Source organism: Neopelma chrysocephalum, unplaced genomic scaffold (genome assembly GCF_003984885.1).
Source record: "Neopelma chrysocephalum unplaced genomic scaffold, ASM398488v2 Primary Assembly neopelma1_107, whole genome shotgun sequence".
Classification (NCBI taxonomy): domain Eukaryota; kingdom Metazoa; phylum Chordata; class Aves; order Passeriformes; family Pipridae; genus Neopelma; species Neopelma chrysocephalum.
In genome coordinates, this window is record NW_020897772.1 from 1,287,730 (window position 1) to 1,354,351 (window position 66,622).

Genomic DNA, 66,622 nt, shown 5'->3' on the forward strand with positions numbered 1-66,622 from the left:
AAAAACTGCTTACCTTTCCACAGATTTATTTCTATGTCCAGGTACAGCTGATATTTCACACCATTAAATCCCTTTTTTTTCACTCCTCATCCATTTTTCCTCTTAGAACAAGCACAGAACCAGTAGAGCAAGGAGTGCGTGAGCAGATTATTTGTCACCACAGCCATCAAATGTGTTCATATTGATCAGAGTAATCATATCATTATCCATGCTGGATTCATTAATGATGAATGATGCAAAAGGAGAGAAGAACTGAGTTGGGCTCTCAGCCCTCCATTTGAATTCCCATCAAGGAAGCAAACAGTTCCACGAGCAGCAAAACTCCCAAAAGTGTGTCCCTGTGGATTTATGTCCCGTGGTTCAACTTCCAGGTGTCCAAAAGTGCAAATTCCTCTTGAGCTTCCTCAGTGATAAGAGAGCATTTCTGTGGGGATGCTCTGGTGTTTAAGAGCTGAGAATTTGGAGAAGTTTTGAACTTATAAAAGTGCAGCAGCATGTAATTACAAATTACAACATAGACCGGGGGCAGTCAAATATTCAACTAACTAGTTTGATAATTTCTTCATACATTTCAATAAATGTTAATTTCCTGCCAATAGTGTACCTGATTTTAATTTTCACACACAATAAAACACAGGCCAGTGAAAGGTAAAGTTGTCTACATGATTTCCCAGTAATTAATGATAAGACTGATGTAATAATTGATTTTTTAAAGCAATTCTGTTTAAGCTACAAGCATATGAAGCTTTTGTAATGAAGTATAAAAGCTCATAACCAATTCTTTTCCACAGAAACATGGAAAATAGGTCTACTTCAAGAATAAATTTTTAAGGAGATAAAAAAATTCAAGTAGTGCAGGTCCTCACAGAAAGCTGAACACACACATATATAATTTCAGCAGCAAAAAAAATTATTATATCAATTGTTTAGAAAAATAAATAGCACATTTTCATCATTTGAATTACAAAAACTTCAGGGCAGATGTCAAAAAGCTGGTGATGACTGTGTTTAATTGAACTGTGGATCACTTTGGACATTTTTGTGCGTAAGATCAGCACAAAAACATTCTCCAACAGTTACCCAGACCAAAATGGATTTATTCCTAAGAGGTTCCTCTGCAAGGGAGACTCTCACTTCCCGTGGTGTCATGGATTCTGATGATGTGATAGGAGCTTTTGTGGATTATTTCATTTCCAATACATTGCCACTGTTGGCAGAAAGAAACCAGTTTTCTGCTGAAGTCATCTTAGATCCTCCTGTTGCCTTCCTAAGAGCTTAAAAATAACTAGGCAACATTTTATTTGTTTGAAGTAACATTTCTGTTGTTTATGAACATCAATAACAATATTAACTTACAATTTCAAAAAATATCTATGTCAAGGCATGTATGTATAGATTTTAATGTATAAAATTCACTGACCTCACCAGTGTGAATGACAGAATGACACACATCCACATACAAACACACGGACCTCAGACAAACAGGCAGTTTTTCTCCACAGCTAGAACACTGAAATGCAATAAAACCATTTATAATCATCCTCCAAGCACAAGGAAAGTTTCCCACAAATGTTGTCATTTGACCTTTTCAGAAAAGGTCACCAAAAGGCCATCGATCTCTCATTGGATTTCGATTACACACACTTGGAACCAGGGATCTTTACATTTGCTGCTCTCATTTATCACAGAATGTTGATTACAGCAAACATCCAAATTCTGATATTTCAAAGGTCAGTTTGCAATTTTTAAAAATTCCCCTCCATTATTCATTTTACAGCCTGCTCTGCTCCACGTGTAATCCATTAGAAACACAAGTTTACTTCTGGATTTAAACAATTGGTATCAGAAGCTCAGATTTGAATGGAATTAAAAACAGTAAAATTAAAGACAAATGGTTTTGCTCAAGATAAACATCTTTAAGTTCATATAGATGTAGAGATGGTTGATTTTTTTTTCTTTGGAAGGGAGGGAAGGGTTGCTGTTGGTTCTACTAATTATATTCTAGATAAAGGGTGAGACACCAAACTTGAAGACAACGGATGTGTATAGTTTTAATTTCTGAGTTACTACATTGCCAGGTATAATGTCAGTAGCATTACAACTCCCCAAATTCCCTGAGTTCTTCAAGTTCATGTCTAGAACTTGGCAGGCACGTCTAATCAGCTCCTACTGTTTCAACATTTCAGTGAAACACATTCTCTTTTTAAATGCTCATGAAATATATGTCTTCTCCCATACATTTTACCCATTTGAATGCTAATAAATGTTATGGATTACTTGTCATTACACAAAAATAAAGAATTTGTCCTAAATCTTGATTTGGTGTTCTGTTGCAATAATAAAGTGAAATAAATTTTCATCGTTTTGAGCACTAATGTGATGCTCAGTTTCCCAGGAAAGGGGAACACTCAGCTGTGATATGTTTATTTTTTCATGAGACACGAAGGTACTTTGCTTTCCTTACCAGTGGTTGTTCTGGATCTTGATGGGAATGTGTTTCTAATTGAGCTTGAAAATCCCACAGATGTACATCTTCATATACACATATACTGGGACGACCTGGAAAAGGATATTAGAACATGAAGGGGCTTTTATATTCAATATCAACTATTTGATGTGTGTAAATACCATTAAGTACATTTGCAAGACCACCTCAAAATGCACACCATGGGTGTGCTCAGGAGTGGTATCATGACTTTTTGTGCAGGAAACAATTTCTACATCAGCATTTCGTACTGGCTGCCACTCTGAAAGCCATTATTTGATGGCAAAGCACACAGCTGAGGCCCAGAATCACTAAAATATTAAATGTGATTTTAATGCCATAGAAGATGGCAAGGACCATGAAGTGCCATGCCCAAAAGGTGTAGAAACAGCTCCTGCTGAGCAACAATGGACTCACGGATGCAGGATCAGGATTGTGATGTGCCCATACAGCTCATCTACTACAAGGCATGGAATAAATCTCCCTGCATTAGTAAATTCCTACATGGTAAATATCAAAATTAAATGGAAGAAAAAAAAAAATGTGCTTTTTATTCCCACAGCCCAAAACTTGTTTGACTTCTATTTTCTGAAGAGCTACGGCATGTCAGATGGCTGCTCTTGTTAAAACCAAGAGTTGAATCCCTCAGGCCCTTCAGATTTGAGAAATGGAAGAAAACACTTCTAAATTACTTCCTTCTCTAGCATTTCTAGGCCCTACTCTGATTATGGGTTTTCATTTTCCTGCTTCTAATTCAAATGAAAGAAGGGAGAATTCTAAGCCACAGCTGGCAGGATATCATACTCCATTTCATTAGTCTTTTTAACAGAGATCAATAATATTCTCTCCTGTTCTGTTGGGATATCACACTTCTTCATGCATCGTGAGAAGCGCTTTTGCTGGACTAAATTCCAACTATGATTATCCAGGAAGAGCTATTAGGAATTCTTCTGTTTCTCTATGCTTATTTCTCTGTTGTGTATAAAAAGAAAAAAATTTGAAAGAAGTTACATTTTCCACTTGCAGCTAACATTTTATCCTTGCAGATTATCCAGGGTGTACTTTACAGGTAATATTTTCTGAATCCTCGTTCCGAAGTATTTGGGATTTTGTAGTGTTTGCAGTGTTGCTTAGACTGTTTATATTGTTAAGACTAACAGCAAAGTCAGGCAAACAGTAATGAGCTATACCTTCATTATGGTGCACATTTGAGCAGTGAATTTATTCAGAGCATTACAGCTCTTCTTCATGCACTAGATTGAGTAGCCTGGACTTACTAGCACCACTTTGATACTTTGTGAAAAGTCAACTTTAGAATTGAATGTCTGAATTTATTTGCCATGTTAAATGTAATTGAGTAACAGGAACATTTCCTACATCTCATATTCTAAGGAGGACTGCAAGTGCAAACTACCTGAAAGGGCTTTTTAGTACTCACCAGAGCAGCATAACATATTTCTTTTTATGTTCCTGAACTCAGTCCACTTCATAAAGTGCATTAATTTGTGCTGTAGTCATATCAACTACCTCGCACTGCATTCTACGTGAAAACTGTTGTTGTTGGCTGAGTAATATTTTCTTTTATGTACTGAGCTGGTTTTGAGGTGTTTTTGTTCGCATGTTTGATAGGTCCTGGCTTTGATCTCAAATACCTATATCAGGATGAGTTCTCTGGCACAGCTCATCTCAGAAGATGTATTACAGACTAAAGCAGAACAGACACCCAAGTGTCAGCTCAGAAGGAGAGAGAGGAAAGCATGCAGTGCTGTAAAAAGAATGAAGTGCTGCAAAACTGCCACGCTGTCCGAGGTACCTGATCTCCTTGTTTGGTTTCACAGAGTTCCATCTCACCATTATCACAATTAGTTGAGTTAGGACAATTTTAAAGCCATGATGTACTTCCAAGACACACAGCTGTAAGATACAACCAACTGCAGATGAGGCAAAAATCCCAGTTCACCAAGTAGATGCAGTGCAGGTCTCAGCTGAAGTACAAGTCATTCCCACTTGTATAAAGCTCAAGTCTGCGTTCAACTGAACTGAAACCAGATCTAATTTCTGAAAGTCCAAATTACCTCCATTTCTCTCTGCTACAGAATTGGGCAGTGAAACTCACTACACTGAACACTGACTGTACAAAAAGACATATATTCTTATTCGGTGGGGTGTCCCCCATTTATCTAATCAGAAGAGAATTTATAGTGATTTATGAAAACCATATTTTATGGAAGTACCTAAGGTCCACTGAGATAATATCCTCAAGAAGGAGGAATGGGCTAGACCCTCGGGAACATAACCTGTTTTTAGTGTTTTCAAAGCCCTTACTGGTCTAATAAAATCCCTGTGTTTAAGTATATATATAAATGTAGATACTTCAGTAAGGTTCTTCACAATCCATTATGGGCCAAAGTTCTCAGAAAACCTTCAGTCCCTGATACAGGCAGAGAATTTGGACTAATGTTATCACAAAAAGGAATTCACCATGAACTATTCAGCACTGTCAAAACTGCTGGCAGTTTATAAACAAATACCATATATTGTAATCACAGGGTTGTTTTGTTTTGAAAAAAGGTCTAACTTCTTGCCACCACTCCAAGTGCATTCCTTTCACAACACCATTTAGCTGAAGTAGTACAACAAAACATGCCCTCTTAGAGGAGGGAAATGGTTGGCATTTCTAAAATCCCTATTTGCCATAAATGAAGTCCTCCTAAGAACTTTCTGACCAGGAATTGTATGCTTAAAATCCATTGTTCACAGCCAGAAGGCTGCATACAATTCTCTAATTGCATTCAAATACTGCCTCAGGACATGACAGGTGTAGGCAGGAGTTGTATATTCAGCAGAACTCCTGTGTGTGCTTTGCTTCAGTTCAGAAATTACTCTTTTGTTAATTTGAGAATATGAACTTCTTGAACTGGTTTGACATTTCTCGTGTAAACAAGAATTTCTGAGGCTGGTACATGCACCCACCACCCCCCTCCACTGTTCTGTGCTCAGCAGAGAACCCACATTTAACACAACCTGCCAACTATCAGTTTAACCAAGATATTTGCACTGTTTGTACCAGTGAACACTCAGTGTCAGTATGAGATAAAACACTTAAGAGATTGTTGTGGAGGAGATTCTTTCACAGACAGATTAAAAGGCAGAGCATGTCTCGAACTCAACCGCTGCGTGACCGCGCTTTATCCGTCCCACTCTCCTTATGCATTTTCTCTCACAGCTTTTCATCTTGTGCAGCAGACAGAAAAAGCTTCAGGGAAAAAAAAGATTCAAGCTGAGGCCAAAGGTGGCTGAGCTTTGAAAGATGAGAAGATTTTGGTTCCAGTAGGGTAATTCCAAAATTGCCTTTAATGGATCTATTATTTCAGAATTTAGGTACCTTAAGACATGGGGGACACCGATGGACTTCTTTGAACTTCAGGGTGGTGTTTGAGTCTGTGCTGGAAACTTTTTTGATAACAGAACCTATCATCCCTCCTACATCTTATAAAATGAGAAACATTGTCAGAATTACTTCTTAGTGATCCTTAGGAAAGTATTACTTCAATAAAATTTTAAGTTCTTAGGCACCAGGAGCCCAAGTGTTAATTCAGCTGACTGCTCACTGGGTGACTTAATATCAGCATCTAACTAGGAAAATCACAATTGCTCTGTCACTGAGACAGAGTTTACTTCTGAAAAGCCAGCAAGAGTTTCATACCCAGCATACCCAATTTCAGAAAGGAGAGACTACAAAGAAAAAGATCAGATTGTGCACCAAGACAAGGTTGCCTACAAGATTCGTAAGCTTTATGTCTTTGTTAAGTGAGAGGACAAGATTAAGGAACTCCAGCACAGAAAATTACATGATCATGCCACACCATCATAAGATTACAGACTTGCAGGTTTGCAGCAGGACCTGTGCTTCATGTCTGCCCCTTGATACCAGTGTCAATTTGAAAAGAGAGCTGTGAAAGATTGCTTAACAGCAGGTTAATCTCATGTATTCTTATGGAGCCTGCTATTGTAAAGGAATAGCAGCAGGCCTGAAGTCGGAAGTGTACATTAAATTGCCTGCTTTTTATATATTTTGTGTATTTTTTTTTCTGGCTGGAGAGTGTGTTATTTCTGGTGGTTCAGCCTTGTTACACTCTTCACTGAATGCTGAATTCTGTATTCAGATACCCCACAAACAAGGAGTAATGTGCACGTCCATCACAAGGCCATCTGTGATACAAGGTGTCTATATACTTTGGCTCTTGATTCTATTAAAGTTGATAATAAACAACGCTCTTTAACAGCCCCTTATGGTGGGAAAAAAATTACTGAGCTCAGCAGAGCAGTTTTTGGGAGCTGGTGTGTGTGTTCTCCAGCCAGCAGCGCTAAGCACAGCACCTCCTGCCTGTGCAGCTCTTGACCATTTCAAGGGTACTCATGGGCTGCAGCACCACTGTGTTCCATTTTCACTCAAATAATTGACACCAGAATAGATTCATGTTGCAGTACTTGCTGTTCTCACAGCCTTTGTCTGAAAAAATCAAGGCTCGAGAGCACGGTATGGCATTTGTCAGGAAATTGGTAGAAAGGCAGTGTACTTTCAGCTTTTCCCATATTTTGTAGTTTGATTCTCATCAGTTTTGAGGTTTGGGGGTTCTTTTTTTAAGGCTACAAAGAGAAGAGAAATGGTAATCAGAAGAAAATAAAGATTTCACATAATGAAATACCTTGCACATGAATGTATTACAATGGTCACAAACACAAGGATTGCTCCAGTAGACAGCAGGGATAAATGAACCACAGTACTTCCCTCATGTCTAACAATTTTCTCCCTAATCAGCCTCCTTAGGGATAGTGTCTTCACCAAAATTAAACCTATTCTGTTATCACAGTATCTCAATCTAAAACTGTAGTTTCCATTCAAGAGTCCTTACTCAGTCCTTACATGCTGCCAAGCCAAGATAGGAATGTAGTCCATTAGCTTTATGAATCAGTAGTACAATAAAGACCAAGGTACAATTAACTAACATTCAAAATTAATAGCTAGTATATTTTTAAGCAATTTATGCTATAGTCATTCAAGAAAAAAATAATTAAAATTTACTCAGATTTATGCCCTGAATGAACCAAACTGTTGAAGAGCAGAGGAGAGCGAGTTGCTCATGGACCAAGACCACGCAGGCAAACTTCAGAAAGAAATGAGAGGCATTCATTCATACAGAGAGGGATTCAGGACAGAAGGATGGACAAGGCCTTGGGACACTGACACTGGAGCAAGTAGAGATCAATATGGCACTGATGAGACCAAATTCTAACAGGGCACACAGTAGCAGCAGTCAAAATTAAATCCTCTGTAGGATGGTCAGAGTAGCCAGTGGGCTCATTCGTGCACTTGAATTTTAATTGCATTGCAGGAATTGCTGCTGACTGGCACAAAACATTTGCTCCTGTGGATTGCCAGGGAGAAAGAGCAAGAAGCTGGCAACAATTCTATTTCCCCATTTGATTAAAAAACCCCATCAGGGTATCTAAAACCAACAAAGCTCCCATTTTACAGGAGCAAATGTAAAATCCCTACACCAGCTTCCCTGGAATCCACAAAACTGACTGCACCTCCCTTCACCTTTTCTTAGTCATTCCCATCGCTTGCTTGTCTGTTACTGTACATATTTTTGTTTTCTTTCTTCACTGGCTCTCAGAATAAGCAAGAGTGTATGGCAGTCTTCAAATATATTTGCTTTCAAAGTAACCTTGAAGAGGGGGAAAAATAAAAAAAAAGCACTGACATTTTATGGACAAAGACACTTTTAAAACTTTTTACAGTAGTTTGCATTGAGCTTACCGAATCCACTCTTTCATGTGATTGATTCATTATTCCCCATCAGTTCCATCAGTGAGAATGATTTCCAATATTTTTCAGAAAAAAGTACAATGTCAGTAGGGCGCAGTCAAACACAATGGCTGTGAGGAGCTCAATACAGTGAATTACTCTTGCACAATTCTCTTTGCCCTGCAAAGAGACATTTTGCAGCATCAATTAAGTTCAGCAAACATTTCGTTTAAAGTCAAGAGCTGGAAGAATAATGAATTTCTTTGAAGTATGATGACAGCACAGGTAACAGAGCAACTAGAAAGAGAAAAATGGTCTGGAAAACTCATTGTATCAGGTGACCTTTTATTAGGTCTGATCTTGTGAGAGCTATCACTATCATCATTCTGCAAGCAATTCCTCATTTGAATAAGGACTATTTGCAGCAAATTAACAGTAAATATAGATAGGGTGTGAAATTCACTGGGCATGAGTACTCTGCACTTGTCCATTGTATTTATAATTTCTGTTCTCACTGACCCTTTCTAGGGGGTCCCTGAGCCCAGTGCAATAATTTGCTGCAAAAGGAAATATTTGAATGCTAATGGATTTGCACAGGTTTGCCTGTGAATCTTTAGTGGTTTTTGGTTTTCATTTTGTACAAAGATACCAAATATGTTAGTAAATTTTAGAGGTATATAATATATAATCATGTATTTCTGGTTCTTACAGGTGTCAGAGGACTCTCAAACAAGGATTTGTATGACGGGCGTTGATGTACAGCTTTCCAAGAAAATTTACTTTGGGAGATGATGGAGATGGTAACAAATACGGATGTGCAAGGTTGGCACTGGCACTCTTCAGCAGATGGAAGGAACAGCACAGAGATATGCAAAGGAACAAAGGTGGGTAAACTGGGAACAAAATGAAGGGGAAATCATGAGCTGAAGAGAGAAGGCATGGCAGCAACAAAGAATGATTGGATTCAATGATACAAAATGGATGTCTTGGAGTCACTGGGGAACAAAAGCACTCGGTAACAGTGCAACAGAAATACTTTATTTCCAAGATTGCAAAAATATACCTTTTTGCAGTCATTTCCTTGTGGGTTTTTAGCATGTTATGTTGCAACGTGTGCAGATATTTCTTCTGGGATTTCACTGCAGCTCTCAGTAGCCTCACAATGAAATTATTTTCTCTTCACAATAGCATCATTCAGTGACTGTGCCAACAACTTCAGCTGAAAACAGTTCTCCAGACACTGCCAAATCCAAAATGCCGTAGTCAATAAAGGATGAAACCAACTAGCACTGATTTATTTCTCCAAGAAAATTCAAAGGGCTTCCTAATAAATGTGCCAACTTTTGAGAAAAATAAATTTCCATTGTTCAAAACAATTGCATATTATAAACTTATCTTTTTCCTGTTCAGCTTATAGTATTTTGACAGTGAATCATAGTCATTAATGAGTATTATTAAAAAAAAAAAATTAAGCCTTTGGGCATGTGTTTATAATACAGCACATACAGATAGATAAATAAAAATAATATTTGCTCTTGTTTTTAATTTTCAGATTACAGAGCATTTGGTAATAGAAAACATTATTAGTACTGTGGACCTTCTTGCTTTGCAGCTTGAGAGATATTTTCATCCTGTGTTTCTTTCTGGGAAACTATGTTAAACCTTTTTTAATTGGCTTTTCTGAGGGAAAGGAGAGAGTGAAGAAAGTTTTGCTCCAACAGAAATAAAGGTACTTTTGAAATAGTCTTAAGTGAGATGAATCTTAGTTTCATGGAGGTGCAGTATTGATTTCCTATATTTACAATTTAGTCTCCTTTCTAAACACCATGATGGTATTTGCCATTAATCTCCAGTTCAACTGTATGACTGCCTAAATTACATCATATCACTAATGATCTTCCACTCCATCCCAGGATTTTCTACATAAAATAAAGTAATTTGGTTTGACTTTACTAAAAGCACCTGCAGATCCAGAGATAATTATTATCATCATCATCATTATCATCACTATCATCATTATTAATTGATTTAAATGTTTAAGAGTAGGTTTATTTCTATACATTATATATTCACACTTAGCTATGTGTGTTTTTCTGCATTCAAATGAAAACCCAAGTGGCAGATCAGTTATCCTGCAAACGCATCCAGACTCCAACAGCACCCAACTATTGCCCACAACCAACAGTGGCAAACTATTCATTAATGGACTAATAACTCAGGTACCACCCTTGAAAGCACCTCCTGCAGACTGCTTTATATAACATTGCTGCACTGACACAAAAAGAACAAAATTACTATGATGTTTGAAAGAAGATGCTATTGAATCAGGTATCCAACCAACCCATATCCACCAGGAACCTGTGACAAATCCAAGTGTCCAAATCCTGATCCAGATCCTGTGACAGTCTGTTTATCCCAGACAGTCAATGTCCATCAAATTCACAGTGAGGATACCCAGGGACAGCAACTCGGTTTTGAGGGTAAGTAGATGAGAAATAAAGCAATTAAATACTAAGAGTGGTCAGAAACGTTTCATTTCCTAAAGCTGAGGTTTTAGGAACTTGAAAATTGAACCTGAAAACACAGGAAAGTTTGGATTAATACTCAGATTTGCCTTACCAAAAAAAAAAAAATCTGTATATATACACACATACATATATACATATATATACACACACACACACACACACATCTTACAGCTTCTTGAACCAAAAGGCAGAGTGTTGAATCCTACAATCATATGGGCCAGCACTGTTATTCCAGCCAGTGGAATAAGTCCCAGGCATAAGCCCACTCTTTGGCTACAGTTTCCATTAATAAAAGTGCTCCCAGTGCAGATGCCAGAGTGAACAGAGCGTTCAGAGCTGTTAATAAATAGGCTGAATTAGAAAATGTCTCTATACGAACAATGCATCTGAGCAAGCCAGATTAGAGGATTAAGTTTCCCACTGCAGCAGTTCATATTATGGTGACACAGAAATGTCAAGGATAACAGAAGTTACTGCTGAGGCATTTAAAAAACTGAAATTAAAAAACCATTACTTCAGAGAAAAAGAAAAAAAAAAAGAAAGATTCACAAATCAAATTAAGCAAGACACTGCAAAAGTAAATAAATCCTGAATAAAAATTATTCAGTTGCTTTGAAAAAACTCATTAAAAAGGTCAGGTCTCAGACAATTCTGTGGGACACACCAAAACCAGGGGACCCATTTTCTAACCTGCAGAAAGGGGCATTTAGGATAAATTTGATCAATTCACCTCTTAGTAATTCAAAGCTTTCTGGAAGTATACTTGCATCTAGCAAAAGCTGCGGACTGTCTCTTTGTGAGAAAACCAGTGATTCTTCTTGCTTTCAAAAGCCTGAAAGTGGGGTGGGGGGTCTTCCTCAGAGAGAAGATCCTCATGTAAAACAAACTACATTGTCTAAACACAGAATCATCTTGCTTTAAAGCCTTATCTCATTTCCTAAAACTATGTTCCTGTTTGTTTTCACTGTCATTACCATAAAACTAGTACTTGTTCCATCTTGCAGTTATTTTTAGTAATAACTGCACATTAAATTGGACATTAAATAACCACATCAGCAGCAAAGAAGCCTCCTGTTTTTCCAGTGTCCCCAGTATCACGGAAAGAAAATCTTGCATGTGTTATTCTCCTTGTTGGTAATCACAAGTATGGAGCTGGGGGAGCAGGGAGAAACACTTGTGACCTTCAGGACACTACAAATACTCCACAGCAAACCCAGAGAAAAGGGAACTTTGCTGCTGCTGTGAAAAAGTGGATGGAAAATTGCGGTTAATGGAGTTGGTCCCTCCTAAATCAGTCCCTTTGCACTTATGAATGTTATTCTGTCAGGTAAAAGAATGAACTTTCTTCTGCAGTAGATTAAGAGCTGCCTGTTACCTTCTTTAGGGTCAAGCGTTTCACTTCTGCCTGTATGGGCAAGTTGCAAAGAGCCTTTCATTTTAAATGCATCTGTGCACCACCGACACGGGCTGGGTGCTTGCCTTGCCACCTAAAGGTTCTGGCACCCTCTCTCAGGAGCCTCCCTCCAAAATTCAGAGCACAGCTCCAAAACTGAGCTTTACTTTTTGGAATTACATCCCTCAAGAAAATAAAATGTAAATATAGCCTCTATCACCTTCTGCAATGAAGTCAAATGATACAAATACTTTCTTGCCATCTTTTTTGCATATAAATAAACAGACTGGAGTTCACAGCTGGTTCCAGCTCTCCTTCGAAACAGGCAGTGACTGAGACCCACCAGCTGTAGTTCTTCTAGACCTCCACACTGTGCCTTCTGCTGGGTTGGTGAGTCAGCACCTGCTATTAAAGGTAAAGAATTACACAAGAGGTTGTTTTTGTCAAAGCCTGAAAAGGAACCAATACAAAAATTAGCATTTGTCCCTTGAACTGATGTCTCTGACCTCCCTTGGTCTTTTTGCTTATTTGTCTTTCATTATAGAGTATGTGTAGCATCAGATAAGAAAGGGGAGAAGGGAGGTGACAAAAGTTGAAACTTTTGCAAGAAAATCCAATAAACAGGCATTTAGAAAGCAGACATTTCTGAGCCACCTTTGCTGAGCACCATTAAATTCACCTTTATGCTGCAAATCCATCATACCAAACCAGCCAGAAAACTGAACCAGAACAATTGCTGTCAACATACCCAAGTCTCTGAAACCTGGTCTAGTGATTGTTATTTATATTTTAAATCTTTGACAGACATAAACCAAATCCACTCCATGCAATACATGCAAATGTGCTATCAAATACTGATGCCTTTGAGATTTCAAAGCACTTATTTTCTTGTGCTGTTTTCCACATAATCTAGCCTCAAATAAAGGCATCAGTAATTTTGACTTGATTACACTATAATTATTTAAATATCTTTAATTTCAAACACTGGACTAATTCCCATATCCGTTGTTATCATTAAAAGAGATTGTTATAGATAATTGATCTCATGTATTCCCCCTAATTGAAAAATGCAGTTCTCAAACAATAACAGTTGTGACAGAAACAACAATCCTGTTTAAAGGCTACTTTGGCAACACAGCTGGAATTATTGCAAACAAACTATGGCAAGTCACCACAATTAACAGCAGAGCTGAAGGACAAACTGCTGACAGTTAACTTGGTCCTTTTGGCATGGTTTCTGATTCTTCACCACAATCCAGTAGACAACATTGGGACTTTGTCAGGGAGCCCCCAACACTTAGTATTTATAAAACTCTATAAAATCCAGGTTGCATCCCAAGTAAATTCAGTGTAGTTGTCTTGTATGGAAGAGTCTTCAGAACCAGGACCCCTAGCTGGACCTTCCAGCAACTGGTGACACCCAACACAGCCCTGGGTGGTGGTGCAGCATCAGAATCACAGAATGGGTCAGGTTGGAGGGGAACGCAGTGGGTCATCTGCTCCAACCTCCCTGCTCAAGCAGGGTCATCCCAGAGAACATGGCACAGGATTGCATCCAGATGGTTCCGCAATATTTCCAGTGAGGGAGACTCCACACCCTTTCTGGGGCAGTCTGTTCCTGTGCTCAGTCACCCTCACAGTAAAGAAGTTCTCCCTCATGTTCAGGTGGAACTTCCTGTGCATCAGTTCCTGCCTGTTACCTCTTGTGCTGTTGCTCAGCACCACCGAGCAGAGCCTGGACCATCCCCTGACACCCCTCCGAAGATACTGATAGACATCGATGAGGTTCCCTCTCAGTCATCTCTTCTCAAGGCTGAAGAGGCCCAGCTCTCTCAGCCTCTCCTTGTTAGAGAGATGCTCCAGTCCCTTAATCATCTCCATAGCCCTTCACTGGACCCACCCCAGGAGCTCCATGTCTCTCCTGTCCTGGGGAGCCCAGCACTGGACACAGCACTGCAGATGCACCTCACTGGGGCTGAGTAGATGGGCAGGATCATCTCCCTTGAGCTGCTGCCAATACTCTTCCTAATGCAATGCAATCATCTTCCCTATTAAAAGGTGTGCTGTCCCCAAATAACCTTTCTCATTGCCAGTCTTGCTGGATATGGAAAGTGAGGAGGGGTAGAAGAATTCCCCTGAAAAAGTGCAATAGGACAAACAAAGACAGGAGTTGCTTATTCCCAGATCTCCCTCAAAATTGCAAAGAGAACCAAGAGGGAAAATATCAGACAAAAAGAGTCCATGGAAAATATAAGAGAATGGAAGAAGTTGCAGAAAAGGAGAGAAGAAAATAAAGGAAGGGGAATGTTAACTGTGAGAACAGGAACCACTGCTGAGGAGAGGAAAACCAAACAATAGTCAGACATAAGAGAGTACAGATGCATGAATTTCATATTTGCCAAACACCAACACAGCTCTGAGGAAGAGGTTCAGGCTCCATGTACCAGAAAAAAAGAGAGGACGGAAATATCAGATGCAATGATGAACAGTGTGAATATAGAGTGGCATTAAGATTGAAAGCTCTTCAGGGAAGGATTACCTTTTTATTGTGTGCTTTTGCAGAAGTCAGGAGGATTTTTAGCATAACTCTTTTCTCCAAGTGTTACTTCAGTACAAATAATTAATAACAATAACAGTCAAAATAATTCATAAGACTAATGACTTTACAAATGATCTTGTGCAGTTCTCAAGGGTAAGTGCTCCTTTCCCTCAATTCACTACCCAAAATTCACCAGTGAATGTAGCCGTCCCTTGACAGTTCATCTTATCTTTCTCCTTTCCTTATTTCAGCTTGAATTATGGACCAATTAATATACTTTCTACCTTATAAGCGGAGCCACAGCGAGCTCCCTGCTGAAGCTGACTGCATGTTGTGCTGAATTTGTAATGAACACCCTTCTGCTGGCACTCAGCACTGCTTTTTCCAAGCCAAGCATTTTGGATAGGTAAATAACAAATGCTGGATTTGTCAGATCTCTGGAACATTGGCATTTTACCATGGATATCACAGTGTCTGATTACCACACCACAGCGTTAATATCTCTTTTTAAACGTATGCTCTCAAGAAAATGAGTTCCACTACAATTGCATTTGATCATTAACTTATACTTACAAGTATGGACCAGTTCCAGCACAGCCTACTCACTCTTTCTTCATGCTGATGTTCTTCTCTTCCAACACACACATTGGGCTGATTTTTTAGCAAGAACAAAAAAACCATAGAGAATGAAGTCCCAGAGAGCATTATCTGGCCTGGCTACAGACACAAGCCGTGCTCTGGGCTGTCTGGATGTGAATCCACTCTGGCCTGGAAGTGGATTTCAGGACATGCCAACAATCCTACCTTCATCAGACCTTCAGTGTCTGCAGTGGTGCACCAAGGTCCACCTGGGAGCACTGCTTTTCTGGCGGTGAGCTGTCAGTGGAACAAGGGAATGAGCCCAGACATCTGCTATCCACAGCATTTGTCCGTGTTTTAGCTATCCAAAAACGCTGCATGTTGTGAGAAAAGGGAGAACTGGATACCTTTAGTGTTGGAAGCCTTTTGTTATCCTTCTGCAAGCTCCTTCTAGTTTCTTGCTCTCTTGATTTCTAAGTGAAATATTCTTCAGGTGCAATTTCTCAGAAGAAAAAAATCAAATCACCAAACACCAGAGTATGTCATCACCTCCCCTTACAGCCCTTTTGAAGTAAAGTAAGTGGACTAGCAAGTATTTCTCTGTTGAGCATGTGAATGACTGCCTTCCTGAAAACCAGCTGTCAGATAGCACTGTTGTATTTCATCAGTGCAATTTTCATTTCTGTAGATGAAACAAATGTCATTGAAATAGAATCAATGCAGATTATGATGCAAGCAGGCTGATCTTCTCCAGGATCCTTCTCCATCCTCCTCTGTTGCTACCTATTGTCTAAGATGGAAGATTCAAGGAGAAAAATGGAAGGCAGTGGACATGAGTATTTCCAAAAATGAGTTATTTTGGCTGCCTGTGCATTTTGTAACATTGCAACCTCTCAATTCTTGAAAAACTGGTGGACATATTTTAAGAGAATCAGGGAAGAAAAACTAATTCATGTCACCTTTGTACTGGTCTGTTACTATTCCACCTTTTCCCTAACTGTGACACGAGCACATAGATATTGTAGAGGGTTTGGTGGGATTTTTTGGCAGAGGTAGAAGAGGGTGTGATATTTCACCAACTCTGTTTATCAGTAGAAGCAGTAGATGGGCCATCCATCTGTAGATAGAGCTTCCTTCATAGGAGTGACATAGAAGTGACTTGAAGAGATTTAAAGGAATGTCACTGTGCTGAAGGTCTGTTGCCACCTCCACTGTTCTGAGGCCCCTGCTACCACAAGTGGGTTTTGGAACTCAGTGCATATCCTTTTAAGTCACAGACTCATTGTTTTTAAGTAAACCCTCACCACTATCTCTAATGAATGCATTTTTGTGCTAGCAGCAGCTTCACTGCAATAATATTAACTCATACTAGTGTGCAAACCGATCCTGTCTCAGCATATCTGAATAAGCAAGGCTCCCCTGTAATTGCAGTTTTGTTATAAATCTAATAAATAATAATGCAACATGAAATTACATTTGCTCTTTACACTGTCACATCACATCAAATTTATATGGAGTCATTTGTCTGCTCTCAAACGAAAAGACCCATCAAGCTGCTCTCCAGTTTTTCCCTTCTGTGCTTCTAAGTAGTATTCCCTAATACTGTTGGGAAAGCTAAAAATGAGCTGGGGGGGATGAGGAGTGTGTTGCCTAGGAGGTAAAATATCCTCAGTGTTCACAAAAACAAGTGAAAACAACAAATCTGCATCAACTTTCCTTAAATAACAGCAGGCACACAATGACAGGCAGCACTGGGTGCTCACAGAGACAGCTGGGCCTTGGTGGAATAGGAGGGGAAAGAGGCAAAGACCGAAATCAGCATCCTTGAGCTCTGATACAGTTCATTTTGTACCTGGTAAACATCTCTAAACAGCTCCCACAGTGCAGGACACAGGTTTAGACAATCCTATGACAGAAAAATACATCAAGAGAAACGTGATCTGTAGCAGCTCCTGGCAGTACTAACATGAGTTGGTACCCCTTCTATCCAGCAAGTAATGTACAGCTGAGCCGGACTGACGCTTCAAGGAGAACAGATCAGTTTGAGGAATGTTCTTAGCTGGATCTGCTTCCTCACTTTCAAAACTACCTTCTGATGCAAACCTCCAGTGCATGATTGATCTGACACCCGGTCCCAGACGTCCTTGACAGCCTTGCATATCTCCTGTAGGCAGTGAACAGCCTGTGTCTGCTCTTCAGCTGTTCGGCAATTAACAATTCATTTTTATCATGCAATATTAACAGCCGTAATAACAAAAGCAACCCAAGCAGCAGCAACATGAATAACAACAAAGGGAAAACCAAAAACTGTAACGCTCAGAAGACAATTCAAAGGAGCTGTTTGCTTCAGAAAAGTGGAAGGTGGTTATTCAGGGATGAAAAGAGGGTTAAGTAAGTAGAAAGGCTGGGGCCAGGAGAGCTGCCTCCCCACATCAGTTTTGAGCTGAGAAGATGCAAGTGGTTTGACTTCTTTGAAACCAAACACCAAAACACATTTACATCCAAGGTCAAGACAGGGGCATGTACCAATCCTGCAGCTCCACATACACATCACATCACCCGTCCATGGTAAAGGACCACCACCTTCACACAGCCCCTGGGGCTGCCTCACTGGCACAGAGGTTGCTGAAGGGACTTGTTGGGGAAAACACTGAAGGAAAAAAAGCGCTTGGCCAGTTGGCTCACTCAGTGGGATCACCTGCATGTGCAAAGAAGGGCAACAGAGCTGGTGAAGGGTCTGGAGCACAAGTCTGGTGAAGAGCAGCAGAGGGAGTTGGGGGGTGGTTATCCTGGAGAAGAGGGACTCGGAGGGGACCTTATCGCTCTTTACAACTGCCTGAAAGGAGGGTGTAGGGAGGAGGAGGTTGGTCTCTTTTCCCAGTTAACAAGCAATAGGACAAGAGGAAGCGGTCTCAAGTTACACCAGGGATGTTTAGATTGGATATTGGGAAAAATTTTTTCACTGAAAAGGTGGTCAGGCACTGGAACAGGCTGCCCAGAGAGGTGGTGGAGTGGCCGTCCCTGAAAGTGTTCAAAAACATGTGAATGTGGCACATGGGGACATGGTTTAGTGGTGGCCTTGGCAGGGCTGAGTTAACAGTTGGACTCAAGGACCTTAGAGGTCTCTTCCAGCATTTTGATCCTATGATTCCATCGTTATGTTCTATGACCCTTAAGCAAATATCACAAGAAGGAAGGGACTGAACATGCAACAGATGATCATAAAGGCTTCACTTACCCTGCTTTCTAATGCAACTACATTAACATTTTCCTTTCTGAGTCTGGCAAAGATTTTAATACACTCTTGATCAGGTAGAATGTTTGTGGTAGTTATTTCTTCAGGCTGAAACAGCCTATGGGAAGTAGTGATTGACCCTCCTCCAAACCAAGAAACACCAGCGACAGGTGACATCAACACCTCAGTGGAACAAAAGGCACAAAATACAGGGGGTTAATTGTTACCTATAGATACACTTATAGGATCACTGCAGGTACAGAAGTGCCCTTTTTCAAAGTACAGATGTCCAATTCCCTCAGTCCACTACAGAGCTCTGCAGGCATTCTTGCCTTCTTTCACATCCTGAACTGCTACTGGAAAATATCCATGCAGGCCAAACTGAACACAAGTGATCTGCACTGCAGGTAAGGGAGGTGAAAGGCACGTTTGAGGGGAAAAAGTTTAACTGATTGGTTAAATCAGTCGACTTAAATACTTGTATATAAAGATTCTATGATTTAATCCTGTTGATATTTGCATGCTGATAAGTGGGGTTTAAGCTTCAATCTGACTGAATTAGAGTGAAAAAACTGGATGATAAATCTTCAAAAATCAAGCTGCAATTCCTGTCTTACCAATTTTATCTTTCCTCTGGGACTCAATGCTATTCTGATTAGACACTTGCCCTTTTCTCAGTATTCCATATTATAAAAATTTCATTATGATGATTGCTATAATCCGAGTAGTCCTAACTGTAGAGGCCTCCTCCATAAATCTCTTCTGCTCTGTTTCTGCCAGGTTCTATAGCGGCATCAGGATATGTAGAGAGGACAGTCTCAAGTAAGACCCAGCCTGTGAAGATGCTCACCTGCTTAAATACTGCTAAAGCTCCTGCTATACTGAATATCTCTTTGCAGGTCTTCCAAGGAATGACTTTGCCCATCCCATCCCTGTTCCATTTCCAGTGGAGTCAAGGAGCCTCATTATCACTCATGGTGAAGGCCATGGGAATGACAGAAGCAAAAGGCCCTGACCCAAGATGCCAGTTTCCTGTTGCCTGGGAAGGAAGAAAAGGGGAGGGGGAATTTGAGAACACAGTAGATATTTCAGCTGAAAGAAATCAGATGTATTAAAAAAATTGGAGTTTTAGAATGGGAAATCTTGGAATATTTCCCCTGAAAAAGTTAGTTCAGATTTATTTAACTAAAAGAGTCAGAAGAGGTTCTACTTAGCCCTGCAGCATTGCTGCTTAGCCAAAGCATTCAAAATTCAAATCATACCATTAAAAGCAAAAAGATAAAAAATAATGCACAGTGATGGCTTTTGTTCACTACTTCTAGCTTTGCTCTACAGATATAAAACATACTTAAAACTCTGGTACTCTATTATCTCTTAAATTACTTCTTGTTTATAGTGGATATGCTTTCCTAACTGTAACTGGCATGTTAGGAAGTTGAGCTTGAGTGACATTGGCAGGCTTATAACTATAAACATAAGATGCTATGTACATTTTATCAGGAAATAGTGGGCTCTGTGCACCATTCTCTCTCCTTTTCTCAACAGATATATCAGCTGTGCTATCCCCAAACATGAAAATCAAATAGGTAAATAATCTGTTTAATTTAGTAATACCTGAGGCTTTAATATGTGAGATTAACAGACTTGATTTCTGAGTATTAGGAGAGTACCTAACAAGTAGCACAACCCTGCAAGCCTCTGACTTGGTTTTCCTCTTCCTGACTAATCTGTTGCTGCAGTCACTGATCCCCGCTAATTGCACTGTGGGTTAATCAGCAAGTGCCTTTTGCCTCGCTGCAAAGTGGGGGGAGAGGAAAGGACCCTGGGCAGTAGAGGAGTCCATAAAACATCCAACAGCCTTAAAAAGCAGGAACACCTGCTGCAATCACACTGAATGAGTCCAAAAGCAGAGCTCTGGAAACTGATTGGTCTGTGCTGACTACCCCAAACACAGTGGGACCGAATTCCCAGGTGGAGCATGAAATAAAACAATTCCTCAAATAATCATTCACAAAAGAGAAATCCAGTCCACCTGCAGCAGCTGCGCTTCACAGCCATGCAGGCACAGTGCTGGCCCAGGGGAGAAATACAGGGACTGCCAGCCAAGGAGCAAAATGGCAAGACTTGTCTCGAGGAACAACTAAGGAACAAAGGCAGGCTCATTCACTCACTGGACAGCCCATTTATTCTTCCATGCACTGAACCCAAGCATGCCCATCACCTTATTGTGCCTTGTTAACTTGTGCAGGGTGAGGAGAAGATGCTCACCTGTTTAAATGCTGCTAAAGCTCCTGCTATACTGAATATCTGTTTGCAGGTCTTCCAAGGAATGAGAAACCATGTGCTTGGAGGAAGAGAGCACTTCTCTTTGCTCATGAAGGTTGCCCAGGTAGGCCACGTGTTATTCCCTTTGATGTACACTCTAGTGTTGCTACCAGCCTAGGAGACAAAGTAGAAGGAAAGAAAATGGTGACATGTCTTTTATTAAAGGACTAACTTAAGACTTCTCAGATTTTATTTGCTAGGGCCATCAGATATTAATTTTACCTTTATGCAGACAAGGCTTCAGGATTTGACTCGGTAAGAATTACACCTTAAGAAGTGCATTGGCTGGGTTTTTAAAGTATTTTCACAGCTTTGTAAGAATGCCAGCATGATGGACTCCTGCCTCTTGGCCACAACTGTGGAAGAGCTTATCCTGAAAATCCATCAGAACCTCAGCATCTCCAATCATCAGGCAAAGTATTGCCAGCCGGTTGAGGGAGGGGATTGTCCTGCTCTGCTCTGACCTGGGGCGGCCTCACCTGGAATATTGTGGCATTTTTGGGCACTGCCGTATAAGATATTAAGGTATTAGAGAGCATCCAAAGGAGGGTAACAAAGATGGTGAAGGGCCTTGAGGGGAAGCCGTGTGAGGAGCGGCTGAGGGCACTTGGTCTGTTCAGCTAGAGAAGAGGAGACTGAGGGGAGACCTCACTGCAGTTACAACTTCCTCGTGAGGGGAAGAGGAGGGGCAGGCACTATCTCTGCTCTGTAGTGACCAGTGACAGGACCTGAGGGAATGGCCCAAAGTCGTGTCAGAGGGGGTTTAGGTTGGATATTGGAAAGAGGTTCTTCCCCCAGAGGGTGGTTGGGCACTGAACAGGCTCCCCAGGGCAGTGGTCACAGCACCAAGTCTGACAGAGTTCAAGAAGCATTTGGATGACACTCTCAGGCACATGGTGTGACTCTTAGGGATGGTCCTGTGCAGGGCTACGGGTTGGACTCGATGATCCTTGTGGGTCCCTTCCAACTCAGCAAATCCTGTGATTCTGTGTGAATCAAAAAGTCATTCAACTGCATTGCTGTAGCACTGCCTCTCACCAAGGATTATTAGTTTAGAAAAAGTTTTGTACTAATGCAACTACAGAGTTTCCAGTTTAGACCAAATCTGCATTTGAAGGCCAAAAATGCAAGTAGAACCACCTGAAAAAAAAGAACATAGAGGCACTAAAGGTGCTATACATGTAAATTAGTCATAAGTACAAAAAAACCCCACCCTCAACTAGGGAGGACTAATTTTTCTTTTATCTTCATATATTTTATTAATCAGGACCAGTTTAGCAGGGAGCACTTTCAAAAAGCACATCAGTCAGCAAATCTGACACTGCCTCTCAGTGAAAGGCCAGCTGATGTTATGTTGCAAATTAACCCCCTGTATGGCAAGCAAGAAACTCTGTAAGTCAAAAACAGTCACAGAATTAAAGGCTGAAAAATGATTCAAACCCCAGTGACATCACATATTCTGCACCAGCCCACAAGATGTGGCAGATGTCCTTCTCTGCTACCTCATGAGGTCTGTGCCACAACAAGACTTGCCAGGTAAGACACATCATACTGAGTGACTTGTCACTCAACAGAGGAGTTGCATCAGTAGCTGCTAAACTAAAAAGAATATCGATAAAAACACAACAAGTGTTATATTTCCTCCTCCAAGAACTAGGCTCACTGCTTCTTCCACGCTCCCACCCCACAGCAGCCTAAAGAAGTTAGTATTTAGTCAGTATTAGAACTCTGGATGTGAACTTGGCTTCCAGTGCTCACATTTGTTAAAATAAACACTAAGTGGCTCATGGCTGATTTACCACCAAAATCCAGCAGCAGGCACAAGAATGTAGGTAGGTCGATTAAATTGGATTTGATTGCATTTCCCTGGGTTTTCCAGAAGCATTTCTTTCACATTAACGCTCCATTCAGGAGCCCACAAAAGGGAGAGTTAGGAACACAATTTTAAGAGATTTAAAATATTTATAGACTGCGGTTTCACAATTACAATAAAACCTATTGCACTTTTGGGGCATCTCCATTGTTCAGGTATTCAAGTTCTATGAGGACTTTTCCATTATTAACAGGAGGTTGGCAAGTAATTTAATGGTTCTTTTTAAACACCATGAACAAATTTTTGAAGTGAGCCTGTGTAACCCTGGAAGGAATTTGTGCATCCTCTTCTAGATGCAGTTTGACTCTTGTCTCTGAAGGCAACACGATTTTCTCCTTACTCATCGCTTCTGGCTCCAAAGCTAAACTTGTGTGACTTACTCAGAAATGGAGTAAAAGAGAACATAGAAGCAGCAAACATCTGCTGCAAAGGATTCTCTGTAGAGCTCTACAACTTCTCTGCATTTCTCAGCATGCATTTTTCAACATTGCAGCCTCCCAGAAGCTTTGACAAATTGGTGGGCACATTTTAAGAGAATCAGGGAAGAAAAACTAATTTATATCATCTTTACACTGCTCTGCTAGTAAGACTTTTTGTTACTGTGATTTCTGCTAATTGTGACCCAACACAACATGGAGGGGTTATCTGTTTGTTTGTTGGAGGTTTTTTTGCCTAGGAGTTCTGAAAGGAATGTAACCAACTGTGCTCATACCATAGAAGTGGTATCTCAGCCTGTTGTGCACAAAGTTGCTCAACTTTGCTTTGGCCAGCATTTTGTCCTGCAATTACCAGCATCAAATGAACCCTTTGATTTGTATGAGAAGGGCAGCACCAAGAACAAACAGGCAGACTGTTTATTTATCTGTGCAAAAAACAGTCTTCTAACGAATTGTAATTAATCATCATTAAGCGGAAATACAGAGATGCCTTGCCTGGCACTGAGTATTAACATCAGGAAATTACTATTTGGGGTAGAAATCAGCCGGTTTTAAACTACCAACTGGTTTTAAACTGCAGACATACTCTACTAGGAACTGATTTGCCTACTATAAACACAGCATTAAGCAATTCTGGTTCCTCCCATGAGGCAAAGGTGCCAAACCCCACCAGATCAGCAGCTGCAATAGCCATGGGTGACAATGACTGCACTTCTCCACATACAGGGATTAAGCAAAGTCATGGCTTCCCTAAAAAACTGGTTTTCAGAAGCATTTATAAGGACAGGCAAGGTATTTGAGAAATGTGTATCAAATCCAACTGCTTTCTGCAGCAAAAACACACATTACCTCTACAATTATTTTTAATTTTTTTTTTAAATGTTAGATTCCGATCAGAGCATATAAAATTACTTCATTTCAACCCAAGGGAAATCTCCAGATCTTAGCATTCCTGTAGTCAAAACCAACACCATGGCACCATCTTCTGGGCACTTTATAAAGCAAGTTCTGGAAAAGCCAACACTGCCCACAGGTACAGGCTGTTTGTTCCACCTCTAAGCTGAGGCAGAAGCACTGTGTCAAAATGCATAGGTTTTAAAATCCAAAATGGTTCAAATCCAGCTGTTCAGGGAATTAATTTTACAAGTTCACCATCAGATTTAGGAGAATTTATATAAACTTTTAGTATGATTCTGTCACCAAAAAATTCCGGGTCCTAAAAGACAAAAATAAAAAGTAACCTAATCCTCAAGCCCTGCAGGTAACCTGAATCCCCAGAGGATCCTCAATGTGAATCCTACACGGACCACATGGATATACATTCTGACTCCAGGAGTAAAACCACTTCTGTCATGGAGGTGGGGTTTTTTTTGGTTTACCACAAAAAAAATTTCACCTGATTTCTAGTCCATACTTTGGTGCTGGTTTTAATCACAAAAACCACACACGGCTTGAAACCTCAAGCCCTGACACGGTGACATCAAACTATTCAAAATGCCCAAACATCTTATTTTTACAAGGACAGACGGGAAGAAGGGGAAGAGGAGTATTATACTTCCACATTTAAATTTATTCAGCTCTTACATTTTGGTTAGCAGTTTCTTTCAGACACAACTTTTCAGCTGACGGAAGCAACAACCGCACTTTGAATTCCATAAAAACATGCCTATCACCTGCTTGTTCATTTTATGCCTTCTCTGTCCCTGAATGCTTTGTCAGCAAGTCTGCAAAGACATGAGGAAAGTAATTACTATATTCACAGGATTTACATTTAAATTTGGACTTTTGAGAAGCAGGCATTAAGAGTTAACACAACTACTGAGGATGAGGAACAGAAAAATCTGCTTAAGAAATCCCAGGAGACCACATCATAAAGACTGAATTTCCCAGTAAAACAGTCTAGGCACCATAGCAATTGGTGCTACAGATAAAGCAGCAATGGTTGGCATGCCTGGAATTTCCTGCAACCTTTCTTCCTTGCATTTGTATGTCTTGCCCCTAAACCAGTGGGAAAAATTGGCTGAAATCAAACATGAAATACTCCACCATTTCAAAAATCTGATTGGGAATTGAAAACCTGAAAACCCGGGGACAAATGGACTCTGCAATAGCTCTGATGCCCTACTAACAACTTCAAAACCCTTTCCTCCCTCCAGTCTCAGCAGTAAAGGCAGCTTTAAAACATTTCTGTGTTTTTATTGTAGTTGACTGATTTCTGCTGAGTGCCTTTGCCCTCTCCTTCCCTCCTCCTTCAGTTGCACCAAGTTCACAGGGAGAGAAAGAGAGGTAAAGCATCCAGGGAAAGACTGAAATCCTACCCCACTCTGCCTCATGCAGGCATGAAAATCAATCCTGAAAATTCAAGTGGCCATAATCTTTCAAGTGCTCCCTTGAGAAACTCTCTAGTGATCCAATTGCTCCTAGATCTACTGGAGCTTATTAAGAAACACCTCTGTAAGCAGAAACAAGACCTCTCTGCCAACTGCTTTATCTCAGTGGAGAATCTGTTGGGTATGGGTCCTAATCAGCTGCTCCAGAATTTAGTCTTGACACTGGCAGCATATAGGGAGAGATCTCCAGAGGCTGAGAGACTCTACTGCTGCTGCAAGCACAAAACAGCTTCCAGGGTTTACAAGACTGAGGGCACTCAGAAGGGATTCAGAGATCCAACCACAATTGTACAGCAATGAGTCAGCAGTCACCAAGTGCAGGACCTGGAGGAAACACACACTGGATAGAAATATGAGTGATTATCATTCCAAACATCTTTCATCCTGCCATCCCTTAAGTGCATATCAGAATACACAGCTACAGATGGAACACTGACGTGATCCAGGTTGAAATCACAGCCAGAAGGAATAAAACACAAAGTGCTTTTGGCCACTCTGAGCTGACAAAGCATCAGTTTGGGCCTATTAATTAAGTACTCAGCTGGAAGGCTGGAGAACTGGACTCCCCATTCCTGCTGCTGACATCATGCTCTAAAACAAAACTATTAATTACACAACGTATTTCATTAAAGGAGACATTGTCATCGCCATGGGTGTAAAAAGCCCCATGACTCTCAGCATGTAGCACTGCTGCTGGAAGACAAATTTAGAGCTAAGGATAATGGGGAAATACAAAATTACAGCTCTTCTGCATGTAAGTGCATCTCTAAGTGCCCAGGAGAGACCTGAGTACCAAACACTGCCCAGCTCACTGGAAAAAAAAAAAAATATATTCATTTTCTCACAGATTTGCTCTGGCTGCTTGCCAAGAGTTCGGATGCAATTTCCACACGGATTTCCAGACCTTCTAGACTTTTTATGCTTATATGCATGCATGTAAAATCTCAATGCACTCAGTAAGGTGTTTGAAGTGTGATCAGCACAGACTCAGAGGGAAGCCAGCTCCCAGTGGTCACAGTGGATGCAAAGAACGCCCATGGTTTTTAAATATGGGCTTCATTCTTCATCTACTTAAGATAGGGCTGCATTTAGCTGTAATTCTGATAGATACACAATATACACAAATATGTATGATACATATATTAAATATACCAGTTCTGCATTTAAAAACATATATATTCTCAGCAGCAGAAAAAAATACTGCTCATCAACTGAATTCTTCCACAGAAAACAAAAAAATTACACTCGAGGGCATGCAAAGACCATTGAAATAATGAAAGAAATCTGAAAGTGGCTCCACAAGGAGCCAACAAGCCTACAATACATAAAGGTTTGTTCCTTTCAGCTCTAACAGCAAGAAGCTGTTAGAACTCTATAACCAATTTACTTCTGTTACTGCCATACAAAAGAGTGACCCAAGCTCCAACCCAAGCAAGGTCACCCCAACAAACACATCTCAAAATGCAACAGAAACACTGGATCTTGAGGAATAGTCCAGCTTTACCACTACATTGTTTGAGACAGGTTAATTCACCTCTTCACATCTTTCCCCCCCACCCCATCCCTTCTGTTCCTCTCATGCATTTTGATTACTAAAAATTTAGAGTGTAATATCTTCTTAGCCACTGCTCTATTACTCAACATGAATCATATCTACTTTTTTTTACTTGCAGGTTTCTTTGTAGAAAGGAGTAAATTTGGTCAAAGAATAACCTACGTATGAATTTCTGCTCTTTGATATGCAGCTGAGTCCCTGGGTGCAATAGAGAAATAGGTAAGAGAGCCATTCAACTATGAATCCATTATTTCATGGGGTTCTATACACCCAATTCCTTCACAGTTGCAAAAAAATTTATATTTTATTTTAACTGGAAGGGCAACAAAATTTAGAGCAGCATCCTTAAAATACCACCATGGGGATTTGTTCCGTGAATTAGGGAGGGGAGGGAGGGGGAATTTAGAGTGAGCTACTCATTTTGATCCAGATCATACCAACTACGTTTCTTTTCCCTTAAACACACTGAAACAAAAACAAATGGCCCCATTGGCCAGTAATTTTCTTCTTTTCTAAGGAACTTGGAGACTAATATGTCACTTCCAGAGAAAAGAGATTTCGGCTGCAAGTTTGTTCAGCACACAGAAAATAACTTATTTCTGGGACTCTGTTAAGAAGGCAGCCTGCCTCTTTCCATTTCTCTCTTCATTTTGCTGTTTCAAAACACAGAAACAAGCAAACAATTAGCTCAGTGGGCTACTACTGATTACAGTCTCTTTGGAAGGAGTGAAACGTGAGTTCTTCAGCTGGAGAGCGACAGACTCGAGACCTCCAATAAATACCAGAAAGCAAAGGGGAATAATGTTTCAACATCACCAGCCCTCTCCTGAGGTTGTTCTGTAGCTCATGTCTCTCCCTCAAAAGGCTGACAAACACAAAATCCTGGTGGTAAGTCCCCCCTTCACAGAGAACTATTTCAAACCACGATGAAAGTAAAGAGCAAAATGCCTTTTTAACCTCCATCACCATGCCCACCTCCCAGTACCTTCCATGCTAGTTGTAACCAGATGGCAAAAAAAAAAGTTATCTTTTAACCTTTTTCATTTCTTTTCTTTTTTTTTTTTTTAAGATTCCATCCCTGCTGTTAGAAAAATTCCTCTTCCAGATTGCTGTGCTGCTTTCAGGGAGGGCTCTCCTCTGCGGGCTCACTCACTGCCACTCGTTTTGGGACTCCAACAAGCTCTTGGTAGCCCAGTGCCAGCTCCCTCTGAATGCTGGTTGGAAAATAGGAGTCTCAATACTGAGGTTTTATCCACTGACTCTTAGTTCAAAGTTCAACAGCAACCTACAGATCCAGTAGTGCAGAGCATTTTTATAGGACAGTAAGTATGAAATACTTCACAGCATGTCATGGAGGAGAGTCATTGTCTTGGGTGAAACTGGTATAGATCCCTGATCTAGCTCTCTATAAAAACTAAAAAGACTGAAAGACCTTCAAGCTGCCCAAAAAAAAAAAGCAACACCTAAGTTCCTATTATCTAATTTGCCTTGAGAAATAAAGTGAGCTATCACTGCTTGGTCTGGGGGCTTCACGGTTCTTAAGAATTTAGGGATTAAATTATTCTGTGAAGAAGAAACTCTGTCAACCCGAAGTTTAAAACTGAGGAAGGTTCGTTACACCTTCTTCAAGGTGAGTTTATACTAAAATACTTGAGGTTTTAAAATCAGAACACCAGGTTTTGCTATGGATTATTACAGTGAAAAATTCTGAGGGAAAGATGACCAGCACCAGTGCCTTCATCTCCTTCACAAACCCCTATCTCCTAACCCTACACATGGCCAACACTCTCCCAGTTCCCTGACTGGTGGAAGGAGTTCACTCAATGTAGGCACAGTACACAGAGTCCTTACTAAGCAAATTCACACTGCAAACAATTTGGCCAATTCTGCTAAGGGGAAAGCTACAGATCTTACAAAGTGAAAAAGGATGAGCCCAGTGCATCTACTTAGTGCCAAGCTGTGGCAGCTTCCATTTCAGAAATAGCAAGAGTTATTTCAGACTTAAATTAAGAAGCTTTCATAGCCTCTGTATTTGCAGAACAGAATGTGGGGTGAATTGATTAATCTTCATCAAACAGTAGGTAGTGCCGCGGTCCGCGGGGGGAAGGGAAATGGGACCGGGCACTGCAATAAGGGTTCTAACACAGTTGAGGTCTCGTGCAGCAATGCCATTTATTTGGGGGAAACAAGGGTTTAAATAACGTAGGTTTGAGGGGTGGATTCTAACCTGGGGAGGCGCAAGAGATTGACAACTCAGGGAAAAACGTGATAGGGGGATAGGGGAAAGGTGGGCGGAACTCCCGGGTATCTGAGGGATTGGGCCAATAGTAGCTCTCTCTGCATGGTGGCAGGCTGTGACCAATGAGCAGCAGAGGAGCGGGAAAACTGGGGAGACAGGGTGACAAACAACTTTTGGAGGGAAAATCTGAGGGAGAAAGGGAGACAATATGGAGGTAGGACAGAATTCATAACATTTAACAATAAACTGAGGTGCATAAGAATTCATAAACACACAACAATAGACTGGAGAAAAACTGTCAGTCTGGTGGGTAAATTATCAAGTAACAGGTCCCTTTAGATCCCATTTATGCTTTTCCAGGCAACATATCTTTCCCAGTCTGTCTTCTTATCCAGCACAAGGTAGTACAGTGAATAAAGGAGTAGATAACCTCAATTTTAAAGGTGATTGTTTTACCTGGCTTTATTATAAACTAGTTACTTCTAATCTGAAGGAAATTATGAAATCATCTGCTGTCAAACTTTAAAAAGAATGCCTTATAGTACTCATCTATTTAAAACTTTAATGAAGTTTAACTAAAATCTGTTTTCTGCACCCATGTTTCTGCAGAGCAAGCATTTGGATTTGCATTCACATGCATAGAACAGGAAATTAGGCTTTGGGAAGAATGGCTACAGAATTGCATCTACCACCATTCCAAATAACTTCCAAGTCTGCAGCACCTGTAATTTGTTAATCTCCAGATGAACTGGACAGAAACTACACAGCCTGAGTTGCCCCTCAATTGTGAAAAACATCTATACAGCTTTGCTCTTCTTGTTAACCTCTGGTGTTCCCTGACATAACAGAGACTGAACTGGCTATATATATGTACCATATTCTCTGCTCTTTACTAGTGACCCAAGAGAAAACTAAAGGCATGTCACCATTTCACTGAGCAGCTCAGTTTTATGGTTCATATTGCAACAGAATAAGAATTTTACTCTAAAAGAAATAGTCACACCACTATGACTGTTTATTTCTCCCTGTTTGCTACCTCCATCTATCACTGCAAGGTTTTGGTCTTCCCAAAAGCATCCTGAAGGTCACTATCACTACATTTCTGAAGTTCAAGTATCCTATCACTGGAAAACACAGCAGCTAAACAGCAATTGCAGTGCAGTGCAATAATCAGTAACATTCATAAGAACCCAACTAAACCTTTAATTCCTTCTCAAACAAAAGGAAGAAGGAGCCTGATTGTTTTAGGATTCATAAGAAAAGCTGCAGAACTATTATTGAAAATTCTCAAAAGGTGATATAGACACAGACTTAACGTAGGAGTTGCGTTTTATTAGCACTTTTAAAGTCACTCTGAATTTTACAGAATCAGATCCTAATCCAAAGTCCTAGGGCAAAGCTAAGGGACTCCTTCCCTCCCTTGGAAATAAATCTGTTTGTTCACTGCACCCCTGCAGAGCTGCTGTAACCAGCCACATTTAATGATATTTCTAGTTTTCACAGTCCTCCCTCCAGCTTTGCTGAGAAGGTTGTCACATTTCAACAAGTACCTCAAAGGGAAGCCTTATTTATTAAAAGTTATCATAATTTCACCCAATGCAACAGAGCTGCCTTGAGTGGCACAAATGAAATTCTGCTCTGCTTTCCTATTATACTTCAGACTATACTATATTTATACTGTAATATTATACTATATGCAACTCAATACAGCTGTTTTTATAGCTGTGACAACAGCCTCTGCTCCCTCAGCTGTATCACTCTCTACTCTAACCTGCATGTTCTTTAATACGATTTTCTCCTCACCTGTGCATTTATTCTATTTTTGCAGGCAATCGTGTCGTTTTTAGTCAAGTTGGCAGGAGAAGTTAAATGGGAAGTAAATTGGTTTTTCAAAGCCACTAGGACACGTCAAAAATAGTAAGTGAAAAAGGTAGTAAAGTGCAGCCCTGTAAGATTTTGCTTCACTAGAAAGAAAGAAAGAAAAACAGTGGCTGTTCATAAAAATGCCAAGTGAACTGATGTTTCATTACAGTAAAAAATTCCAGTGGCACAAAAGACTAATTTAGGTCTTAACACACCACATAGTCACTGTTTACTATTCCCATAGAGAAAGGGTAATATATGTTCACAGACTGGTTGTCTGTGCATGTATTTATTACACCTAAGGCAGCTTCTTCAGATACCCAGTGCCCTTCAGACAACAACTACAACAAAAACAATTACCTATTTTAAAACAAAGTTAATTGAAAACCAAGAAGCATGATAAATCATAATTTTCATAGCTCATAATCTTGACCTAAAGACAAGTAATCTTGGAAATGAAAGATGTTCACGCCTTGAACATTTTCCTAAATCAGAGACTTTGTTCATTAAGTATGGATGTCAGTTCACCTAAAATACATTTTTGTATTGTTTGAAACATCCTGGAAAATGGGATAGTTGTTTCAGAAAAATAGAAGAAAATTAAGAAAGAAAAAAAAAAGGCACGGGATGGGATGAAAGGTTATCTTACACTGCTCTAATTCTGGGCTACAGACTACCATAAAAAATGTGCTGAAGGGCAGTATTTTAATATGTTTAAAGACAACAGTTGTAGTGTTTCCTTGACCTTTTCCAGGCTGCCCAGCACAGTCCATCCTTTATTCATCAAGTAGGTCACCTTTTCCTCCAGTTTAATAAAGGCTTACAGGACAATTTATGGATTTCCATGAAAGCTTTGTATCAGTAGTGGTTCTAGTTGTGTCTCAAAACTTCCAGGACAGGGACACCCTAGCAGAGCCATGACAAGATCTTTGGATCTCATGGATTTATGTATTTGGTTGGTGAACTCTTAAAACTAAACTACTGTTATAGCAATCAAAAGGGACATCACTGAGTGTTGAAAAATAAACCAGAAAAAAGAGATAATCAAGTAACCCCCCTTGTACTAGGAAGCCATAGGACAGGTAAGATGTGCTGTATACGCAAGATATTTCAAATTCTTTCCCCACATAGGTCATTGCACTTCCACTCCAATTCTCAGGTTTCGCCTCTAAAGAGGTCTGGATTAGGACTAACTTTTCCACAAAAGTAGGTTCATAAAATAGCAACAGTGAATAGGGAAAGGGAAAGTATGAAATTGAAATTTGCAGTCGCCTCTCACATCGATAGCTCACCTCTCAATTTTCTAAGCCCTACTTCCCCAGTAAAGGGATTTTTTTCCCCTGCTGTCTACACATAAATTATACACATATTATGCACATAATTATGCACATAAATTATAATGATTAAATAATTTTAATTGCTCTATCTGCTTCAAAAAGACTGATACTCTAATAAGTATGCATGCTCTCTCTCCACGTAAGCAAAGTATTTCTCTCCTCTGGAATGATCTATAAACAGCTTGAAGTTGTATTGTCGAGTGAGAGAACAGTAAGAGTGTAAGAAAAATGGAACAGGTTTGAGGCTGATTTCATCTGACCATAGCAAACAAGTTTACACTGAAATAGGTGGATAGAAGTTTGTTCAAGGAATCCTTTTCCATGCTTAAACTTTTACCAAAAAAATACATCTGGGAAACACTACTGCACTCCCTGTGTTTACACACACACAGGACAGAGGTGGCTCCTAAGACAGGGAGAGGGGGACACAGCCAGGTTCTGCTCTCCATGGAAAGACTGCCTTAGCCTATGGAATGCCATTGTCACACAGCAGAATTTTCTCTGGATGTTTCCCAACTTAAGCTTCATATGAAGTATTCTGGAAGCAGATCCTTTGCTCCCACTTCCCCCCACACACTGTTTTACTGAACACTGTAGTCTTGAATCCATCCTTGATTTCAGTAGTTATTCACAAAGCTATTTAGGAAAAACAAAGGCAAATCTTTATTTTTAGAGTTTGCAGATCTGATTTCCCCATAGAGAACAGTCAGCAATGTTTGAGGACTGTAAGGATCAAACCCTGAGCATGCAAGGAATCAATGTTTTACCCCTTAGTTTCACCCTTTCATTTCAGTGGTGGCAGAGTTCCTTGCTCTATTTAAAAAACACTAAGAATTTTTAAAAAGCCAATATTCCAGGAAATAAATATTGCTGGAACTGTTAGAAATTAACCCCCTTTTTTCTCTTCCCCTTCATTTTGCATTTGACACATATTACTTTTTCTAATGCTACTCCCTTTACTCTATGTCATAACTACTTTTGTCCAACAGTGTTGTTATAACCACTAGGATTCATGTGGGGCCAGAACTTTGCTGATTAGCACAAGAACAAGTTGGTCTTCCAAAGATAAGTTCTAAAAATCTTAACATTTTTTATTCCATATTCATCTCCTATAGAGCACAAATTACTCTCTGAATTATTTTCAGCCTCACAGAGTATATTCCAGAGATATCACTCTATATTTTAAGAAATACATGAGACTTTTGTTTCGAGATCATTTTGTTTCAACATCACAAATGAAGACTGACACTTCTCTAACTGGGCACTATTGACAATGGCCATTTAAGCTGTCACACACACTAACAAACAGCCATGCACTCTGTGGGCATTTGGAAAGAAAAACAAAATAGATGAAGATGCTTTTAAGCTATAAAAAACTGAGCTGTGAAAATGGGTATAGTTTGTTTGCAAGAGCAGGGCAGGGCTGCAAACAAGAGTACTGCCAGCCCACAAATACAGTGGGACCATTAGATCCTGAGGTGAAAGGGAGGGGCTCTAAGTTGGTACTAAGCTCTCAAGGACAACTGAGACTCTGCTGATGCAACTTACTTAGCTTTAAAGCATATTTGGAAAAACTGACCTACAAGAGTCCTTGAAACAGCCACCACATTTCTATCCATTTTTATTGGCTGCTGCTGCCAAGGAATGCATCAAGTCAAAATAAAAGTGCCACACGTGTCCTTCAGCATAAAATCAGTAATTGTTATTAGTAAAAAGTACCTTCGTTATTCACAGGAATTTTCATTCTGATGCCTTTAAACTGAAGAGGGTTAACTTGATGAACATTGTCCTCGGTTTCTTTTCATAAATATTGATTCTTAAAGCTCACAGTGTTTTCAGCTAATGAAACAGTTTTCATTTTCAGAACCAACATTAGTTTGCTGCACCACTGGTTGAAATGCAAGCATTTAGTCAAGTTTGTTTCCCTGGGTGCCTGGCTTTGCACACATAATGAGAATTATGCCTTTCACACTCGTGCCAGTCTGCATTCTGTAGATTAAAGAATAACAGTCAGCACTGCATTAAGACAGACAGCACTGCAGAAAATAATCCAATACAGTCTCACCCAGGTGGCATTCCAATTTCAAATGTTAAAACTAATGAACATGGGCTAATGATAGAACACAGTTGGTTTCTACAGTCTAACCTGGCTTACTTTAAACCGCTGCTGGATGGCTTTTAAAATGCATTATCTTGAGAGGAGATCCCGTGCCACACACTTTAGGTAAAACAACACTGCTGAAGTAGTCTGTCACCTTGCATTCAGGTTGCAAACAGGAAAAAAAAAAACCAAAAACATTTGAATTTTTACATAAACCACTTTTTGCTAATTTTCACTGAAGACTGCAATCAAATCTCTGCTTTGTGTACATTATTTTGCAAACCAGGTTTCGCATCTGAAAACTACAAAAGGATAATTTTGCACATGAATTCATGCAAGCATATGCAAGTTTTGTATTACCAGTACAGTTAGTACAGTATGCAAAAAAAAAAAAAATAAATTTTTTCTTGTTATCCAAAAATTGTATTTCAGTTTAACGTATTGCTGTTATTCACTGATGTTTTTTCCTATTCAGCAAGCTCTAGGCCTCCTGTGAAACCTTCACTAAAGTCCATATTATTTAAACACATTATTTAGAGGCAACTTATCTCTGAATAATTTGCTAAATGGGGATATCCTAAGAACTTGCATATTCCTTCCTTGAATTAGGACCTTCATCCTCAGACTGGCTCAACATGAACCTGAACTGATCATTGCCAATAAAAAGTATTATCCAGGGCTGTTGTCAGGCTGTTCCATAGGATATGTTTAAACAGATACAGTATTTCCAAACCAGTTAAGCCAGACATGAGATAACAGAACATAAATCACATTTTGAATTATAAGTTTTCTATTCCCTTGAACATCAAAGTATTTTAAAATTTAATAAATGAACATTTCTATAAACTTGCCTTGTATTTCCATGAACAGAAGGATTCTCTTTGCAGCACTAGAAGGACAGACAATTGAAGAATGAGCTGTTCTACTGCATTACATGACAAAGGACCACCTAACAGTTTAGTTAGGTGAGCCCACTTCACTTTTCTCCAGTAAAACTGTGCCTGGTAGGCAAGGATTTATGAGTGGCAATTACAGTCAATTATGATTTAATCAAATACCTGGCTTCTGATTTGGGCCAAAGTAGATTTCCCATTTAAAAACAACAATAAAGAATAAATTTTGTTTTTCAAATACTAGTAATAGTGAGAAAGTCTCCTTGATATTACTAATATAAAACCCAGAATTAGACTATCATCATAAAATAAGAACAACAAAACAAACCAACTGTTCCTGTCTTATAAGTCGGCTTGATATCCAGTTTGTAAACCCACATGAGACGGTGACTGATGCACCATTTCAGGGTTTAATTTGGTTTTGTTTCCTATACCATCCTTACCTGTGACAGGACTCAGTCCACTGAAGAATTAGGTTCTGTGTGCCCTCGTGGTGATGCAGAAGCAAAGCAAGAGTTTACACTACCAAAATCTGATGAAAGAAAATATAAACTTAAATATAATCACTAAACTGATGACTAAAGGAGTAGATGCACACACAGTTTACATTATTTAGTTCAATTTTGTATAAAGTTAGTTACAACACTACAACAGATATCCTGATTGTCACACCCAGAAAATGTCAAGGAGAAAAATGTGTGAGTGCAGGCACTCAGCAGGTAAGACTACCCCAACCAGCACTGGTGTTGCAAGGCCTGGTGTCCTTTTTACATTTCACAAAGTTCTTTCTCATCCTAGGAATCTTTTGCAGAGATCTTTTTTTAAATCCAGGCTGCCAGTAGAGAGAGCGTGTGAAATCTTACCTGCAGTCCAGTCACTTCTGGGATCCCAATTAGAAATATTCTGATCAATACCTGAGTTTCTTGCTCTGCCTCAAAATGCCAGGCCATGAGCTCATTATTTTTTGCAATCATCTCTGCCAACTTCCAAAGCCACGTGGCCCCTCCAGAGGCCAAAGCCTGCAAGGCCTGTGGTCCACAGGCACACTTGGCTTTTGTACAGGTTCCACTCCTGCTGCCAAGATGCTGATTTGAAGTTCACATTCCCTGTCCTTGGGAAGAAAATACATATAGTAATTCACATAGATTATTAAAATCTGAGAGGGGAAACAGAAAGAAAGGAAAATTTGATGGATTGCTTCTACTTGTCACCAAAATCTCAATCCACCAAAACATTCCTACCAAACTTATGCTTTAAAAAAAATTAAGAAATCCTTTAAGCATAAATTGGGATAGATCTCATTTTTGCAGAGTAGCTGGGCCAGTTAAATCTCAATCCAATATGACCCTCTGTTAGGAGGGAACAAAACAAGCTTTCTCCCCCTCACTCACAGAAGCTGTACTGTGCAGTTAACACTTCAGCTATGGGGGGGATTTTCTTCCCTTTGCCGTTGCATAACACAAGATTCCTTTGTTCTCTTTTATTGAGAGATTCCTATTGTTTCTCCATGACAGTAGGACAGCCTTCAGGTATGTAATGTTTGCTACTGCTCCATGACACACCAGCCCATTCTTTGCTATTTCTATTCTCCTCTTTGCTATTATGACACAAAAACTGCTGCATTGCAGTGACAACATTTGCCTGCAGCTCTTGACTTTTAGATGATGAGGTGCTACAGCATTTGAAGATGACAAGGTAAAACGTAGCAGGAGCTCATTATTTCTGCCCCCTCAACAAATCTGGGTTCCTCTTGGCAAACACACAGCAAGCACAAAAGTGGGGTAAGATGGGAGCAGGCACTTCCACCTCTGTATGTTCATGTACCAAGAGAGAAGGTGCACTAATACGGTCTTAACCAGAAGCTGCCCAACACCTAATTTTCTTAAAATAAAATAAATTTGCCAGCTCCATAGTGACATGAGCAAAAAATTAAGAATGCTCTTTATTACACTGCTAAGCCATGATCTACATGTGTTCTGCTGCTCCAGATCCACCATGTAATCCTGGAACCAGTAGTTTAATCTTTAAGCTCAATAATTTCCATATCTACAAAGACCCTAATTTCCAGCAATTTCACATTTCCAGGTTTTAAATTCTGCAGGGCAGTACCCACTTCTTCCAAAGTGTCTTTGCAGTGCTTAACAAAGGCACTCTGACAAGAGTGAGAGTCTAAAACCAGTATGAGAGCACAGGCATGAGTACAAACAGTTCTGTGTTCCAGGTCTCAGAACTCCACACAGGACTTAAGATTGCAGTTTTTAGAAGACTTTGAGTACTTCTCTGAAGACAATCTTCAGCAAATTAAGAGAGGAGATCCCTGGGTTCTAGATAGAGAATCTCCTGGAAGAGCAAGGTCCTTCCTACGCAATAGTGAAACTCTGGAAACGCACATTTTAATGGTAACCTAAAGCTCCTCAGCCATCATCTTTCAGGATTTACTGTTCCTACACTTCTTCTCCCTGAACGGTGAAGACCATGTGACCTTTTCCCTACCTAGAATCTTGGCAATTAAAATGTATGAAAAGAATTCATTGCTTTATCAGATGAACTGAAAGGTATTGTGTCTCTTTCTATCAAAGAAGGCTTTTCCTGCTGTGCCAAGATCAGCCTGAGATGTGATCAGTGAATCTCTGAACACTGACCCAGCAATAAAGGAAAGAACTTGTGCTGAAAACCTGAGGCCTTTTTCCAATAGCTTGTGAGGTTTACCCTATTTTTACTGAATTTTCTTTGATGTGATTAGTACATTTGTTTCTATGAGGTTATGATTAAAATAATTAAATATATCCACAAATTACTTAACACACTGTCAAACTCACCAACTATTTTAGTCCTGTCATTGCATAGCTGGAGATTTCAGTTTTAAGATTCTCACTGGCTCTAGGAGACAGAAGTTTGAGAAAACACTGATATGGTAAAAACCACAGAATATGAACTATTACATGGTAAAACTTCAGAAAAGAACAATTAGATTTGCAGTTTGGCTCTTAATGACTTCAGAGAACAAAAACAACAAACTCTTCAAATGCAGTTAACAGCAAATGATCTGGCCAATCATCAGTCCTACCCAAAACCTGAGGTCTACATATGCAACAAATGTTTTGGGATTTGGGTTTGTTTAATTTTTTTTAAGAACAACAGTTTTCTACTCCTACTGATTAACTTTTGTGGTACTGTTTCCTCATGGGTTTTTTTAATAATAATTTTTTGAGGGGAAACAGAAAAACCAAATAGAATCTAACACAGAGTCTGTAGAATCAAATCCCTACACAGCCCAAAGAGTTCATAAAAACTATAGGCATGGTTGTTCCCAGTCCTATGGGGACTCAAAAGTTACCGATTCCAGATGGTCAGAGCACGATACCCACAAAGCCATTTATAGGTGTTAAAAAGAAATCCTTCATCCAACAAATAAAAACCTGGCTCAGAATGCAAAGCAAAAAATCAGGCTGGGTAGAGAAAACACCACATTTCTTTCATACAAGCACTTACAGCACTGCTGTGTTGACCACATTTCATAAGCTTCACACTCAGCACAGTGCAGAGGTGGCAGTTCTGTCAGAAACAGAGGTGGCAATTTTTATCACACTGCTTTCATTGCACAGAAGAAGGGCAGAGGAAGAATACTGAGAAAATGCTACTAAGCTATTTCTTACTCTTTCACATGCAGTGATAGGTCTAAAGGCACATAACAAATGTATGTGACCTCATTTTTTTCATGCAAGGTGTTAAGGTTCATAGGTAAGTGCACCATTGCTACACGTGAAAGCTAAATTTAAATCAGAATTTTAAACTTTTCCAACACATCTGAGGTGGCAAAAGAGATCAGAACATAAGCTTCCAATACTTGTTGTATGTCACAAGTAGGTTGGTGATATTTTTAAAGTAGAAAGTTTTCCAATCACTTTCTCAAACTATTTTTCATGCCTTACAAATTTCACTCTTCGTTTTTGATTAAGGATACTTGACCTGGTCTTTATCACATTATATATTGCACCAATGACACCCTAACTCTCTGGCATACACACCCATTTCTCAAGGTTCCTTATATGCCCATCTGGAGCCAGATGCCACAAAAGCCTTCTAGAAATAAAGCAGATAGGCAGCTGCTCCCTAATCACACTGTGACAAGCTACCACAATTTTAATTCACCTAAGCAAACTGTTTTTTCATCTCCTGGGGCACAGAGCACTGTACTGCAAGCAGTAGTCAGTTAAAACATGTACTAGTGCCAGGAGTTGGCCTCTATGATCCTCATGGGTCCCTTCCAACTCAAGATAAAGAATCGTTAACTATCTTTCAGGACCTTTTCCATAGGCAACTCTTATTTAGATTTGGAAAATAAAAAAAAAACAACAACAAAACCTTTCAAGGCTCAACTACTAAGATGCTCAGCAGCATCTAAATTTGACCATCTAAATGGTCAAAGGTGAAGAGACAGTCATTACTGCCACCCCCTCCCCTCAAACATTCATACTGCAGTTAATCATTATGTGTCTATTAGGCTAGCTCTCTCCTTAACAACATAATTAAAAGCACATTTTTGATTCTTAATTATGCACGTCTTTGTGAATAACATTAATTTTTAGAAAGATGCTCCAAGCCATTCTATCCCAATTCCACCATTTACCTGGATTGAAAGCTGTTTGACACTTCTCAGTGTAAAGAGTTCACTTCATTTGCTAGAAATTGGAAAGTTGGCAAGTCTAAATAAGGGCATAGGAATAACACTGAAGTCAGCAGCAGGATCTTATCCACAGTGCAATTCTACACAGGAAAGAAATCACATTTTCAAACTTGAAAAGGGGAGCTAAGAATACTTTCAGATAGCCCAGCACTCACCAGCTGAGAAAGCATGTTGAGCAAAAGAAGTTGGTTACTTTGCAGCAAAGAAACCTTTTTTTAATGACAGTTTTATGGCTGACTTTAGGGCTGACTTCTGTTGCAGTCTGGATTGATGAGATTTTTTCAGCAGGAGGCTGGAAACTGACTCTGGTTGAATTTATAACACATGTTATAAATATATTAAAATATGCAAACAGCTTAAAAAATTCATTTTACAGTGCTTTTTTTGTCATTATAGAAAACTTCATAACTGTAATACACATTTAGCTGCCAAGAGAAAACAGTTTTGGCAAAAGAACAACCAGCAGTTAACATCCTAGAACCCAAAAATTAGGTGCGTGACATACACAACAGAGAGGAAAAAATACCATTGAAAAGTTGTCAATTTTTCATACTGAAAATCAGTTTATCCTTATGAGTGATATGTTCATAATACATTCCGTTTTTTGCAGTAAACGATACGAAAATCTGATGCAATAAACAACTGAGAACAATCAAACAGTGACAGTTCAGAGCAATTCCTCACTCACATGCTGTTTCTGACCAGAAAAGAGTCTCCATCTTCATGCAAGGGACTATAATGAACAAAACCCACAATTCATCCACAGAGACCAGAATTTGGGGGTCACTTTAACTGCATCTGCTTACATCAGCAATAAACTCTTTATTTAAGCTGAAAGTTCACTTACAAAACTGACAAACTTGAAGAATCAAGACATCTGATGACACAGGACACCAGAATTTACAGCTTCTCAGACATTCTCCTGATTTCAAAGCGCGTTCTACTTGCGGAAAAGTGGAAAATATGATTTTGTTGACAGAAGCACGGTTCATACACGACACCCCCACACACCTGCATCACAGCATTCCTTAATAAAGGCAAAAAAACACTTTTTACAAAGTTATTAATTATGTATTCATTTTTAAAGGTAACTCCACTGACTGAACACTGATTTATAAACACTAGCAGCAGTTTGACAGTTTGCATTTTGATACTTGAGACACACCACACCAAAAGAACACTTTCTACTCTTGTCCAAACCAGTGCAAAAAGGCAGTACCACAAAGCCGTGAAGTAACCTGAGGACTGATGTTTTTATTAGAGATCTAGAACGTTTATTCCAGAGCCTTCTCACCTGCAGTCCAAAATTCAGCAAACCAGCTCCCAGTTCCAAGTTGTTTGTGAGCCAACTTATTTTGATTTCACTCACTCAACAGCTGAGCAGCTTAATATTCCTAAACATTGTTAAGCAGCATATTTTTGCAGACTCATCTGTGGCACAGTCACCTACCTTCAAATTAAAGGAAACTAATGCAAGGGTTGTAATTTCACACATGTAGATGAACTATCAGAAAAAAGGCAATTTTGTTCACGTAAGAAATGGATATTGTGGCATATCCTGCTAAAATACCATTTGGTGAATTAATCCATCTCAAAATGGAGATGAGTGAATACTGGCAAGATTTTAAATGAAGTTTAGGAACTATTTCCTTGATGCAATATTTAAAAGTCTGAATTACTCACAAATTAAGCTATTCAGTAAACTCATCTTTGTGCTTTCTTCTTTTATGACAAAAAACACTTCAAGGGACATTTGAGCACCACTATTTTCTCACAGTACTGTTTGTTTATACATTTCCTAACTGAAATACAATTCAGATCCCATATTCCATTCACTATCATTTAAACCTCTTATTAAAGTTCTGAAGAACTGCCACACGGCAGTTCTTGGGCTTGGCCAAGGGCCCTCGGCGGGCACCGAGACACTGTGCTTTCTGCCCGCGGCTCCGAGTGGGAAAGAAACGGCCTTGTGTGCAGCGCGGGTAAATGCCTACAACTTGAAATGAGAGGCAGAGGTGATGCAGTATCTTCATTTTACGTTACTGTAAATTAATTACATAAATTAATCACCAAACTACTTGCTTTGAAAGGTACTAGAAAGCTAAATTGAGGAGGGATAGAAGGAAAAAAATAAACACCATCTCCAAGTTATAAAAGTCTTCGCCAAAAATAAGTTTAAATTGTAGGGTAATTGTCATTGAAACAATAGAACAAACCCTTCTAAAATTTAAAACCTGTGCAGATCTATATACTAAGAGAATTAGATCCCTGAGTAACATGCTTGTGATCCAGGCAGACAACAGAAAATAGGTATTTCTGAGTTTTATTTTAAACTAAAGCCATAATCCTAAAAACAAAAATGTCATGTGCAGTCTTACAAGAAACTCCATACATCTAAAATCAGAACTCCTTTTCATGAGTATGTTCTCATCACCGAAGTCCATAACTTTGGCTCCAATGTAAATCACATCTAGCAGAAGAGAATTCTTCCTTATTGCAAAGCAGCAGATCCACTGTTAACAAAGGGGCAGAATTGGATTTTACAATGCAATGCTACCCAACAATAGCAGCTGGCCTTGAAAAGGGTTGACCTGAAGACTCTTGCAAGTGTTTCAGAGATTTTTCACAGATGTACTTCAACAGCCTCTGCCCTTCCACATGTGGCCCCTGGACACTCATATAATAATTATATTACCAGCAACATATTGCAAGGAGGCTGCACAGTGGTTTGTGCACTCTGGGACTGTCATGTTCTCAGACTGGGTAAGCCCAAATCATTGATACCAGGGTTTAACTAGTATTCAACACTAAAACAACACATTAAGTCCTACCAGCAGTCTTCACCAGCAGAAGCCCCATCATTTCTTAACGATCCTGTCCAGAAGTGCACAGATTTACATGTTCTGAGCTTTCTTCTTCCCCTATTTACTACCTGCAGAGCAAAAGTAAACAGCATCTACTACTCCCAAGTGCTTTTACTCTACAGGAAGCTGCAACAACTGATTACTGTAGTCATTCCTAAAGTTAGGAGAAACAAGAAACTAAGGTAAACAACTGAGGAAGCAAACAACCCAGTACAGTTTTAAACCTGTAAAATAGATCAGCCAGACTACTGTCTTGGGCTCCAGCTCCTTCCTGATGTATTTAGCTTCAGACTTACTTGGTTCAAGTTCAATGTTATCACTTCACTACACCAAATCCAGCACATATCACAACTCTGCAGCACACCAGAAATGTATTCTGCCAAGCAACTAGCAAAACAAGAATTTAGCTGAACTCCCTTTATTTTTCTCCAGTCATATGCATGGCAAATATATTTTGCCAAGAAAAAGCCAGATGTGTTTTGAGAAAACATGTTCAGGTATTAAGTCTGAGCAGTTCCCTTTGATCAAATGCAAATGCACAAGTGGCAACCAATATTCTAAAAGCATAAGCCAGCAAATCCATCAAATGCATCTCAAAAATCTCTGAATCTGCCTGCAGGTAGGTTCCTTCTAAAGCATTCAGTGAAGAACAAAGTGCCCCAAGGTAGAAACCTTACTTCTCACTAAGTGCTTTGGGGATTTTAGTCAGGACCATCTCTAGCTTAATCCTGTAAACTGGATGCCCATTAGCACCTGAGGGACATCAGGCATGCTGCTGGATTAATCCTTCAATCTAATTTTATCACAGGAATGCAGCTGAAGAACTTTGAGACCACACTGCAGTGTGAAGCAAAGCATGGAAATGCGTATAATTGGATTCACCTGACCAACACACTACTGACCCAAACTAAAAGGCTGATGTTGACCACACTAACACAGCCACAGTTATTAAAGGAATAGTAGTTTCCCCAAGTATTATGAAAAAAATTGTTGTCTTCCCAGATGAATGAGACTATGAGCTTAAATGACACACATGATTACTTGAGAGGCTCATCTCCAAAACTTCCAGAGGGAAAGTTCAATTTAAAAAGTAAAAATAATTCAGCCAATACCTTAAGAGAAAATTTCTTAGAAAAGTCTTGAAATGAAAGCAGCTGTGGTCACCAGACATTGCATTTTCCTATTTAGCTATTTCAACTCAATGTTTTATCGTTTAGAATGCTACAGTTTGGTACCTGTTATAAAATACCCACAGAGACAACATTTAACCACTATCTAGTTTGAAAACCAGTTTTTACTACTTTGTAAAAATCAGCAGCATCTCCTCTGCTGATAACACTTCAATAAACATTAGACAGCATCATGCTTAATAGTTAAGAGCACTGCAGACAGTTTTTCCTAACAGAACTCATACTTCTTTAAAAACCAACCAAAGGAAAAAACTTCACTTGATCTTTATTAATAAAAAAAAAAGTGTTCAAAGGCTGCTATGACATTTAGAACAGTATGCCAGAGATAATTATAAAACAGCAATGAATCTTAATTTAAAAAAAAATAAAAGAACAGCCCCTGTCCCTGGGAGCCAGCTGTGCATAGTTTTCTTCCTGCAAGTAACCCATCGTCTCTCCAGAGGGGAAAAAAATAAAAAATTAAAGGCATCAGTAAATGTAGCTGCCATTTTAAGCATTTCCAACTTACTGGGAAATAACTCACAGAAAGTAATTATAGAGAAGTCAGTGCTGACATTTTTTCTACAATCATGCAATTGGAGCACAAATGGGAATAAAGCACTTTTATTTACACTGAACTCAGTTTGCAAACCCACATGTACATTGCCATCATTTAAAGTGCAAGCTACATGTCTGCTGAATTAACTGAAGGCATAACAGGCGCTATGGGAGATAAAACACCACCAGTAGTTATACGACGGATCCAGCTCCAACCCTGACCAGCTGAGTGTGTTACTGCCTCTGGGATACTACCAGCCAAACACATATTCCATTGCTTTGGATACAATACTTTCATCTTTCCTAGGAGTCTGTCTGTCAGAAACCACCTACAATGGAAGGGAGAAAAAAAGAAGAGAGAAAATAAGAGAGTCAGTCAATATAGCTAATCTTTTTTACACTAACCCATTTTTTCTTCTTTTCCTAAGGACTACTATATTTTGACAAAATATGTTTGAAATCGTTTCAAAACAAGCCCTTAATCCCTGTAAAAGTGACAAATAATTATTCAGTATTTATTATTATTATTATTTTGGAGACTGAACAGACTGAAGCACATCTTTAAAGAAATGACAGCAAAAGATAAAAGCTAAGGTTACATTGAAGTTAATGTCTGTACAGCCTCATACAACCCAGGGGAGACAGCACAAAAACACATGCTTCTTTTTCCCTTAAAATACCTGATAGTCACTAGTGGAAGCTTTATATGCTGTTGCAAGAGGTCTCATTGTAGAAATCCTTGCAGTATTATTTGCAGGTTGTACTGGTGTGCCAGCAGATTTTGTAGGTGGAGTGAAAACCGAAGACACTGAGGATGTAGAGCTTCTTTCAGAGTTTTCCATCACGCTCTTAAGAAGAGGGTTAATATAATGTAAACAAATACTAAAAAGCAGTATTCCAACCTTATCTAAAATTCTCTACTATCTAAAATTGTCTTATAAAATCTATTCATACCCCAAAGATAAATGGCCTGTCAGTAAAGAGCACACAGGTACAGACCACCAGCAAGCATTTTCCTCACTGCAATCATTTGCATGTTGGATTATGCCATTGCAAAGTAGTGAAAGCTTGGAATCTGTTCACTATCTGTACTAAATGTCAACCAAGTTTGAAACAGTGTAGAGAAAATATATTGTACTACTTGCAAGAAACTTCAAGTAGTGACTCGTTTCAGGCCCTGTGGAACAAAGTAGCGTAACACTCCCTTTCTAAATACTTCTAAAATATTTGACCTGATCCAGACAAAACTGTCTCCAAGTCTTTAGCAACTCTCACCTTTTGCTCAGACTCAGCTTGCCAAAGAGTTTCATTCACTCCCTTTAGCAAATGCTAGAAAAGAAGTCAGAAGGCTCCATTTTGTAAGCTTTTGTTTGGAAAGGAATGCATGTAAAATGAAAGAGGCATCAAGTGACTTGATGGGCACCACGAGTTCCACAAGAACCCAGAGAATACATGGTGGGAAATAACAACTAGGCTGGGGAGGCAAATTTTCAGTTCAGTGTACTAATATAAACTCAAAAGCCAGAAACACATGAATAGTCACATTAAAAAGAGAGGGACAATAAGGAGGAGCAGCAACAGTCTTAATCTGCCATCACTTATATATTGCAGCCTCTGAATGCCATAAATTCCAGTTGGGAAACTTCTCTCAGTTGTCTCATGTTACAGTTTCATTTCACTACCTTCAATAGCAGTATAATTCTGTGCATTGCAACTTCCAAGGAGCAGAGACCGCCCACAAATCCTCCTCAGCAGGAAATGTTGACAAATACTTAAGAAAAGAACTCGTGTACTGTGTAACATTCTATACCTATACAGCTATATTCTGCAATTCCAAAAGAAAAAAAATTAAAGAGGTCAGGAAAAACAAAAAGGAAGACCAAAAAAAGAGTGCCTTATATTTAATTAAAAGCAACTCTTAACTTACTTTATCTATACAGGGCTTGACACCAATCATGATGGATTCACCAAAAATTCTTCCATCTTTGCTTAAGGCTTTCCGGGCTTGAAGCTTAGACTGATATCGAATGTGCATCCAGTTTCCTGTGTTGGACATCTGTAGGAGATGAGGTGAAAATTGTGAAATGCAGCTTCTTAAATACATGAGTCCCAATGTTTTCAGAAATAAGTGTCAAACAAAGACATACCACATGCTTTAATATGTTTCCATACTGAGCAAACTGTAGAAGAATGTAGGAAGCTGATGCTTGAGGAAATCTGAAGGACAGAAAAAATGTAAAAAAAAAATTACTAGTAGTTTAAGACTTCAGGTGCTAAAATACAACCCCATGAAGGGTTTAAAGAAATCCAGAAGAGAGCAGTGTGAAACCATTTTAGAAGCAGCGACTTGAGGAATACTACCTCCTAGGCACTTTTACTTCACCACACACCTCCATGGCAGAATGGTGCCTTTCTAACTTGAAAAAAATAACATTTAGCTTAAGTTAAGGTGACTCACTAAAAACTATGTTTGCTTGCTTTAACCACAGTTGTATTTCCTGCACACCTACAAATGCCAGACAACAGCAATGCCCAAGTATTTCCCTTCACATGTCATGAAGCCTTCAGCCAGGTTTTTCTAATAGTTTGGAAATCAGCTTACCCAAATACAGTTACCCATGTGTCATCAAGTTGATCTTCTGAAGTAAGGGAATCTCCTTGAGTATAAAAAGGATCTAGCTGAGCAGGAGACAGAGTAGTTTTCCTAGGCTGCCCAATACTTGCAGGACTGAACACGCTTGAAGCTGTTAAATTAAAATGGCATTGTTGAACAGATTTGTTTTGCAAAACAGATAAGCTCAAAAGTCTATAATAAAAGAATAAATTCACTTGTATATGGAGGAGTCTGATGGAGATTTACTCACAGACACAGACAAAAAGTAAGTCAATCCAAACTTCATATCCACAAGCATGCCACTAAGTCTTTCAAAAAGCTAATAAATACACAACTCCTTTGCAAATTAGTAAGGAATTGATGTAGTTTCAACAGTGATGACTCTTCTGTATTAAGGAAAGCAATAAGAAAGCAGATTATATCTTTTTACAGGACATCTACCTGTGCCTGGAGTTGATGGCAGAATTCCAACTGATGGGCTCTGTGTTAACGAGAAGTTGGCCTGCATTAAAACACAGAAAGTAACAAATCATTCTTACAGGTATACACTGCTCAGATCAAAAGAGATCATTTCAGGTGATTTAAGCATCAGGCAAGAATATTAACTGTTGCCTTAACTCACTGCTAGTTTTTAAGAGTAAGAACATGTATATTTAATACAAGATTATTAAGAGTTACTAATGAAAAGTTATTTGTACTTAAATGTACTTGACATATGCTTTGTGAAGCAAAGTAGCTTTAAGCATCACTACTCAGAAACCTTATAGTTTAGCTTTCTCAAAATAGTCATCTCACTTATTGCTGCAGTACAGTAATTCACACATCCAAGTGTATCCTGATGGGAAGAATGCCAGTATCCTAAGGCACCAGCATCTAATTCTCACTTCCCAAAGGGTTCAGAAATCATGGGATCACTTGTATTCCTCACTACTAGACTCACTTTCCTGCTCAACTACTTAGTGCAACTGCACTGAAGGGAAGTATACTTCAAGTTTTAGCTGTTAGTACTTTTTTTCTTTTTAACACAGGATTTCAACATCCAAAACAATTTTAGGGTATTTTTAACCTGAATCATGGCATTTCTTAGATACAAGACCAAACAAGCTGGAGTGCCTGTAGACATAGACACATGTGTTCTGATAGCTGCTCAATACTTTTTTTTAATTTAACTTCCAGTCTTTTAAGACACTATTGGATTCTGTCTGTCACAGGGAACCTCAGCTTTCAGAACAAACTTTTCAGAAGGCAACATTCAATAGAGAGACTGCTCATTCAGTGAAAAGCATTCTCCTTGCATCAGAAGGATCACGTCCAAGGAAAAAGAACCTAATAATGCTTGACTACTCACTTGAGGTAAGTAGCAGAGCTTATTATAAAAATTATCTTGCAGAAATTTTAGTGTTACTCTTTCAAAATTAACCCCATCTTCCTACCCAAATTTTGATTAGATGTTTTACTCAGAGAAAAATTCCTTCTATTTCAGGAAGTGCCTCTATTGCCCACTAAAAGATAATCAGAGAATTATCTAGGTTGGAAAAGACCTCTAAGACGGAGTCCACTAACGCAGCACTGCCGTCTTCACCACTAAACCATGTCCCCAGGTGCCACATCCACATGTTTTCTGAACACTTCCTCGGATGCTGATGCCAACACTTCCCTGGGCAGCCTCTTCCAATGCCTGACAGCCCTTTCAGTGAAGAAATTTTTCCTGCTATCCAATCTACACATCTTCTGCTGCAACTTGAGGCCATTTCCTCTTCTCCCATCATTTGTTATACCTGGAAGAAGAGACCAACCCCCCTCTGTCTACAGCCTCCTTTCAGGGAGTCGAAGGGCCTTTCTGGCAATCAGCAGCTCAATAAATTTACAAGCAGGTGAAAATCTGCAACAAGTCTGGATTTGTACACACAAAGCACAACTGAGGCATGACTTGCATTTCTCACTCTCTACTGTAACGACAGGAGTTCGCTTCATGACAGCAGCTCTCAGTTAGTGTGCACAGCAGTAGGCACACCAAACACAGCACGAGCAGAAGGCTCACCCATCATTTTGCTACAGCAGTTTACAAACCCAGGCTGAAGAATTCGCTGAGGCAGGAAGCTGCCCCACATCTTCTGCTAAGAACGGGCCAGTACCAAAGACACTTACTGGTCTTCCTGAGGTTAGAGGTGTTGATCCAAGCCCAGGACTGGACAACTCATCATAAATGCTCCTAACGGGTGGAGCACCGCCTTTATCTTTATGTGTCGGGACTACTGGTTGTGGGGGAGATCCTCCTGCAGTTCAAAGGAACAAAGGAAGAGCATGAGAAGACTTGCCACTGTACTCCACTGCTACTTGCTTTTGAATCTTCAGTGGTAAATTCAGCCATGAAAAAAACTGTTGGTGGTTTTCACTGGGCATTTGCAAGACCATCTGTTCAGGTTTGAATGGTCTACATAACAGTATCACATGTGTTAAACTCCATTCTTACATCTAAAACTTTTAGACCTCTTCTTAACCCTTTATACTCTCTGTTAACGTGCACTTGTTCTTTTTCTGAAGTTCTGAGCATACATCTAGCTACAATGAGCATACAATAGCTACATCTTTCTATTTTAAGGCAGGTTAGCAGTGTATTTTAATTGTTTCAGACACTAACTTGCCTGTAGTAGAGATGCAAAAGCAGGATTTTTAAGACTTGGGACGTACTACATGCTAAAGAACCATATCAAAATGCACACAGATGTATTGCACGTGATTGTCACATTCCCACTGCCTAAATTCCTTGGCTTCCCATCTCATTTCACATTAAAAAAAAAATGTAAGTAAGCTCTTGATAGCAGGGACTAGCTTGCTTTTAGACAGGATGAAGTGAAGCCAGCTTCCCTCCCACAAACTTTGGGACTTCCAGTGTAACAGAGAATTAAACTGACTGAGAGAACTTGAGGTATCTCTAAACACTTCGTGTGGGTTTACCTCAGGAAAAAAAACCCCAGTTTTCACTTGCAAAACATTTAGAAACTAAGCTTTCCCAAAGTACTTTTCAATCCTAAAATTCTGAGCTTCAAGACTCCACTCTGAAGTGTTTAACACATACAAGAACTGCTACTGTTACACGCAATAACTGTACATTATATAAAGCACTCTCCCATCAAGGTTTTCAGTTTTAGTGATGTATTTAATCACTCACTTTGGTAAGCCTGTGTTAGTACCTTACTGTTTCCTCCTTTTCTAAAACTGATACTTTGAGACTGTAATAAAGCCTTTTAAAATCAATTGGGTGAAATCACATGACCACTTTTGATGTCATAAATACTTCCCTAAGAGGTTTGTACTTGATGGGGTCAGGAAGGCAGACAACAGCAAGAAGTAGGAGACCAACAGACTAACAATCACAGAACATTTTAAGTTGGAAGGGACCCAGAAGGATCATCGAATCCAATCCTGTCTGCCATCCAAAGAAGAGAATATCTAAAATTCTCTTGCAGTACCTTAATCCTCAACTTCTCCTTCAAGATGACTATTAACACCATCAGATATTAAATTATGCCAACTGATTTAGTCAAAAAGCTAAGATCACCCATGATGTGTTAACTACTCATACTTCTCAGAGAAGAAAACAGACATAATAATAGCAACTTAAAACCATGGGTAAGAGCTCTTCCCAGTCTAATCAATCAGGTCACTAAAAAGAAATGAGTATCTACAGCTAGGAAGAGTCAATGCTACTTCAGTTCAATGACAGCAGACATCAAGACTAACTACAACCACTAGATAATTATTAAGAAGCATTTTTTTAGTTTCTCTCCTCCCAGCTTTTACAAGTCTGACAATCTGTGACATTTTAGAATTCACTGCAAAGAAACCAGCAGTTTGCACGTGCTGCATTTAGTTTGCCAGTAGACATCTGTTTTATTAAATAAAGAGAAAACACTAATAGCTGTACGTGCAATTGACTTGTAAAGAGTTGTATAAATTGATTCTGTATTAGCAAATATTTATATAACCTTCCATGTAAAACAAACTTTATCTTGTACCAAAACTGCCATTTTTAAAACAGCTATTAAACTGAAGACTAGTTTGAAGAATTTAGCCAAACTCCATCGAATACACTTGAGTTCACCAGTTATTCAATCAGTGGAATTTGTTTATGGCAAGTTATAAAACTGTAAGGATTCCAGGCCACAACAGTCAAGCAGAACGACAAGACAAAGCAATTTCTGACTTTCAGGACAATTTTTCAGCATTTTCAGAATTCTGACCTGCAAGTAGCGGAGACCTCGTTTCCATTACTCCAACTGAAGGGCCGCACAAAGCACGTGGCTGTGGAGTCACTGGTGCAGGTAAGTCACCCATCAAAAACCCGGGAAGGAACTGAGCACCAGCTCCTTGTTTGGGAGATGTCGGGGAGCCGAGAGTCATTGGCTCAGCTCCTGAAAACAAAATGTAAAACCAGGGAAAAGAAAAGTGATCTAGTTTTTTTTCCAACTTTTTGATTGTGGCTCTGGTAAAGAAATGTAACACAAGATACAGCAAGTGATTAAGATCACAGAATGGCAGAATCCTTAGGATTGGAAGGGGCCTCTGGAGATCATCCAGTCCAAGCCCTGCCAGGGCAGGGGCACCTGGAGCAGGTGACACAGGAGCGTGCCCAGGTGAGTTTGGAATGCCTCCAGAGAAGGAGACTCCGAGACAGCCTGTTCCAGTGTTTTCCCACCCGCAAAGGAAAGAAGTTCTTCCTCACATTGAGGTGGAACTTCTTGTGTTTTAGTTTATGGCCATTGCTCCTCATCCTGTTCTCATTGCCACCGAAAAGAGCCTGGCACCATCCTCCTGACACCCGCCTTTGAGATATTTACATGCATTAACGATTCCGAAGACGGTTCTAATAATTCATTTTGCAAGTTTCATAAGCCAAGTTTACCACAACCTTGCATTTTTCGCAACCACGAGCAGCGGACGCTCGGTTTAACTCCAAGCCCGTTCCGCTTCACCCCAGGGGGAATCTCCCCGTCCTGGCGCCGTCTCCCACCGCCCACTCCAGCCCGGCGGCATCCAGACTCCTCCCGGCCCGGAGCAGGGGGTCAGCGCCGACCCCGCTCCCTTCACCGGGACACAGGAGCGCGGGTGGTGCCGGGGGACCCGCCGAGCACGCCCTGAGGCGGCGCCCGGCACAGCGGCAGCGCGGGGGACGGCCCGCGGGCCCGGCTCACCTGCGGGCGGCGGCTCCATGGCGAAGGCGGCCATGGCGGCCCGGGCGGGAAGTAGGAGGCGGCGGCGGCTCCGCCAGGCGCTTTCAAACGGGACGGAGCTTCCTCCCTCCGTCACTTCCGACCCGCCCCCCGCCATCTTGTGCGGGAAAGGGGCGTGGGAGCTCCTTCACGGGGCCCGGCATATGCTCGGGCTCGGCTCTCCCCTCACGGCTTCCCGGCAAACGGCTTTTCCCCCCTACCCCCCCCCGCGAAGGGCCAGGTCGTGAAAAAAAGAGTTGAAAGAACCGCAGTTACCGTTACAAGAGCTTGTGCTGCGTTGTTTCCACGGGCTGAGAACTCAAAGCTGCCACCCTGACTCCCCGGGGAAAGGGCTGCGGTCACTGCCCGGGTTGCCACAGCCCGCCGAGCCCGGGGTACAACGCTGCGACCGCTTCGCTGGCGGACAGGGGAACGGTGACCAAGGGACTGCGATCAGATGCAGAGGGGTTGCCTAAACCTCGCATTAGCGTTTAGCACAGTGTCATGGGATGGTTTGGGTTGGAAGGGACCGTAAAGATGATCTTCCACCCTCCTGCCATGTGCAGGGACACCTTCCTCTAGCCCAGGTTGCTCCAAGCCCTGTCCAGCCCGGCCTTGAACACTTCCAGGGATGGAGCAGCCACAGCTTCTGTCGGCAACCTGTGCCAGGGCCTCACCTCAGGGAAGGCCACCCTCGGGGAAGAACTTTTTCCTAATATCTAATCCAAACTCACTTTCTGTCAGTTCGGATCCATTCCCTTTTGTCCTGCCACTACACTCTTGAGCATGAGCAATTAATATTGAGAACACATGGTGTGTGGTTCAAACACAATGGCATGCAAAAGTTCAGACTATTGGTACCAAGAACACCAATCTTGAAACCAAACCTTTCAAGTCACTTCAGCATACAATTTATCCAAACACAGTGTCCTTTTTATTTTACTGCATAATAATATATCAAACCATTAAGAACTGGCATGAAGGCTGCAAAAAATACTATTAAAATCTTTTACAGATTTTGCGTGTGTATTGAACGTGCCATCTTAAGACAGTAATTCCAGCCTGAGATGTCTCAGGAGCGCTACAGTTACCTATCCAATGATGTCCATTCTTTACATATGGTGCAGAATGGAGTGAGGGAACAGCAAATGTGGACTGAATGTGAAGAAAAGGCAATAGCAGTGAGCAGATAGGTTGTTATCAACATTTTTCATATCTCCACCAAAATGATTTACAAAAAAAAACCTCTGCTGGTTCCAGCACTTTGGAAACATCATGTTAGTGCACTTCAAATTTCTACTTGATGAGAAATGGTAGAAAAGACATGAAGCATGAAAGCATCCTACACATTTTGAGCATCCTCAAAAGACCATCTGTTTTAATTTCAAAAAAAATTTAATGGCTGGCTAGCCCACAAAAATCAATAAAATCCTCTTTACTTGCAATATAAATTTAAAATCCAATATCAAGGTACTTCATTATATGAACATTTTATTATCTAGATTTTACAACCGAATAGAATGCATACATTTGGAAAGTAAACAGGGCAACTTATCTCAGTTATTTTATTGTCTTTCTCGATTGCCTACATTTTCTGATGTATCATAAAAAAACCCACCATCGTTCTGTTGTCTTCTACTATTTCAAGGAAAACTGAACTTTATCTTTCTGTTAGCACTCTAAGAAGAGCTGGTTCTTGGGCAAAACTTCTCTGAAGTCGGTGGAGTGGCATCTGGCCTATAGATGACATGCTGAAAGAAATAGGGTCAAGGGAATGTAAGAAAAAATATGTAATGACTCAAAAATGCACAAGTGAAAAGGGGATTGCAAAATGACAGATTAAAAGATATCCAGCATCTGTGCCTGTGGAGTCAAAACAGATTGTTTCCCTTCTCCCTTTTGATCAGTCATGATCATTTATGCTTCCATTTTCTTTTACAATCTGTTCTTGGTATTTGTGAAGCTGCTCCATGAAGCCAGGATTTGGACAAGCTGCAGGCCTCGCATTTTTCACCAAGGAAAAGGCTCTGGCAAAACTCATTCTTTCTGAATTCATTAGAAAACCAATGACTACAGCCGCTGCACGGGAGACTCCTGCATTGCAGTGGACCAGCACCACGCCATCCTTCAAATAAGAAATTAAACACAAGTTGGGATATTCATTAGGCGGATAAAAACAAGTATGTAGAAACTTTACATAAAAATCTATTAAGACTTACTGAAAGCTCCTTGCTGAGCTCAAAGCAAATATTTATACATGTAAGTAAGTCCAAACACAGATATATAAGCCCAAAATTAAGTATTTTTCTAACCAAAGCCACTTTATAATTACCAAATACTTCAAATTTAATTCATGACTTAAAACTAAAAAACATCCCTCTGTCCTTTTCCCTGAGTCCTTACAGGAGCCCCTTCATGTAAAAACCAAACCACAGACTCCCGAGATACTAAGATATCTGATCTAATTGGGTGCCAATTCTAAAATGGATTTTATTTGCAATATGGAAAGGAACTTGACAGCATCTTGTTAAAGGTTAAAAACATAGCAAGGCAGCAAACAGCTGGGCAAAGAGACAGATTTTGGAATATCTTGTAGTTCCAGTCACACGCTTCTTTAAAAAGACACTGCAAGTTTCGTTAAGAAGTAACGAGCACGAATTAACACAAAGACAGCCAGACAATCTAGTGTGGCTCAGGCAATGTTTGCAAGGCCCAGGCTTCATAACATTGTCATGTTTGTACATCAGATTATGCCCTGGAAAAGGCTCCAAACTGTCTGCCAGATGCCACTGTGACACAAAAACACACCACCAAACCCACAGCACCTCCATATTCTGAATGAAGGTACTGAAACACGACATGATTTGCTCAGATACTTGAGAACTAAGCATATCCATTCTAGATATAAACAGCCTGCTCTGTCTGCCCTTAACAGGCACAGATTATTTAAGGAGCATTTTAGCTAGTGACAGAAAGACCAATGAGTGACAAAAAGCACCAGAGTTCCTTTCCAGGAACTCGATGGTTTATGTTACAGAATTGGGAGCTGCAAATTATCTGGTCTATTAATAAACACACAAGAGCAGAAAATGGTTCCTGCTCCAGAAATCTCCCAGTTTAAGTAACAAGACAAAGCAGGAAATTGAGTATTATTATTCATGTTGGAAAAATGCCAAGCTGAGACTAGAAGAATGACTTGCACCACAAGATTATGGCAGAGCTAGGAACTGAGTCTAAGCTCCTGCATCCCAATGAATCACAATATCATCATTTCTTGCAATGAAAATCACATTCCCTGTGCACTGCCTGCTGGAAATTGCACTCTTCATTCCCTTTCTCACAGTCATAGGGCCGTGATTCCTCATCGCACAGACTATAGCAGAGTGGGAAGCAGACCTGTCCAGGTATTTCAACTACCTGAGGAAGTGTCAGTGGTGACCTGTAAACCAGAACAATGACATTAAAAATTATGCCACTGCTAATGAATCAATTGCTGAAGCTTATCTACTGTAAGTATGGAGCAGTTTTTACTGCTTTAATGGGAGTTATTTCAGACATAATGTACCATAATCAAGATCAATATCTAGCAGTGGCACTAAAAGTAAATAATACACATGGGAAGTGACCTTTGGCTTTTTTCCCTTTGTACAGTTCATGCTTTGTTTTCCTCTTTCACATATAAGTTTGATTTGGTTTTTTTAATAACTGTTCTGTTTTACATTGTCAAAAATTATTTAGTGACATCCATGAATCCTGAAAATTACTGAACATGAATGAACAAGGGCAATAACATTAAACCAAATTTAACACTAAGAACTTTTATCTTTCCTTTTTAAACCCCATTGTTTACAATTCATACAAAGATGAATTCGACATGTCATTCTTGACTAGTTTTGTATTTGCTATGAATATGAAATAAAGTGAGAAACAGATTGCAGATAGGAAATTCATCTCTATTTACCAGGAACTCCTCTCTGACTCTGGTAAACTTTGCCTACCAAGAAATGGTCTGTGGTCTTGCAAGAACATCTTTTAAAGATTCAAGACCAAGTTGGGGTTTTTTTTAATTTTTTATAGGGAGGGAAACGAAATCACTTTCCACCAACAGAAAAAGTGATTATACAATGGTTATGTACAGTGGGCAAAAGCCTTACTAAGGAAAGAAATTAAAAAGAAGCATAAAGCTTTAATGTAGTTAGTTATGGATCCATTCTACTTTGGAGTGGAACCAAGTATTTTTCGTTAGGAAAGACAGAAAGAGCAATAAGGAGAGATGTTCATGAATAAACAGAGGTTTCCTCCTTGGAAACAAAAGATTTTAGAGGTTTTATATTAGATATTAAACAGAAATATAAAAGAGCAGTAGCACTATGGCCTGACATGTGTCACCTAACATGTCATGGAAAACCTGCCTGCCAATTTGGAGCTCAGAAGAAAAGGTGAGCTCTGATCGGTATCAGAATTTGTACCATGGTGTTGACAGACTTGAGCCATTACAGTTTCAGAAAAGTTGATCCAGTTACAAGTACCAGCTGGCAGTGACTTAAGGAACAGTGCAGGCTTCCCTTGCACCCTCAAATTCAAGTGCTCTCATACTCTCTCATTGAGTTAATCACGTTCTAATAATAATTTCTCATATATCACACTCTCTCACCAGTGAGCTTCTCTCCTTGTCTCATATTAGGAGATGAAGCACTAGTATCTCTGTGATTGCTTGAACAGAAGAGCACTTCACGACACAATTTATCATAAGCCCTTTTAACCCTATTTTGACAAAGCAAATAAAGTGATTCAAGCCACCCAGAGATCTGTCTCTGCATACCACTATCACATGCTCTGTGAACTGATCCTGGAGAACAACTATTCCACCAGTTACCTGCTCTTTCACCCACCTCTCCCATTAGAAAACTGTTAATATTGCTGTAAAAGTTTTCCTGAAAACTTCTTAGCTTACAAAATAGTAACCAGGACATAAACACCAGAGGCAGAAAGCAAAACTGTGCAGTTATGAATGGCAACTCTCATTTAGAAATGAAGTGGAAACCGTAACTAGATCCCTTGAAAAGGTCATTAAGTGACAACGTGTATCACATAGCTCATAAATGATAAATGAGAGAAGGAAAGAACACTGCAACACAAAGAAAGCTGGGACAAGATTATCTTCTTTTATCCCAACCTACATGAATAATGAAGTTGGTAGATATGGTGGAATAACATGCAATAAGGTTTGGTTGTCAAGCCAGAGTTTTCACACCAAAGCGATGGTTGTTGTAAATTACACAATAAGCCTGAATTTAACAGCCGTGAGTCAGGGATGCTCCAGGTTACAGACAACTCTGCCAAGCAACCCCAGAAAGAGTCCCTTCAGCCCATTTCCCATGTCACATCTTTTTCAGGATTTTGGGAGCAGTTAAATCACTTGTTGGCTCCAAGACTGCTAACACATGCTCTGACATCCCTGGTATATATTTGGATTCATAGCTCAGCGTGTGGTATCTTCTTTGAGAACCTGGTCTAGTGGGAGGCGTCACTGCCTATGGCAGGGGGTTGGAATTACATGATCTTTAAGGTCACTTCCACCACAAACTATTCTATGATTCTATGATGAAAAGTTCAAGGATGGTGACCAGCTGATGCCAAACCACACAGATCTGTAAAAGCCCTGTTAGGCTTGCTTCTAATCCAAAACAACATCCCTGACAGATAAGTAAGTTTTCTCCTTTTCCCTCTGCCAGGGGTAGTGACTTAGGATAGGATTTCTTTATCTAAAGTCAGCCACTGCTCCATCTGTATTAAAGAAGCATTCCTCTAAAACTCAAGACAGTCATTCTGAAAAAAGCATTGCTGGAGGGAATGGAGATTAACAGCAGTGTCACGTTTCTAGGAATGCTTAGAAATTGCCTGGATTCTCTATTTAAAATTTTAAAAGGCAATGGCAAAGCTATTCATTTGGTAGCATATTTTCTTTCGACAAAAGAAGCTGCTTAAGTTCTTAAAATAGTGTAATAAATAATGTGAACAGGATAACTACTAACATCAATTATTGGTATACCATACCTGGATCTTGGCTTTCTCAATAAACTCAAAACATTCAGGGAAGTAGGAGGTAATATCAGTTTCTGGGAGGTCCAGAATAGAAATGGTCTTGTATATAAAATCATTGAGGAAGGCATTTTGGACTCCATATGCCACATTTAGAACGTGAGTAACCTAAGTCAAAAAAAAAAAAAAGAAAAAAAATGAAAAAAGCATTTTCTGAAAACAGCAAGCAAAATGAGCAGTAGCAAAGGTTAATTATTCTTTAGGCATACACAGACTGTATCTTACACAGCTGGAATGTTCAGTTTTACATACATATGCTGCCTATGGTGTGGTTTTCTCCAAGCAAAGTTTCAATGTGTGCTAAAACACACTGTCAGACATTTCAGGGTTTTTCTGAGAGGAAATGAAAAATCAGTGCTCAAACAAACACAGACTAAAATACAGATTTTCAACAGAAAAGGGAGTTGTCAGCATGTAGATGGCAAATAAAAGAGGAAGCAATAGGAACAAAAGCACAGGCCACCCAACAATTCCCCAAATTTCAAGCCTGCCCTGACCCATCAGTTTAATGTTCCTTCTGGTGAGTTACTAGAACCATTTACTGGAGCAGAAGGATTTCAGAGTAAACTATACCTGCCCTTGGCAGACAAGACCACCCTCTGGCCTCCTGCCATCTCTGCTTTGTCCAGGCTACAGCCACTTTTTAACTTACAGTGAAGTGACATTTAGATAGCACCAGATCCCAGCCTGGTGCACTCCCTGTCCTGCAGGAGCACCACTGTCCGAAGGCCTTATCACCCCATTACTGTAACAGAGAAGAGTAAAAAGACCAGTTTGGGACAGACTTTGAGCTTTGTTTTTCCAGTTTCATCAATACCCATAAGGCAAGGAGGGATGGTGCTGCTTAGTGTCTGAAATGTAAACACATATAGCAATGCAGGAATCTGTTCCATTAACAGCTCTAAACAATCATCACTTTTGCAGCAAAGCAAGACTCTTTTCAGTGGTGCCCAGCACCACAAGGAGCAATGGCCATAAACTAAATCTCAAGAAGTTCCATCTCAACATGAGGAAGGACTTCTTTCCATTGTGGGTGGCAGAACAGGCTGCCCAGGGAGGATGTGGAGTCTCCCTTTCTGGAGACATTCCAAACCCACCTGGACACGTTCCTGTGCCACCTGCTGTAGATGACCCTGCCTTGGCAGAGGGGTTGGACTGGATGATCTACAGAGGTCCCTTGCAAGATTCTGAGATTCTGTGAAAGCATTTCAACTTCCCGTGAAGCTCACAGGCATTCATCCATCTGCAAATGGAGCAGCCTTTAGAAAATGAGAATGGAATACAGTTTTTCTCAGAGCTGCTAAGAGAATATTTTAGGATTTTTAACTTAAGAGACACCCACTGGGCGCACGGCGCGGGATGCGCGTTTGCACGTCCGCGCAAAGTTACCTTGTGCTTTCTCATCGTCTCCAGGTCGTGAGCAGCATCCTGCGACCCTGCAGAGAAAGGACATGCCGCCGGTTGCTGCGCTGAGCCCCCCGCCCGGCCGGCGGCCCCGGGCCCGCCGCCCGCAGCCCCACTCACCCAGCAGCAGCCAGGGCTTCACCACCCCGACCTGCAGGTCGGCGCTCAGGTCCTGCACGAAGCCGCCGCCCGGCGCCGCCTCCGCCTCCTCCTCCTCCTCCACCTGCAGGCAGGCGCCGCGCCACGTCTCGATGATCCTGCGGCCGGTCAGCGTCGTCACGCGGGTGCGCTGCTTCCGCAGGTTGGCCCTGGAGAAGCTGCGGATCTCCTGGGCGAGGGAGTGCATGGCGCGGCCGCCGGCTCCGCTCCGCGCCGCCCGCCCCGCGCTGCCGACGCGCCCTCCGGGGCGGGGCCTCGGCGCGCAGGGACCCCCCCCGGACCGCCCCGGACCGCCCCGTCCCGTCCCGTCCCGTCCCGACGGAATTAAAGCAGCCTGCGAGCTCGGAATGCCTGTGCTCTGTGTCAGCAAGCCATGCAGCAGTGCCTGTCTGTCTCTAACTGGGACCTGCTTCTTGGGAAGCGTGGGAAAACATTGTAAGGAGCTAAATGGAAAATATCAGAATGAAATACTTTGGGTATTTTCCCCCGGAGTATCGGACTAGAGTATTCTCCGTAGCATACTATTTGTAGTGTTACACAGCTGGTACATAGTATTAGAATCATAGAATGGCCTGGGTTGGAAGTGACCTTTCAGATCACCTAATTCCTACCCCCTACCGTGGGCAGGGACAGCTTCCGCTAGACCAGATTGCTCAAAGCCCCATCCAACCTGGCCTTGAGCATTGCCAGGGATGGGGCATCCACAGCTTCTCTGGACAGCCTGTGACAGTGCCTCACCACCCCCACCATAAAGAATTTCTTCCATATATCTAATCTAAATTTCCCCTCCTTCAGTTTGAACCCACAACCTCTTGTCCTGTCACTACAGTTCCTGAGGAAGAATCCCTCTCTGGCTTCCTTTTAGGTCCCTTTAGATACTGGAAGGCTGCAGTAAGTGTGTGAAATATTTGTTTGTGAAGTTGGATGATAACACTTAAATTCTGCCAGAAATAGATTTCAATTTGTTAACAATCCTCTGTGCTGGCTCGTAGAATAAGGACATATTATTACAGTACTTCCCCTCTTATAATATTCCTCAAATCTACGGTGGAAGGATATGAAGACTCTGAAAACATCCTCCTGATAGTTCCCTAGCATGCTGTACAGAACAAAGCAACTTAGTTCCATGTAAAGAGGTCTACAAATGCCTTGTCAATTCAAAAAGAGGAGAATGCTGTTAGGAACTGCAAGAGTATGAGTTATTTCCAGGAATGCCAGAGGCAAATGTCCTAACAGGAGTAGACATAAAATTAAGATCATCTGAAAAAGGCAGAATACCCCACACAATGTCTGCAGAAGCAAGAGTCTAAATCTGAGATAAAATCAAGGAAGATGCTTGGGGTAGGGAGAGGAACAGAAAAGAGATCTCTCTGCTTCCCTCCAGTACCTTTTCACCCCCACTCCCTGTGACAGGCATCAGGGAATCACGGAGGCAGCAGATGGACTGTGCACGGGAGGCAGCAGATGGGCTGTGCACGGTTCCCTCGAGCACAAAACAGCATTTCTGTGCTCGTTGTCAGGCCCTTAAATCGCACACTGTTCTCTCAGATTATTTTCAAACCCTGCGTTGGCCGTGGGGGCTCAGACGAGAGATATTTGAGTATCACAAAGTGGGAGCAAGGGCTGAATTAAAGTGGCAAGCAACTGGATTGAAACGAAATTCTAGGTGGAAGTCGTCTGCACTCATTTTTAATGAGGGTTGATTTTATTATTTTCAGTGAAAGCAGTGACCTCTACTAGAATTGAACGAGGCATTGGTTGGGTACAGAATGTTTATGGGGTTTTTTTGCTGTTTTCCCCTCACTCACCAAATTGACTGGAGTAGTTTGTTTATTCACAAAAGCTAGACTTAAGAAAAAAATCTGTAACACTCTAACATTAAAGCGTAAAATATGTATTCAAATGTAGGCTAAAGAATATAAGTTCCAAATGAGTTTATTATCCTTAACGTTTTTCTGCCACAATTCAAATAAATATAATGCATTAGGTCCTTATTGAATGCACTACTACTTCTAAAAATTCAATTTGCTGTGCAGGATTTTTCCCAAGTTACGTTAAATAATGTCAAGTTTAAATCTGTATGTGAGTCTACAGAGATCACCATGCAGATGGACCTGTGGAAAGCCAAAGGAAAGATTTTCAGAAGCACACTGGGTTTAAACTAATTTGTTTAATTTGTTTTTCTCCTGTCTCCAGTGTTCAACAACTTTAACTCCTCAGATATTCAAAGTTATTTTGGAAGTGTTTATCATACAGAAAGTGGAAATGCTGCCTGAACAAAAGGATTGTTATTTCAAGAGAGGAAGAAGGTGATGGAAGGGACAAATTGTGGGAACAAAGGAAAGTACAAGTTCGTTATCACATGAATTCAGTCTCACCCTGAGTGGTTTTCCTCTGAGCATGAATCCAAGCTGTAACAAAGAGTTTGCTTTTCCCAGTTTGTCCTCCTCTTGCTGCATGAGGAAATTACAGCAACACAATACAGGGTCTTGTGCATCTTCATTGGTTTTGGTACATAATAGCAATTTAAAGGCTTTGCTTTTCATAATTTTGTCAGCAGACGAGATGGAGAGTGTAAAAAATCTTGATTTCAGTGATCCCTTGATTTTTTTTTAAGTGATCAGAGCTGTCATAACACTCACTCTGGTGAGTGTTAACTGGTGTTAGAGGAAATTTCCTGTATTTTGGGAATTCTCTCTAGATCAGTGCACTGAGGGTATTTAGAAAATGCTTGAGCTGAGATTTACCAAGGTCCCGTGGTTAGCCAGTAGCCAAGGGCTGAGGGCTGCTCCTAAGGTATCCTGTGGATTCCTGTGCCATTGTCCTGCTGCCACAATGCAAGGAATGAGAGAATAACCAGTCAGGAGAAATAAACTTTGCAGAGACTTGCAATGCTTTGCTTGATGTGTAAGGACAGAGGGTGCATTTGAGCCTGTCCAAGCACCAATGAAATGCAGAACCTGAGTTCATACCTTGAAAGGGTAAAGTAATTCCTGTGTTTGGAAAAGGTATTTTGTTAAGGTGTTAAAAAAAGTTCAAACTGGCCTTTTCAAAGGGGTTTAGGCATCAAGATGGTACTAAGTGCATCAACAAATATTTGCATTGATTATTTTAGTTATTTGTTATATATTTTTGAAATAGTATTTACAAATCAATATGAATGTTTTCAATTCACTGGAGTCTTTCTTAATTATTTAGCATTTCAGTGTGACAGGCTGTAAAGTATGTGAACAGTCACAACATTACTGCAGTCAGTTTGGCAAACGTATGAATAAACTGGCTTATGGAAGAGTCACACCCCACTTGCATTTCAACCTGAGGGTGTTACAGTGAATGAGAACAAGCTGCAATACTTGTAGAAACAGCAAATTTCAAGCAAACCATGAGAGAGAAGAATTTTCCTGCTAAATATGATTTTTATGGTCAATGCAGTGCTTAAGAGCCAGGACGTATAGCATGTTGCTGTCTACTTTTTTTTTAATATTAACTTAAAATGGCTCAGATTTTGAACAGCCCATCTCTTAGTTACTGGAGATGCTTCACTGTCTCCTAATGAACACACTCCTGGAGTTGAAAACGTTGCTTTACATAAGTATTTATATATTCTGAACTCAGCTGTGAATGCTTTTTTCCCCCAGCACTGAAAGACAGCAACCACAATTGACTTGAAATGGGTTAGTTAAAGTGACCTGATACAATTTTGGCTTGTTTACTCAGCAAGAAGTAAGCATGAAGTCTGGACTGAGGGATGTTCCACTAATACATTTGAAAATGTGCATTTGACAGTTGAAATTATGTATTGTGAGAGGACAACATAAACAGAGATGAAAATCAACATGTAAATTACCAGCTATGTTTTATTTTGTGAGTTTTTGTTTAACTCTTTTGCAGATATAACTAGTAAATCCTTGTATGTGCATAGATTAGCATTAGGAATAAGTGCCAAAGTCCATGCTGTCATTATGAATTTGGATGCTGAGCAGGATAAATGCACGTTTTCCTCCTACTACTGTGTTTTCCTATTTTTTTTTTAATTATCAAAGATTGAGGAAACTGCAGTAAACTCCAAACAGTGAGTTTTGTGGTTGTAGTGCAGCCACACTTGTTGTTTTCTCTGCGTCTGTGTGTACATAAATATGTATTAAAATGGTACTAAATGAGCTTAAGAGAGATCTTGGCTTGTGTGGTTTCCCCTGGGTGGGTAGGAACATGAGGTGCAGCCTGATGTTGGAATCCTGGATCATGGGTATCAGTGAATTACCTCAGTTACAAAACACCACTCTGGGTGCCTTTAGTCTGCTCGGGTCTCCTCTGAAATTCCTACTGTAAAAGAAGCTACTAAATCATGATTTATAAATTCACTTAAAGTATTCTAAATCTAGTGCTAATGTGAGACTCCTCCGCCAAGGAAAGACTTATTAAACAAACGAAATCTTAAATGAGAAGACAGCAGACAAGAGATATATTTTCTCATACTTGCATGACAGAACATATGGGAATGATGGAAACACTGAAACTTTTGTTCTTTAAGCCTCTGTATTGAAGGGATGGCAAGGCTTTCATCCTTCCTTTGGAAAAGGAACCCAAGGTCTTGCAGTGGATGGCTGGAATGCGTTTTAATAATGTAGTTATATATAGCTATTTTAAAAGGGCTGCTGATATTTTCGTTTAGCCCTGCGCAGACATTGCTGGTCCCACCTCCCCAAAATCCATCCAAATGAAGATTCCTCCCAGGGAAAAGGGGCCAGCACACAAAGCTCTGCCTGCCCACGGAGTGCCCAGGCAGCGCCACCAACTGCACCTCAAAGCCAAAGCCCACAGGCTTTCTGTCCTGGGGCCAAAGGCTGCTGTCCCCTTTGGTCAGCCCCGGGCTACCTTTGCCAGCCCCCTCCGACCCAAAACCCATCCAAATGAAGATTCCTCCCAGGGAAAAGGGGCCAGCACAGAAAGCTCTGCCTGCCCACGCAGTGCCCGGGCTGCGCCACCAACTGCACCTCAAAGCCAAAGCTCCCAGGCTTTCTGTCCTGGGCAAAGGGCTGCTGTCCTCTTTGTTCAGCCCCGGGCTGCCATTGCGGGCCCCCCGGCGCCCCAAAACCCATCCCAATGAAGATTCCTCCCAGGGAAAAGGTGCCAGCACCCAAAGCTCTGCCTACCCACGTAGAGCCCGGGCTGCGCCACCAACCTAAACTGAAAGCCAAAGCCCACATGCTTTCTGTCCTGGGGCCAAAGCTGACTGTCCCCTTTGGTCAGCCCCGGGCTGCCCTTGCTGGCCCCCCCTGCCCCAAAACCCATACAAATGAAGATTCCTCCCAGGGAAAAGGTGCCAGCACCCAAAGCGCTTCCTGCTCATGGAGTGCCCGGGCTGCGCCACCAACAGCACCCAAAAGCCAAAGCCTACATGCTTTCTGTCCTGGGCCCAAAGCCTCACCAGGAGTCTGTTTTTTAGCAACAGTTTTCTCTCTGCACTCTGGTGCAACAAGACTTTGAAGGTGGTCATCCTCAGTTTGAAGCAGCTCATTTTTAGCAACAAGTTTATCCGATTTTTCTCCTGTTTCCCTCTCAAAGGCTAACAATAACTTCAACACCACATTTTCTGATTTCAAAACAGTAGACTCAATGTCAGAAATCCATTCAGAAGCAGGTGAATTTTTAGCTTCTTATTGTGCACAAGACAAACAGGCTTATAACACTCCACGAATTGTACCTTTACCATTTCTTTCCTTCCATTTCTGCTTAGCCTGATATTGTTCCATGCCTAGCACAATTTTCTCTTTAACTTTCTGAAACCTTTGAACCAAGTCTTTCCCAGCCTGGGAAGGCAGAGATTTGTATTTTTGCAGCAGATTATCCTTGACAACCCTGCTTCGCTGTGGCAATTTAATGCCGCCAGAAAGGAGGGAGCTTAGATTTTGCCTGTCACTTCTCCCAGGAAAGTGGAGACCCTTGTGTCCAGCCAGTCCGTGGCATCTTGGAATGAGATCCTTCACGTAAAGATTCACAAGATCAGAGGGTGATTTGAGTGCCCTTGTCAGGGGATCTCAGCCAACAACATGAAGAGCCCTCAGCAGACCCTGCTGAAGTGTTTCCCGCCGCTGGCAACTGAAAGAACTCACTGCAACAGTTCAGGGAATAACACTCTTTCTTAATACAAATGGTGACAGGTTAATAAGGTTTGTCATGGGTGGTGATAAGGTCTGGCTGCAAAAATATGTTTTAAAGCAATCTTCTGACATAGATGAAGCAAGCACAAGCTCTGGTCCTAAAAGCA

General features: G+C 40.5%; 2 protein-coding genes across 4 annotated transcripts; both read right to left on the reverse strand.

Moving 5' to 3' along the window:
- Nucleotides 1–44,574: 44,574 nt before the first annotated feature.
- On the reverse strand, nucleotides 44,575–53,096 carry NUP35 (nucleoporin 35). Of its 3 annotated transcripts, none has more exons than XM_027696481.1 (10): nucleotides 52,966–53,096; nucleotides 51,721–51,891; nucleotides 49,625–49,752; nucleotides 47,918–47,978; nucleotides 47,465–47,606; nucleotides 47,010–47,079; nucleotides 46,790–46,918; nucleotides 46,138–46,191; nucleotides 45,543–45,710; nucleotides 44,575–45,191 (listed from the first exon to the last, which is right to left on the reverse strand). In XM_027696481.1, exons 2-10 carry the CDS (start codon nucleotides 51,878–51,880, stop codon nucleotides 45,114–45,116), a joined length of 990 nt encoding a protein of 329 aa, XP_027552282.1. In that variant the 5' UTR covers nucleotides 51,881–51,891; nucleotides 52,966–53,096; the 3' UTR covers nucleotides 44,575–45,113. The 3 variants fall into 3 exon arrangements, with proteins under 3 accessions (XP_027552282.1, XP_027552280.1, XP_027552281.1); XM_027696479.1 differs by lacking the exon at nucleotides 52,966–53,096 and adding an exon at nucleotides 52,672–52,885; XM_027696480.1 differs by lacking the exons at nucleotides 46,138–46,191; nucleotides 52,966–53,096 and adding an exon at nucleotides 52,672–52,876.
- A 504-nt stretch (nucleotides 53,097–53,600) lies between these two features.
- Nucleotides 53,601–60,589, reverse strand: DUSP19 (dual specificity phosphatase 19). The gene is made up of 4 exons (XM_027696484.1): nucleotides 60,316–60,589; nucleotides 60,181–60,227; nucleotides 58,747–58,899; nucleotides 53,601–54,814 (listed from the first exon to the last, which is right to left on the reverse strand). The coding sequence occupies exons 1-4, from the start codon at nucleotides 60,539–60,541 to the stop codon at nucleotides 54,593–54,595; spliced, it is 648 nt and encodes a 215-aa protein (XP_027552285.1). The 5' UTR covers nucleotides 60,542–60,589; the 3' UTR covers nucleotides 53,601–54,592.
- Nucleotides 60,590–66,622: the final 6,033 nt, after the last annotated feature.

Excerpts from the sequence above, each read along its gene's own strand:
- NUP35 (XM_027696479.1), bottom strand. The coding sequence starts at position 52,807 with ATGGCGGGGGGCGGGTCGGAAGTGACGGAGGGAGGAAGCTCCGTCCCG. Across the intron at positions 47,080-47,464 it reads ACATGGGTAACTGTATTTGG|ATTTCCTCAAGCATCAGCTT; the intron begins GTAAGCTGATTT and ends TCTGTCCTTCAG. Across the intron at positions 46,192-46,789 it reads TCAAGCCCTGTATAGATAAA|CATTTGCTAAAGGGAGTGAA; the intron begins GTAAGTTAAGAG and ends CTTCTTTTCTAG.
- DUSP19 (XM_027696484.1), bottom strand. The coding sequence starts at position 60,541 with ATGCACTCCCTCGCCCAGGAGATCCGCAGCTTCTCCAGGGCCAACCTG. Across the intron at positions 60,228-60,315 it reads GAAGCCCTGGCTGCTGCTGG|GGTCGCAGGATGCTGCTCAC; the intron begins GTGAGTGGGGCT and ends CTTTCTCTGCAG. Across the intron at positions 54,815-58,746 it reads TTGAGAAAGCCAAGATCCAG|GATGGCGTGGTGCTGGTCCA; the intron begins GTATGGTATACC and ends TCTTATTTGAAG.